The following is a 72089-nucleotide window of genomic DNA, read 5'->3' on the forward strand; positions in this document are numbered from 1 at the left end:
CATGAAGTGGGCCATTCGCCAACGCCGTGTCCCATTTATCGTTCGCTACGTGCGCAGTACAGCGGCGCATTTCACATCATGAGCATACCTCAGTGACGTCAGTCTACCCTGCAATTGGCATAAAGTTCTGACCACTCCTTCTTGGTGTTGCATTTGCTCTGTCAGTCAGTGTATCCTCTTGAATTCCGACTTTATCATCATATTATGATCTTTCCTATTTTTAAAAGCTCCACTCAATCTTATTCGTCTACTTATGTCATTCCATGCAAAGTCACCACTGACAGCTCGAAACATACAACATAGTTGAGCATCTCCTCTCCTTACTTCCAAGTCTTCCCAGCTCAAAGTTTGCAACATTTTAGTAACACTAATCCTTTGTCAGAAATCACCCAGAACAAGTTTGCTGCTTTCCTTTGAATTCTCTCCGGTTCTTGTATCAAGTAGTCCTGGTGAGGGTTCCATACACTGGAGCCATACTCTAACTGAGATCTTACCAGATACTTGAACGCCCTCTCCTTTACATCCTTTCTACAACCCCTAAAAACTCTCATAACCATGCGCAGAGACCTGTAACCTTTCTTAACTACCTCATTAATATGATTAACCCCAATGAAGATCATTACTTATATTAACACCTTGGGACTTACATTGTTCCCCAATATCACCTCATTAACACAATAATCAAAACTGAGAGGACTTTTCTTCTTGGTGAAACTTATGATTTGACTTTTAATTCCTTTTACATTCACACCATTGTCTGCTGTCCATCTCACTGTATTGTTTGAGTCCCCTAACATCGTCCGCCAACAGATTTATTTGTGATTCCAGTTCTGTACACACTGTTCTTTTTCTTTTTTTCTTTTTTTTTTTTTTTTAATTGGCTTTACATTGCACCAACATAGACAGGTCTTATGGCGACAATGGGACAGGAAAGGGCTAGGAGTGGAAAGGAAGCAGCTGTGGCCTTAATTAAGGTACAGCCCAGCATTTGCTTGGTGTGAAAAAGGGAAACCACAGAAAACCATCTTCAGGGCTGCTGACAGTTGGGTTCGAACCGACTAACTCCCGCATGCAAGCTCACATCTGTGCACCCCTACACCCGAAACCATACGGCCAACTCGCCTGGTACTAGTTCCAGCTCTTGATGGAAAGGAAGGCGCTGGTCAGGAAGGCCTTCATCGGAACCAGTGGTGACGTCAGGGAAGCAATAGCTTGTTAATTATGATAGTGATTGCTCTGAACGTTCATACGAAGGTAATCCCAAAAATATGGTCTCCTATTTTTTTTTTATAAATACATACACCTGTTTATTTCTACAATGGTTTACATCATTTTACAGCTTGAACATTTAGCTATTTTTTTAAATAATCACCATTCTGGTCAATGCACTTTTGCAGACACTGTGACAGTTTTTGTATGCCCATGTCATACCAGGTCGCCACCATGCTGTTCAGGAAGTTGTCAATCTCATCTTTCACCTCGTCGTTGGTGCTGGCACCCATCTTGCACACACCTTCCGGTATTTCAATTTTTCTGTTAAAATTCTGTGAGTGGCGCTTCGGGAAACCTCAGGAACCAAATTGCAGAGATCATCCAGTGTGATCTGCCGATCTTCACGCATGATTTGCTCAACTTTCACAACTGTCTCGATAGAAATTGATGGTCTCCCGCTCCTCTGTTCATTGTGAATTTCAGTCCGACTGGCTACAAACTCTCTACACCACTTACGAACATTTTTGACATCCATGCCCTTGGCAGTAACATCCAACGGGAGCTCCATTCTCAATGGCTGCCAAGCCATGACTGAGTGCCTCAGTGCGGTGTGCGCATGTTTATATGCGAACGCGGGAAACACTCTTGACAATATTGTGACCAACAGCCACAAGAACAGAGTTCGGTATTTATAAACAAATAAGAGACCTTATTTTTGGGATTACCCTTGTAGTTGTCAGTGTCTCACTGTTTATGAAAAGCTCTTTACCTCATGAACTACACTTGTCTCACTTTGCTTTTTGGTGCAGTGGTATGTGAGTGAAATTTTTGTGTAGATTAATTATTGTTGTGACCAGACTAGTTGGCCATGTGGTTAGGGGCGCGTGGCTGTGAGCTTGCATCCAGGAGATAGTGGGTTTGAATCCCACTGTCGACAGCCTTGAAGATGGTTTTCTGTGGGTTTCCATTTTCACACCAGGCAAATGCTGGGTCTGTATTTTAATTAAGGCCATGGCTGCTTCCTTCCAACTCCTAGGCCTTTCCTGTCCCATTGTCGCCATAAGACCTATCTGTGACGGTGTGATGTAAAGCTACTAGATATTGAGTGGATTGAGTCAAAGAAATTTGGAAATTTATTGAACATCTCCCTCGGTAAGATATTCCGAATCCTAAGTCCCCTTCATATAAATGAATATTTGCCCCAATTTATCCTCTTGAATTCCAACTTTATCTTCATAATGTGATCTTTCCTACTTTTAAAGACACCACTCAAACTTATTCGTCTACTACATTCCATATCATCTCTCCACTGACAGCTCAGAAGATACCACTTATTACCTTAAAACAATTAAGTTTATTAAATTGGTCAACCTATTCAATACAATACAAAACAATTAAGTTTATTAAAATTGTCAACCTATTCAATACAATCATTATATAATATACAGTTTTCAATATGGACCACCATGAAGTTCATTACATGTAACATACCACTTAGTTGAGCAGCTTGCCTTCTTTCTCCCAAGTCTCCCCAGCCAAAACATTGCAATATTTTTGTAATGCTACTCTTTTTGTTGGAAATCACCCAGAATGAACCTGGTGAGGTTCCCATACATTAGAAACATACTTTATTTTGAGTCTTACTAGAGACTTATACGCCCTCTCATTTACATCCTTACTACAACCCCTAAACACCCTCATAACCATGTGCATGTGTACCCTTTATTTACAATTCCATTTATGTGATTACCCCAATGAAGATCTTTCCTTATAGTAACAACTATTTTCTTACTGTGATCCCCATAAGGAACTTTCACCCCATCAATGCAGTAATTAAGACTGAAAGGACTTTTCCTATTTGTGAAACTCACAACCTTGCAACTTATTTGTTACTCTATACAGAATAACACCATCCACAGAAAGCCATATTTCTGATTCCACTTCCTTACTCTTACTTGAGGAATTCCCCTCTAAATTTCTAATTTCCCTAAATTTCTAATTATCACCCAGAAGTTGTTATAGTATACTGAAGAAATATTCCTTGTTATCAATGGTCCTTGAGTGCATGATGCTTAGAAAATCAGCTCATTGTGTCCTTTCTTTCTTTTACAGTTAGTGCCAGGTGTGACTGAAATGTAAGGTGGAGAAAATTGAGGTTCACAGCATAAGTTCCTGCATTTGAAGGGTAATAGTGCCTGGGAAATTTATGATGAGGTGATGGCAGTTTATAGAAATGATTGCCCATCTTATGGTACTATTGTGAGGTGGAAAAGGAATTTCCAATCTGGTCACATGTCCCTCACAGACGAGCCAAGTCCTGGAAGACCATCATTGACAGACGATGCGGCCACAGTGAAGAAATTAGAGTGTAACCATCCAAATGAACATGAATGAAACTAGTCTAAGCTATGGTAGCGTGGGGAAAATTATTTATGATAAACTGCATGTGTCCAAGTTGCCTACACGGTGTGTTCCACGTCTGCTTACTGCTTTCCAAAAAGAAAAATGGCATGACTTTTCACGGCAGGTGTTGACGCTTTTGGAACACCATGTAGAGGACTTTTTTCATCATCTGGTAAGCTTGGATGTATGTTGGATTTATCAATATGATCCAGAGACCAAAAACATGAGCAAGGAGTGGAAGCATGCCAAGTTCTCTCCCCGCCAAAAGGGCAGAGGTGCAAAAGTCAGCACGGAAGGTTTTTTGTGGCTGCCATGGAGTTAAGAAATGTGTAGAATTTATGGAGCTCAAAACTTCACTCCATTCCAGAAATGTGAAAAACAGATAGCATTTGACAGTCCTCATAATTCTTAAATTATTTCTGCAGCCAATCAATAGTTGTGGTAAACACGATTGGACCCACCCCTGTTCCAACTAGATTCGTCTTACAACAAGACTGAAGCAATGAACATGGGTTGTTATTACAACTGCTTATTGTATTTTATCTCATTTAAGTTTTTTTTTTTGACCGAGCTCGATAGCTGCAGTCACTTAAGTGCAGCCAGTATCCAGTATTCGGGAGACAGTAGGTTTGAACCACACTGTCGGCAGCCCTGAAGATGGTTTTCTGTGGTTTCCCATTTTCACACCAGGCAAATGCTGGGTTGTACCTTAATTAAGGCCATGGCTGCTTCCTTCCCACTCCTAGCCCTTTCCTGTCCCATCGTCGCCATTAGACCTATCTGTGTCGGTGCGAAGTAAAGCAACTAGCAAAAAAAAAAAAAAAAAAAAATGCATCACTGTTTTTATACATGTCTTTCATCCTTGTGTATTTTAAGCTGAAGATGACCTCTAGGTTAGGTTGAAACATGTCCTACAGTGTAGCATTTTAGACAGATCATTTATAAAATGGCAATGATTTGTACTGAATAGGTAGACTTAATACAAGTACATTGACTTAGCAAATGTCATGGGATAGTCACCTAATAGCATGTGGGGCCTCCTCTGTCTCTGCGAACTACAGTGAGACACCATGGAAGTGAGTCGACAAGACCCTGGTAGTCCTCTGGACGCAGGTGACATCAAATCATTTGCAGAGCGGCCGCCAATTCTCGTCTGTTTGTGGGTGCAGGAACTATGGCACGGAACCTGCGTTCCAGGACATCCCAGATATGTTCGATAGATTTCATATCAGGGCTCCTGGGGGCCATGGCAGTTGTTGGACCTCCGCTGCATGTCACTGGAACCATTCCCGGGTGACGTGGAAGCGATGTGGTGGCGCGTTGTCATCTTGAAACACCGCAGAACCGTCTAGGCGCTGGAAGGCCAAAAATGGGTGGAGATGGTCTCCGAGCAGCTCAACATACCATGTACCATTCAAAGTCTCTTCCAGAACAACTAGGGGGCCCATTCCATACCAGAAAAAAGCACCCCAGACAATAACAGAGACACCAGCGCCCTGGACCACACCTTTGAGGCGGGCGGGATCCATGCTTCATGTGGTTTGCGCCATATACGGTGCCTCCCATCGGCATGGTGCAGTTGAAATCATGATTCGTCGGACAATATCACGTTTACGCCCATTATTCCAGTGTCCATCCCTGGTGACTGGCGACAAATGCGCGTTGTTGTGCCCGATGACGTTGTGTAAACAGTAGCACCCGTGTGCGGCGCCGGCTCCCATACCCCATAGAACCCATGTTCCTACGGATTGTCCACTGGGAGATGTGTCTAGCACGGCCTGCATTGAACTGAGCCGTGATTTGTTGCACGGTTGCCCGTCTGTCACTATTGACAATCTGTCTCAGATGTCGCCGGTCACGGTCATCGATGGTGGCTGGACGGCCGGTCGTTCGTCTGTTGTGGATGGTGACACCCGCATTCAACCATTCATGATACACCCTGGACACGGTTTATCATGTGAAGCCGAATTCCGGCATCACTTCCGAAATCACACTTCCCATCTGTCGGGCACCGACCACCATACCCCGTTCGAACAGTGTCAGCTCACGACGACGTTCCATGTTACACCTGTAACATGCACAGCTACTGCTCACAAGGTCTCTTATACAACTGCCGCTGGCACAGGGGGCGTGTGGTGCGCAGACAACACATCTGCGCATCAGTGCTCCGCTATCCCATGACATTTGCTCATTCGGTGTAAATCCTTTTTAGAATTTTATTCTAGATATTTAAAGTCAATACAGAACTGAAATCAAGTTCATTACTTGTAAGAATTGAGCATCCCACTTTTCTTTTAGTAAGCAATGAAGCTTGGTATCATCTTACTCGATATGTCAATGCTCATAAGACACAGCATTGGGAAACTGAAAAATCTGCATAAAGTTCATTAACGAGGAATCCCCTCCATCTGCTAATCTCTGATCTGATTGAAATTTGGTACAACGACTACAGTAGGAATGTTTTATTCCACCATATCAAAATTAGATGCCCAGTCATATTTTTAGTACCTGTTTTGGGGTGTCAATGTTTGCTCATTTAAGCACGCCATCGACAGGAGTAGTGGTGAAAAGTAGGTACAGGCGGGATGGTCGGCCAGTTCATGTTTCATGCTCTTGCTCTTTCTCTCTTGCACACACACACATCTTCCCTAACCTCGGCAATCGCTACTACTCCATGAGGCGAATGGGATGCCAGGCAAATGCTGAGACTGTACCTTAAATAAGACCAGAGCCACTTCCTTCCCAATCCTAACATTTTCCAATTCTTGCATAGCAGAAATCCTTCAATAAATCTGCGATGTTAATCCACCATAAAAAAAACTTCTATAGCAATAATTGTTTTCCTTACATGGTTGTGTGTCGGTGTTTACATAATGTGTATATATGTACACAGGACCGCGCTCATAGTGTCAGTGATTGCCGAGGCTAGGGAAGTAATGTGTGTGTGCGAGAGAGATGAGTGAGAGCATGACACATGAATTGGCCGGCCGTCCCGCTGCCACTCTTGTCTATGCGGTGCTTAAATGAGCAAAGTTTCACACCCCAAAACAGGTACTAAATATGTGACTGGGGATCTAATTTTGGTATGGCTGAAGAAAACATTCCTACTGAAGTCGTCATACCAATCAGATTGTAGATTAGCGGACGGAAGAGTTTCCTTGTAAGTCCCACTGCATGTTTACTGGTTCTGTTTACAATAATGCTTGCAGTACAGTGTACTACATCAGGATGCCTGTTTTTTTCTTTTTTCTTTTTCAGAGCAGTGTTGAAGCCAGCCTGGTTCACTTAAATTGTGAAATATATTCTGTTATTGAAAAGTAGGGATATGCAGGGGATTAGTGTGAGACAGAGAATTCATCCCAATTTCCTTTACAACAGAGTGAATTGTGAATTTGGAGTGCTATGCTGAAAGGGTTCGTTCAATGGAAGTTGTTAGTGATATTTTTTTTTTTTTTTCCCCATGGCACTACAGCCCTTGAAGGGCCTTGGCCTACCAAGCGACCGCTGCTCAGCCCGAAGGCCTGCAGAATACGAGGTGTCGTGTGGTCAGCACGACGAATCCTTTCGGCCGTTATTCTTGGCTTTCTAGACCGGGGCCGCTATCTCACCGTCAGATAGCTCCTCAATTCTAATCATGTAGGCTGAGTGAACCTCGAACCAGCCCTCAGGTCCAGGTAAAAATCCCTGACCTGGCCGGGAATCGAACCCGGGGCCTCCGGGTAAGAGGCAGGCACGCTACCCCTACACCATGGGGCCGGCAGTGATATTTTTTGGGAACAAGTAATTAGACACATCCTCTGCCCTCCCCCACAAATAATCCAACAGATTTAACTTCTTCTTCTACCTAGTGTTGTCCTGCTGTTGCAGGGTCCGGTTTCTTGGTCATTGAATGCCATTTTTTCCGGTCTCATGCGTCAGCAGGTTGTAGGCCGATGATTTTTATGTCACCATTTATTGTGTCTTGCCAATGCTGCTTCGGTCATCTCCTGGGGCATAGACCTTCAATATCTGAATGGAGGACAGAGTTGGCAACAATACCAGGCGCTGAATGCAAAGTATGGCCTTACCACTGGAGCAATTTTTCTCTCATTTTATCCACAATTGGAGCAATTCCCATTTGCTGTTGAATTCTGTAGTTTCTGACATGGTCAATAAGGGAGATACCCATAGTCCAATGGAACGTTCTCATTTCCACGGCATATAGTTGGTGTTCTGAAATTTTGTCAGATGGTTAACATTTGGCTCCATACAGTGCAACTGACTGTACTTCTGTCCAATATATCTTGGATTTGAGATGAAGTGGCATTTTGTTATCGCAAAGTACACCAGCGACCTCCTTCCGCAACCAGGTTGCATTTACCCTGGCTCTTATTTCAGTATTGAAATTTCCATCACTCTGCAGGTGATACTCAAGGTACCTGAAGCATTCTGTTTTGAGTAGATTTTCTCCAGCGACTTGAATGGTACCGACGCTTGAATTTGACTCCAGATATTCTGCCTTTTTCACCTTTTTCACCTTTTTCACGTTCAGACAGATTCCATACTGGGAGAGGCAGTTATTCCAGTCTTCAACATGACATTGGAGGTTCTATCCAGCAGATTTAACTTCTTGTGATTATTATCTTTGGAGTATCCTCAAACAGAAATTGTAAAGGAATAATCCTCGCATGTTTCAGGCTCTTCAAAAATGTAATACATAGTATAAGCTAAGATAAACTAAGCCTGCAGCGACATTTTCAGAACTTTCTATGTCACAGCGACTTGTGCTTGGATATGAATGGTGAACATTTTCAGCAGCTGCTGTGAAGTACAGATAAGACCAATCCTTCAGTACTATAAATTGCCAGTGAAATGTATTACTCCAGCACATCACATTACAGCTCTCTTCGCTGAGGCTGTTCATGCTGTCAGTCAAATGGGACCTGCTTCAGCCATTTTCAAATGCTTTAGGTTTGCCTCTCCCTGTACTATGATTACCTCCAGAAAACAGTTGCAGACTTAAATAAAGTAGAGCATGGTTAATTCAAATGTCTTTAATTTAAATTCATGAATAATTGAAACTTTTCTCCAGTCCTTTGACATTCCTGTACAATGGAATGTTAAAAAATTTGTGCTTAATTCAAATATTATATTGTTTGATTTGAAATAATAATACCATATTAGAATACTCATATAAAAAAAAAGATGTTTAAGGACAATGGTGGAAGAAAAAAGTAGAATAGAATTGTGCTGGTGCCAGAAAAAGAACTGTACATGTTGTAAAGCTAAGCTCTTAACCACCTAAGGATATATTTCTTGTACAGTCCTCTAGGGAGCAAATTGTAGAGTTTTGGTAATAAGGAAAATTTGCTCATTTGCTCATTAGGCTTAAACCTAGAACTCCACATGGAATCAATTGGTGTCAGCAGATGAAATGAGATATTCCACTGGCTACGGAAGGCTTGGAAGGTGAAATATGTCACTAATTGCAGGTGAATTAAGCGATAATGGCTGGGACTTGCTACTGACCCAAAACTAATACAGGAATGTAAACTACTTTTGTTTACAGTAATGCTTGCAGTAGAGCGTACCACATCAGTACACCCACTTTTGTTGTTCAGAACAGCCCTGAGGCCAGCCTGGTTTACTTAAATTTTGAAGTACATCGCGCAATTGAAAAAGTAGGGATAATTTTGAATTCAAGGTTGAGTAAGTACAGTGTATTGTTTAATTCAATTTTTTTCTGAACCCTTCAGGTGTGAATGAAACAAGTTCTATTGTAAAATTAAAACAGACTATAAATGACAGCTCTGTGAAAATATAAATAAAAGAAAAATGAGAACCATTAGGATTTGAAATTGTTTAATCACACATTCTTACCATATGTACAATTCCTTACATTCAAAACTGGCCTTGCATCAAACAATTAATTCGTATAAGCTGAATCAAAGAATAGCACAACTCAGCAAATAAAAATTATTACACTGACCAAACTCTTGTCAATTATGAAATTTGATTCTAACCAACACATCACTATGGAAAATAAAAACATTACTGAGCATTATCTACAAGATTAACCCATGCACGACTATTATTGCCTGGTTCAGAAGGCATTATTATTTGCATTATCTGTAGAGGCCCATCATGAAGAGTACCCCTTTGGAGCCCATGGGTAGTAGTTAAAGTAGTTATGGTAGAAGAATCTTCTACTACTGCCTGGTGAGGATCCTGAACATTCTGACCTGATGTAGGCATGATACGTGGGGTAGCTGGCACTACAAGTGTGTGATGTCCTTCTTCCACTTGTACCATGTGTTGATCAACTTCTTCTTTAGTATCTTTTAATGCATGAGTCCTCTCTCCCAAATGTCTATTATTTCCATCTTGTTGAATAATAACCGGTTCTTTCAATTCAGCTATATATAATTTTGCTTCTTGACCTTGATGTTGGCCTATACCATCAATGTTGACCAGTTCCTCAATTTCCTGTAAGAGATCTTCTGCAGGTATGAAACTTAGCTGGTTGACTATAATTTTATTGTTAAGATGACCTTGAGTCTGCATATGGTTGTACAGTAAAGGTTTCCTCATAAAGCCAGTACCACACACCAAACATTCGTAATGTTTTTTGTCACTGTGGACAAATCGGTGAACATCACGGTTATATCGCGAACTGAATGCTTTATCACAAACTTCGCATAGGAATGGCTTTTCTCGTATATGAATCCGCTGATGTTTCTTGAAATGCTCTGGATACACAAATTTGGCATTACATGTTCGACATTTATATGGGCATTCTCCTGTGTGGTCAGCCTTCATGTGATAACCAAGAAGTTGTCTATCTCTGAAGCCCTCGCCACACTCGGTACACTTGTAGCATTTGTCTTGGTTGTGTATTGCAAGCTTGTGAGACTGCAAACGTCTGATCAGTCTGAAAGTGGCACCACAGAACTCACACTGGTACGGTTTTTCTCCCGTATGAGTACGCACGTGATCTCTGAAATCTGCCTTACGAGCAAAGGACTTCCCGCCGCACTCAGTACACTTGAAACGTTTGTCTTGGATATGTACTGCACGCTTGTGAGACAGAAAATTGCTGATCCGGCTAAAAGTGGCACCACAGAACTCACACTGGTATGGTTTCTCTCCTGTATGAGAGCGCTGATGATCTTTAAAATCTGCCTTATGAGCAAAGGCCTTCCCGCATGCGTGGCAGATGAATGGTTTATAACCAGTGTGCACAACGCTGTGCCTCTGAAGATTACCAGCTGTACCAAAAGCTTTACCACACTGATCACATCTATAATTGCGTATTCCTGTGTGACAAAGCTGATGTTGTGTCAAGTTCTGGGCACTTAGGAAGGCTTTCCCACACTCCTGACAGGAGAAAGGACGTGGTCGAACTTTGTGAGTCTTTGTATGTTTTTTGTAAGTGTATTTGGAGGCAAAGATTTTTCCGCAAACTTCGCAATGAACTCTTGTGTGTGTGTTAATGTGTTCATCTAATAGATTTTGAGAACTATAATGTTTGCCACATGTTTCACAAGTCAATAGTTTGGACTGTGGAGAGTGCATTCTCTTATGGACACGGAACAAGCGCAAATTACTAAATATGTGATGACATACTTCACACTGGAAATCACCTTCTGCAGCTTCATGATCATCTAAATGCACTGATAACTCATTATGTTTCTTAAAATCCTGTCCACAAATATCACAAACGTAAACTTTAATATTGTGTACATTTTTCATGTGATTAATTATCCCTGTCATATCACCCATTATCTTTTCATCACTAGTGCACAACAAACAGGAGAAATTAGTTCCTTCTCTACAAATCAACTTATCGGGTATTTCCAACTCAGTTTTAGGTTTCTTTTTAATAATTTTCCTTTCCATCATATCCTTATTCAAATCTCCAGGTTCATCTTTTGGCTCTATTTTTATTTTGGCAACTTCCTTGTCATTTCCATCTCCATCACCATTGTTAGAGGGTAACATGCCTGGATGGTATTCACTGTCAAGATCTGATATTTCCATTTCAAATAAGGTGCTATCCTGAAACATAAAATACAAATATATTAAAAGTTGGAATTATTATTTCCATTAACAAAGCAAGATATGAACTCTACCCTGTATACACCTAGCCTTCAGTTTACATTTGTGGAAGATTGGCACAATACTCGTCCTATGGTGACTTCACAAAATATAGCGTCAGGCCAGCTGCTGAGAAAGGTGATGTAATATAAGCCTGAAAATTCTTTAAAACAGGGGTAGACAACCTATTGGGTATGAACAGCTATATACAAAATGTGTTTTACTCTGAGGTTTCCAAGCATAATTCCTATTTTTATACAGCATGATTCTAAAATAATTTTACAAACTTTGGGGACAGGTTCCTTACACCGAAACAAGAAAAGAAGTCATATAAACATACATCCCAAAATCCCTAGTTTCGTTTTTGTGTTATTAATTTATTAATGAAAGTTTTGGTTTACATTCAACATCTTTCCATGCTCATCCCAACAAATTCATTCATCAATGCATTTATTTGTAGAAAGCTTTGACTCATTGTATCCAACGTAGATGGCAATGCATTGCGATTGAGACTTGTTTATATTTGTCATTTGTGTACATATAGTGAGTTAACTGAAAGTGTACTTATTAGTCTGTTTTTAAAGTTTCAATTGTGTACATGTTATAGTGTTCTGTTGAACCATGTCAGGATATTCATTTTGTGAACAGGAAGACATGAATTTTATGTGTGGCAAGGTGAATGGTACTGGATGCGAGGTTGCACAGCTGTATTAGAGGTCGTTTCCAGACTGAATACAGCAGAGTTGTCCAACATTTTCTGCTCTTTATCATCACATTGCTGAGACAGGATCTGTAGCACCACAGACTATTGATCGAGGAAAACCACGAGCTACTCGTACACCTCATCAGGAATATCACATTCTCCAGTGTGTCATACAAAATTCAGGTATCAGCATCAGCATCAGCACAAGGCAAGTGTCCCTGGTATGTAGCACACTTAAAAGTACATCATAGATACTTCATGAATAGATCCTGTGTTCCTATCATTTTTAGTGTATGCAGGGCCTCTCACCTGACGATCACCCACCACAGATGAACTTTTGCCAAGGGTTTCTTGCATAAACTGCCAATCCGTTGTTTATCTCTTCAGTTTTCTTTACAAACAAAATAACGTTTGGAAGAGATGGAATAACTAATTTCCACAACCAACACATATGGACAGTTCTTAATCCTCATGCTATACTTCAGGCTAGACATGTAGCATCAGTTTAGGATTAATGTGTGGGCTGACATTGTAGGCCCATACCTCTTCCCAGCATGTCTTATATGTGCTGTCTACAGGGACTTTATTCAGAACACTCTCTCAGACATACTAGGAGATGTGCTCCTGCAAATAAGAAGAAACATGGTTATGTATGATGGGGCTCCAGCACATTTTAGTCTTGTTGTTCAAGATATATTGGCTGGTATCTACCATGACAGATGCATAGCTAAAGGAGGACCCGTTTCACGGCTTGCACATTCCCCCGACCCCAATCCTTTGGATTGTTATCTCCGGGGGCACCTTAAATAATTGGTTTATGCAGCAGACAACAGAGGTGAAGAAACTCTTCTTTGATGTGTCGTGGAATCCTGCAAAACTATTCAGTACCATCAGGGATTATTTGAAAGGGTATGACAGTCCATGATTCAATGAGTGCATGCATGTCTAAATGCAAGAGGAGGACTTTTCGAGCATTTTATATGAGTTATGTGTTAAATACTTACTAAAATGCTGATAATGCCAATGTCAAAAACAAATTAATGAGTCATTCTAAAATGTTCTTTCATTCTGGACTTAAATAAATTGAAAATGAAGGATTTGGGGACGTGTGTTTTTATGAATTTTTTTTTGGTTTGATGTAAGGAACCCATCCCCAAAATTTATAAAAGTATTTTAGAACTACCCTATATATGCTGTATTTGACCAGCATTTCATCTGTTTGCAGGGACTAATATTCACAATTCTTTAAGTCATGTTTCAACCACAACTTAATTTCTTCTGGAATTCTTTCCACCCTCCTTGTACCATTCTAGCAGAAATAATTTCACTTTTATTGCTAAAACCGCTGAACAATGATGATGGCTGCACCGAGTATTTAATCTTCAAATGAACATTTTTCCTCTTCAACAGTACACAAGAAATTTTCAAGAAGGCCCATTTTGTGCACTAAAAGCTAGCAATTGAGCTTTCAACTTGGCCTTCAAATACACACTCTCCCCTTCCTAAGTTATGAATAACTTACATAGGAAAACATTCATTAAAAGAGCTGTGAACTGTACTAAAATGCCTATGAACATTGCTTTGTTCATGAACAGAGACAGTGGTATTACAAAATAAACACAAATTTTTACATCTCACTTCTCATTCAGTGTTAAAATAATTTCTTTGTCTCTAATCAGTCATTGTTAAAAATTCACAGAACTACACTGTCTACCACAACATAAAGCCAGTAGCAATTGCTGTCTGCCATGATGAGGTTGATGATATCAAACTCTATGTAAACAGAACACTGAAGCCAATAATACAATGGAAATGGATTTCCAAACTTCTTTAAACAAAGAAGTTTAATTTAAAATAATAATCAATATTTTCAATTTAAAAAAAAAAGAATGCATTAAATTATAAAAGATAACATGAGCACTGTAAGTCTGCAAAAAAAGGGGTATCACAGCACCAGTGGGCACTGAAATGCAGAGTGCTGTTCTGAATCACCCCAGAAACTGTCCTATAGTTTACCAGTTAAAGACTACTAAAGTGAAGTACCTAAGTTATGCACATGTTTAAGCATTTTTTGTAATGAGAGGAATGAGGTAGTCAGTAACTATAGATTCAAAGTAGCTAACTGTAATGTAATTTCAATGGCAAAAATAGTAGGTAAAACAACAACAAAAGCAATGACTACAGAAAAATAACATGATACAACGATACATACACTACATATGTAGATTTTTCAATTTCAGTCGGAACCATAACAAATACTTAGGTTTACATTATTTGCATTTTGCACGGTAGCACAATCTAGTGTCAATAAATAATATAACTTTCATATCACCAACATCATTTTCTTATCGGGTGAGGATGGAAAATTGTGTCACACGTATGAACTTGGCCTTCCTGATGCCAACCCTGTTGGCGAGATGTATTCACTATAGTGTGTTTCTGTGGTAATCGGTGATATGTTATGATGTGTGGATTGAGACAAACACAAATGCTCAGCCGCCAAGCCAGAGGATTTATCCAAACACAGACCCTGAAATCCCAGGGCTCTGATCCAAAGGCTACAACAGTGAGCAAGCAGCCAAGAAGCAGGACTTCTATACTAGAAAAATTAGACTATATTTTGTTAAAATTCTGATAAATGTCTACTGTGACTAAACTCTAGTTTACAGAATCTATGAAATGGCAGCGACAAAATAAGCATAGTGCCATAGATGGCTAGTCCTATGAATAGCCAGGACAGAAGAAATATAGTGGGAAAGGGAACACAACACGCTGATGCTGCACAGTTGGCTGTTGGTCTTACAGCAAGGAATACAGAGAGTTAATAATTACCAACAAACCAGTATCAACCACTAGAATGTCTGAGAAGGCTCTCTTCTCAGCACTCTTTCAATATCTTTGTCATAAAGTCTAATTAATAATCAACATAAAATTGACAGATAGGTGTTTGTTTTTGTAAGTATTGACTATGAAAACAGTAATTATAGCATTCATATCAAAGTTTAGCCCAACTTTGTTTGACTTGGCAGTACCCAGTGATGATGTAAGTCGGTAATTTTGAAAACTTATTAAGAACATTTAAGGCTATTTTAATAAATTTCAATTTTATGGAGTTTGAAAATAAGGGTTTGTTCATAAAAGGCCAAAAGAAAACAGGTTATTTCTTTGTTTGGATGAAAAAAACTCAAGTACTGAACTTAAAAACTTTCTTCAGCTTATCTTGGCTGGAGCCATCCAGGCTCAGTTTCATTTTGACTGGGGGTTTAAGGCCAGATGTTTTACATGATGCTGTGTGATATTTGGGATGAAAATCTTAACCCAGGATTACTCGGGATTCAACTCTCGGTCTTCTGGATGGGAAGAAAGCAGTTGAGCTAAAGCACTGAACAAGTAAATAAATACTGAACACCACTCTTAAACCCTAACAAAGTCATGTACAAAGAGCTAGAACCCATTACAGATACTATGCATAAGAGGAGACTGGGATTCTTTGGACATATCATGAGGATGCAGGATTAGAGGCTTCTGAAACAACTAGTACAACACAATCTCGTCTCAAAAAATACCACAACAGGATGTAAATGGATCAGAGAAGTAAGAGAGGATCTGAAGGAAATAGGCCTTACAACAGAAGACACCACAAATAAGACAAAATTGAATACAAAACTCAAGAATACAAACCTCCGCGTTTTTTTTACACAAAACAAACCAACAACACGCATATTTTCAACTGAGGAAACGGCGCGAAGATCGGAGCGTCTGAAGAAATACTGGGAAGACCGCAAAGCCCGAACAATCCCTTCAAAGAGACCTGAACAACAGACTGACTAAAGTGATCCTATGTGGTCATAAAAGAAGAAGAAGAAGAAGAAAAGAAATAATGGTTTTTAGATAGGTTCCACCATTCATTTTCTATCAAAGTTTAAAATTGACTATCCATACTTTTGAATCTGATAGGGAGTAACTTAGTACTGCTCAGTGCAGAAGCAGACAGAGAACATTAATTGTATTTAAATCAATGAAACAGTAATTTCATATATTTATGATACATCAGTTTCCAACCATAAAATTCCTTAAAATTCAACTGAACAATTTTTGTAAATTTGTTCAGGAGCAATACTTCTTTTTGTTACTTTGGTCTGTTTCAAATTTCACTAGTCAGTTTCTGCAATAAAAAATTTTGGAATTGAATTAAGTCTGCAAATGATTATTAGTTTAGAGAAGTGTCATATCTCAGCAATATTAAGCCCATGTGAAAATAAAAGTTTTCCAACTAAAAATAAAAAGCTGCACATGCTTTTTCACACCAGAGCTTTCATATTTGTTCTGCAGTTGAGTGTTAGGTAGGGAAAGGTATGTGAGACTCTCCGAGAAATCTTAACTCACCAGCTTCCTTCTTGAGACTAGATGGGAGAAAGGGAAGTGAATGCGTGCTCTCCCAAATCATGCCATGCGTGACCACACTTCACAGATTCCATGAACAGACTGTACTTCTGTAAGGCATGGGAACACAAACTAATATGAACCAGCACACTAGTTATCCTGGTGATACTTAAAGGCTGACAAAGGACATCAAAGGTACAGGGAAGTTCTTGATATAATTTTAAGAGCACCACATGTTAATTCTGAAGTTACCTTTACCCATGAGTTCTGCTTACTTTTGGTTTACATATTAGAGCACCAAGTGTGGTGTTGATGGTGCAAAAATGCAATTAATTAAAATAAGAAATAGTAAAGATATCCTAGATCTTGAATTAGCCCAGCATTTTTTAGAGTGTGAAGATACAGTTTAGACAAGAAAACTGCTCACGATACTAACTTCGGATCTTCAGCAATTCTATTATAAAGAATGCTTTAATGTCGACTAAGATGGTAGGTTTTATGGCTAACATTGTGTCCTTTGACTTCTATGATTATTGATTACGATGATCTGTCCTTTATCATTACTGCTTGTACCCTACGTCACGAATAATAATGTAATTGGTTTTACATCCCATGAACTACTTTTATGATTTTTAGAGGTGTCCAGGTGTCAGAACTTTGTTCCACAGGAGTTCTTTAATAGACCAGTAAATCTATCAATACAAGGCTGGGATACTTGGAAGATCTTAAAATAATATTGGACCAAGCCCAGACTGAATCCGCCAACTTGACCTCAGAAAGCCCCCATCTGAGCTATTCAACTCAGCAGTAAGTTACAAAACAGTGAATCTTTTACATACTCCCAGCTTGTTCAGTATATTGGTAGTACCAGTAGGCTACTTAACCAGTAGTCTCTCATGCAAGGTAGTTCTCAGACTAGAACTGATGTCAAGGCAAGAGGCAGCATTTGGAATAATGTGTCAAATAGTGAATTGCAGTATGTTTAATTTTCCATTCAAACAGCAGCTGAACTTTTGAAATAATCAGGCTTGAACTCATAATGAGAGATATATGAAATGTTGTCTTGTCAACATGGCAGTAAACGGTGATTTAGTTTTTTCTCCGAGTGAAATGTTCAGTAATAATATGTGTATGAAGTGCAATGGATCTAATCACGGAAGTAATGATTGTCCTAATAGTCTTAATGCTTCTTATGAGTGCGTATTTAAGAATACGTTTGGTGGTGAAGCGTTGGATACGGTAGACGATCTCGTTTCCAATAACCTCACTCGGACTCCTCGTATTTGAGGTTTAGAATAAGATATCTGGAACGTGAACTCTCATCTAAAGATGAAATAATCAAAATGTTTTCCACAGATCTAGAAAATGCTCTACTCGAATTGAAGAACTTTAAACAAAATAATGTTGAAATGCCGAGACAATGCGAAAGTGATTTTGAAGAGGTTAAGTCAAAGAATGTTAGGCGTACCCGGAAACATGTTGCATTTAAAGACACTGTAAATAATAATTTAGTGACACAAAACAGTTTTCAAGTGTTAGAATCAAATGATCATGAGGCAAACATTGAATATGACTCAGCTGCAGTGTCGAAAAGACAAAAAAACTCCCGTTGGCGACCGATACATATTTAAGCTCGTACAGTAATAGTGGGGGGACTCGATGATACGAAATGTTGGGCCCAAAGTTGAAGAGGGTATTGCGTACTGCTATCCAGGCATACAAGTGGGTCAACTTGCAGAACATGTGAACAGTAACAGTATTACAGAAAATCCTGATGCCCTGATTGTTCATATTGGCACAAATGACCTTCATAATTTGTTAACACCTAGTGACACAATGGCTAAAACTAATAGGCTTATTACTGCGATAAAAAGGAGGTTTCCAATGGGAAAGTCTTTGTCTCAGTGGTGTTTTATATTGGCACGATGTTGATTAACACTATATAGAGGCTGAAAACTCCACTCTTGACTGGTTATGCCGTAATGGAGATGTCCCTTTTGTCGATGCCAATAGTTGGCTTAGAGGCAGTGATTTTGGTAAAGATGAGCTACACCTTAACAGAAAAGGAACCTCTAAGTTTGGTAAACTTCTCAATAGAATATCTAGAAGAATGCTCTCAGGAAACTAATTAAGAAAATGAGGGGGTTGCTAATCCTAATGGCAAAAACTTAAGTGATACAGAAAATGATTTAGAAAGTATAACTTATATCAGGAATGAAATACAATATGTAGATAGGGAATTATTTCACAGAAATCAAATACACAATACTAAGAAAGCACCAAAGACATCAATAGAAAGGTTAGTTGAACACTTTAGAGAATACTATCAAAATGTAAATGGACTTCGAAGCAAACTAACTGAACTTAGAATTTCTTCATGTTTAGCTGACTATGACTTCATGATATTAAACGAAATGAATTTAAATGATGAAATTAGTGATGAGGAACTTGGACTCGAAACATTCAATTTTCAGATGTGATAGGTCTTCTGTAACGAGTATGAAGGCATCCCATGGGGGTGTAATGATCTGTACTAGCAAGAGGTTTAAACCTACTCTGATACTGTGCATTAACACAGTTGAACAGTTGTTTGTGTCTCTGACTTTTAACACCACAAAATTAATCATTGGTGCTGTATACATTCCACCCACGTCTCCTGTCCAAAAATATTTCAAACATGCAGTGCTGTTGAAAATATTATGCCAAATCATGACAACCATTTATTGCTCATTGTTGGTGACTACAATCTACCACGTCTTAATTGGTTAGTAAATGAAGAGACATTTTCTGGCCTTGTGTCAGTAGGTAACCACACGGTGCTGTCCAGTTTAGTTATAGACACTTTTTCTTATCTCTGTTTAAATCCCAGTTTAATGCTATCCCAAAGTTTCTGAATCACTTTCTTGATTTGGTTTTCAGTAACTAGAGTTCCATTGAAGTAAAATCTAGTAATGAAAGTATTGTTCCCCTCAATAGACACCATCCAGCATTAGAGATTTCTTTACCTATAAATGAGCTATACAATTCCTTACCTGCTGATAGTTTTTATTTTGACTTTGTAAATGGTGACTATAATGGACTAAATTTACCTGTCACAGTTCAACTGGAAGGTGATTGTTACGTTGAACCAGAAAATCTACCCGATAAAGCGCAGTTCATCTGATAGTTACACAGGTGATGATTTTATTATTTTCCACAAACTTAAAACTTTATTTACGTCATTCTTTCTTGTACAAAACAAAACTCTTCTCAAAACCAAGGAGTACAAAATCTGGTGAGTGCATTCCATTTAGTCTCTGGATGTAACATTCTTCCACCTTTTGGTTTTCCTTATTCCCCTGTTAAAAGAAAACCAAAATGAACCAATAAAAGAATCTGACAATCATTTCGCCTACACAGTTTAACAAGACAAGAACTTATCACAAAACTTAAGTCCTATATCGTGCAGGAAGTTTCAGCAAACTTCCACTTTTCATTTTCATTTTGTCTTTTACAGCAGAAATAACACTTTCTTGCTCATTATCTCCATCATCTTCCACTCGTAAGGTATCCTACGATGAAGTCATCTCCAGTGGGTACAAACATTGAATGGGCCTGATCATGTCCCATCCAGCAGTCTGCACTCGAACTACTCTTGTGTTACCATCTTTACCAGGAAACATCTCAATCACTTTACCCAAAGGCCAATCGAGTCTTTTCCTTTGATCAGAACCTACTAACACAATGTCACCAATCTTTAGCATCCTTCGACACTTTACTTTAACTTGCGGCTGTACTAAAAGGCTCAGGTAATCATCACAGACCCTTTTCCTCAATTCCTCCCGTAAACGCTGCAGGTACTTGGCCCGTCCTGCAGGAACATTGCAGGAGTCAAAGGCACTAAGTCGCTTGGATCGTCAGACAGGTACGTCAAAGGCCTTGAATTTACCACAGACTCCACATCGCACAGGACAGTCAAAGCCTCTTCGCAGGTGAGAGAGGCTATTCCCAATGTCCTCTTCAACAACTTCTTGACCATCTGAATGATCCTCTCCCACCATCCACCCCACCAAGCAGCCATGGGTGGAATGAATTTCCACTGGATCCTCCTTGAAGATCCTCCTTCTATCTTATGCCAGTTAAAAGAGTCAAAGGAATTCACAGCTCCTGTGAAGTTGGTTCCATTGTCACTGTATATAACTCTGGGTCGTCCCCACCTTGCAATAAATCTCCTAAGACCTTGAAGAAATGCTTCTGTGGAAAGATTTAATACCAGATCGATATGTACAGCTCGATACACAGCACAAGTAAACAACAAAATCCAAGCTTTCTCTCCGCCCCTTAAAATCAGTGGCCCAGCAAGATCAACCCCACTGACTTCGAAGACTGACAATTCTTCCACTCTATCTTCTGGCAATGGTGCAGGATCTACATCAATTTTCTTTGACTCAAATCGTCGACATTTGACACATTTTGTGATCACCCTTTGTACTGTCTTCTGACCTCTTAAGATCCAGTGTTCTTCCCTTAATATTCTAAGTAACACCTTAACACCCGCATGAGAATATTGTATGTGGCAGTCTCGGATTAGAAACTCCACAAGTTTGTGACTGGAAGGCAGAAGAATGGGACATCTAAAATTTTCCTCATCTTCTCTTTGAACAATTTTAGTCTTCAGCCTCAGAAGACCATCTTGGTCCACAAAGGTGCAAAGGGAGTTCAGTCGTCATCTTTCAGTTTCTTCCAGAACCCCTGTCTGGACAAGATGCAAGAGCCTTCTCTCCGCCTGTGCTAGTTCTAAAGCAGAGAGATCACCCCCACTTTCATAACTGCTACTTTTCAATGGTTTTCCAACAAATCGCAGTATCCATCCTATGAGCCTGACAATTTGAGAAAACTTGGAAAATCTTCTTAGGTACCAGGCATCTCTATTCTCTGCTGAGGAATTGATCGATGATGGAGGTATTTTTCTTCCCTCTTGTTTGATGATGTCATCATCCACGTTGACCTCTGATGTCGGCCATTCCCCTTCTGCCAACTTCAACCAATGAGGACCCTCCCACCATTTGGAGTCTATAAGGACTTCTACGGAACAGCCTCGAGATGGAAGGTCAGCTGGATTCTGCTCCCCAGAAACAAGCCTCCAGTCTTCTTGTCTCGTCAGAGATCTAATCTCCTTCACTCGATTGTTCACAAATACTCCCCTTGACTCATCTCTCTCGATCCAATAAAATGCCGCTGAAGAGACCATCCAATAAAACTCGGAGATGTTCATGTTCAGACTTTCTCTGACAAAGTTTGCTAGTCGACTACCAATACAACATGCCAGAAGTTCCAATAGCGTCATCAAAAGTTTTTTCAGTGGTGAAACTCTTGTCTTTGCCATGATCAGCTGAACAGAAACAATCTCTTCAGTACAGGTTCAGCTTCGTATGAAGACAGCTGCAGCATAAGCACTCCGGCTGGCATCACAAAGTGTATGTAAACTCCAGGTTTGTTCAGACCTGCTTACAACGAAATGTCTCGGTATTTTCACTTCAGAAAGTCGCCAAACTTCAGCTTCCCATTTTCTAAACTTCTTCTGTACATCTTCTGGCAATGGATCATCCCACCCCATCTTCGAATTCTAGCTATCCTGAATGAGAAGTTTAGGGAATATGGTCAGAGGACATGAAAAACCAATGGGATCAAAAATCCTCTGAGCAGATGACAAGATAAGACATCCAGTCTCATTTTGAGGCCTCATATCACAGTACAATACATCCTCTTCCTTGTCCCATAATAATCCAAGAACAGAAGAAATCTTCTCAAATGTATTCTCTTTTCCCCTTGAGGTGCATTCCCAGCCACGTAGTTCAAATCTGGCTCCTGAAAGTAGTTTAATAGATTTCTCAACATATTGGGTCGTTTCCTCCTCTGAATCAAGGGATGTTACACAGTTGTTGACACAGAATGAGCTTTTTAATAGTTGTGCTGTTTCTTGCAGTTCAAGAGGGCTGTTTTCTAAATGGAGATCAAGAACAGCACCCAACAAGAATGGACTACACTTGAACCCAAATACAACTTGTCTATGTTGGAATATCTTGAATTTCTTCATGGAGGAATCCTCCCACCATAGGAATCTCAAGAAATCTCTGTCTGAAGGAGCAATAGAAATTTGCAGAAAGGCCCTTTTTATGTTCGAAATTACTCCAATTTCATGACGGCAAAACCTGATCAGAATAGGTGGAATTTTTTCCAGCAGATTTGGTCCTTTCTCCAGGCACTCATTCAGAGATGGACTTTCCTTCCCCCTGCAAGAAGCATCAAATACGGGTCTTAATGGTGTGGTTGAATTTTCTTTGAATACACCTCTGTGAGATAAATAGTGACATTTATTTTCAAGGTCTTGAAAGGGTACCTCTTCAATCACCCCTTCTTGAAGCCAATCCTGAAACACAACATTGTATTCCTGATACTTGTTGCCACTCAACAGTTTCTTGGTTGTCGTCCTGCACCTCTTCTCAGCAATTTCCAAATTGTCGTGGAGCTCCTCAGATACCTGATTCCATGGTAGATGGACTTCGTAACAGCCATCCTCGTCGACAGAGACAGTCTTCTTAAAACGATCCAAAGTAGCCAATTCTGTTTCTTTCTTCGATGTCTTCTCAGCAGGATCCCTAATTCCCAGGGTATCCAAAACCATAAATCAGTGATTGCAGTGTTTAAAGTCAACATCGACGATACCATCATACTGGATGAGTCTGAGAGACCGTACAGAGATAGCCTCCCCATAACAACCCACCCAAGTCGAGTCTCAACAGCCACTGGTCCACATTCCATGTTTTTTACTCTTCCAGTGAGAAGTGTTCCGTAGGTGTCCACTCCTAGAAGAAGTTCAATTTCAGGCGTCCCTTCTCCAGAATCAGAGGGAAAGATTCTATTCTCTTTTTTTTTGAGTTCTTTCATCCAAGGACCACTTTGGATTCTAGGGACAGTACCACAAATAATCAGTTGATCCAATACAGCGATCTTACATGTGTACCTGCCATCTAAACTGCTCAACTGTATTTGATAATTAAAATGTAGATACTCTTTTGATTCAGTTCCTCCAAACAGAGCATGAATCATGTTTTCAGATCCTGACAGTTCCAGTCCAATGGTATCTACCATCATTGTGATCCACTATCTATGAGTGCTCTTACTACCTGATCCCCTTTCCTTCCTGTGATCTTCACTAACACGGTCTGCAGAAGAACATCCTGACTACAGTTTTGGTTACCCAAGGTAGCACTGGCACCTTCCTTTTTGTCTTGTGTTTCTTCCACATTTTCCTTGGAGATATTTGAAGGTAATGTTGGGCACATTAGAATAACATGTTTCTTTCCACAGAAGTGACACAGTACATTACCATTATAGATTTTGGCAACATGACTAGGTCTCGAGCACTGAAAACAATACCTTGCTTTCATCAAAATATTCTTTCTTTCCACTAGTCATCTTCTGCACCTTGAAGCACTCTTTGCTCTCATCAGTTTTTCTGCAGAATACACATACATTTCCAAGATCTTTGATGTCTCCTGTGAACAGACTACCAGCAGTGGCCAAGTTTTACACTCGTTTAACCTAGGTTTCTGCTTTGTAGGCTTCTGATTTGCTGTATTAAATCCTCCTTGGGCAAGTGCTACCCTCTGTTCACCTTCCACTTCATTCTTGAGGAATAAAATCAGTTGCGAGAGTTTGTCACAGTATGGATCCTCGGTAGAGTCCATAACAGGGTGATGGACAGAATTTCTAAGCCATATTCTCAGCAAGTCTTCTGGTAAAGATAACTCAACTAACGGAAACAAGAATGCTGCGTACTTGTCAGCAGTCATGCCCAGAGATTCAAGGGATCGAAGGTGGGATTCTAAGTGATCGTAGAGCTCTAGGAGAGTTAGTCTTTGTGTTGAAGAAACATTTTGAATCACAAGTCCAAATAGTTGCGAACATAAAATTCTATGAGTAATTCTTCTTTTCCGAATCTACTTTTAAGACACTGAACTGCACTATCATAATTTTTTAGCTGTTGCAGGGAAACTAGTTACCACCTCCCTAGCTCTACTTCCTTCAACAGTACATTGGATCAAATATTAAAATTTATCTTCTTTTTCTATGTCTGAGTCGTCATGAATTCGACAGAACTGACTCCAAAACCCTAACCAGTCCCTAACCTCTCCGGAAAATTTTTGAAGTTCGATTTTCATCAGTTTGAGCTTTTTCTGTGAGAAACCTACGAAACCATCACTTGATATTTGATTTCCTTCATTTCCTTCCTTCATTTGTACGCTGTGTTAATCCCACAAACTCCATTCTCTGACGAGCTTCATCTACTTTATCAGGATATTCATTCACTTTATCGTATTCGTTTGTGTATTGTTCTTCGTCACTGTCCTCGAGAAACACTTCTAATATTTTCTCATCGGCATCCTTCAGTTCATTTTCTAGTCGTTCTAGTTTAGTAAAATGCAATCTTACCTTGTTGGGGACTGTTTCCGCCATCACCGCATCGTATGTTTTCGTGAACATCGCACAAATTGGTTTTCGCGATTTAGTCATCTTATCCATTTCAAATTACTGCTTTGTTCACATCCAGCTGCGGTCGCCACTAATGTTACGTCGAACCCGAAAATGTACCCGATAAAACAGAGTTCGTCTGATAGTAACACAGTTGATGACTTTTATTATTTTCCACAAACTTTCTTTCTTTCTTGAGGAGATTGATTGGGACTGAATGTTCTGTTTCCCAGTCACAAGCCGTTCTTAATATTGCACTTAATTCACTTTTTGGTTACACATGCATCACTAGTAATCTTTAGAACCACTAAAATACTTAATAGCATGTAATAGAAGGAAACGCTATATGACCTACAAAAAGGGATGTGGGGAATGCCCTGGCAACTTATAGAAATGTCACTTCCATGCATTCGTGAAACAACTGAATGACTATAGCATAATTACAACCTTATTTGAGTGGAATCAAGATAATCGTTAAGAATAGTGATGATTTGTGGTGAAGGTTGGAATAGCAAGACTGAAACTCGCGTGGGCAAAGGTACGTGAAGACTGATTAATTTCCGCATTAAGAGTCTCTGTTGAGGCACATATTGGGGGCACTGAAAAAATAAATGATCACTATCTCCATTATTATATCCACAAGAACAAGATAGGCTATTTGCTATGTGAAACCTATGTTGATAGCGAATGATTAAAGCGTAATCTTATAATATTAATAATATGGCGTCGCGTGTACGTACCATTTTTTCCACAAACTTAAAACTTTATTTACATTGTTCTTTCTTGTACAAAAAAAAAAAAAATGTTCTCAAAACCAAAGAGTACAAAGTCTGGTGGGTGCATTCCATTTTGTCACTGGATGTAACAGTGATGTTTCAAAATGTATCAATTGAAACCTTCTATTCAGTACTACATTATAGCATGGAACTTTATATCCCTATACAGAATTATAAGACTCTCAAATTCCCAAAGTGGTATAATTATAAATTGAAGTCACTGATTATTGAAAAGAATATAATATCAGGTCTCAATAGTGATTATCATCTTTTCTCAAAATTAAGAAATGAATGCAAGTCTGAATCCAAATCTTGATATACAATCTATGTCTCCAACTGTGAACAAAGTATTACTTCCAATTCACAGAAATGCTGGCAATATGCAAGTTCTAAAAGGTCATGTAATAATATTCCTTCAACATTGCATCTTAATGAAGATACAGCAGATACTGGAGAAATCATCGCCATAAGACCTATCTGTGTCGGTGCGACATAAGGCCCCTAGTGAAGATACTGGAGAAAATACTGCCAATCTTTTTTCTAAACACTTTTCATCTGTTTATTCTTCTTATCAGAATGGTAGTAGTATGTCACATGATTATCTTTCCTCTGTCAATCTGTCAGTTATAAACATCAGTAAGGCCGAAATTTAAACAAACTGATATCTTTGGAATTAAAGAAAGCTGTAGGACCTGATGGTATTTCAACTTACTTGCTCAAGTACTGCTCATTTATTTTATGTGAAGCACTCTTTTATCTTTTATCAGTGGAATGGAAGAAAGGATTTGTCAGTCCAGATTTCAAAAATGGTGATAAAACTGACATAAAACAATATAGACCAGTTATAATTTCTTCTCATATTTCCAAAATTTTTGACTCAATAATTCTTTCAGAGAATATTCAAGATAAACTTAAATATTACAACTAAGTGGTCTGCCTATTCAATACAATATATAATTTATTATATTTAGCACATGTTTCGTCCCCTAAGGGACATCATCAGCTAATAATAAATTAACATTAATATATCAGAAATACAAAATAGATATTATTAAAATTGGAAAGACACATTAAAATATTGATGTATGGTTACGATTCTTGGAAAATACCAGTTTTGCTTTATAAAATCTTAAATGATCATTTGTTGTAAATGGCACACTTGATTTATATCTCTTGATGAAAGATTTGTTAAAACTTTAATATGCATTCCTTAGATAGTATAATATATTGAATGCTTCAGAATCTACAGTCAGCTCGGGCTGTAGTGGTAAAGTTCTTTGTAGTAATGGATACAGTTTTATCTGAAATACAATGAAAAAATAAGTGTAAGTAATGTGAAATGGAAGATGAAATGAATATAATGTAATAAAATCGTATTACCTACTCCTTATAAATTATATATTTTATTGAATAGGCGGACCACTTAGTTATAATATTTAAGTTTATCTCGAATATTCACTAATTGATTATAGTCAATACGGGATTAGTATTACTTGAAATGAAGCTGTTAAAGCTTATCACTTGTAATCAATAATTCTTGACAAGATCACACCTCTCTTTAGAAACATCATCATTGATGAGCAACATAGATTCTTTTCAGGACAGTCAACCTGTAGCACATTGTTAAAATAAGGTATCATTTTTCTGCACCTATTATTGTTACCAGTAGAGTTCCTCAAGGGTCTCACCTTGTGCTCTTAATTTTTACTCTCTACATAAATAACATTAAAAATATACTTAAGAATTATGAATTGCTTTTGTTCGCTGACGATGCAAAAAATTTGATGAAAATTAATTGGCCACTTGACTGTTTAAAACTTCAAGAAGATTTACATCATCTGGAAAAGTACTGTATTCAAAATAGGTTGAAACTTAATCATGAGAAATGTAAAATAATATTGTTTTTTTTTAAAACAAGAAGAAAATGTCATTTCAGTACAAATTTAGTAATAAAAATATTCTAACTCCTGTTTCAAAAGTTAATGGCCTTAGTGTTTTATTCATCATTTAATGAACATACTGAAAATATTTCTAAGAAAGCATTTCAGAGATTGGGTTGCATTACTAGATATTCCAGAGAATTTTCAAACTTAGATACCTATCGATTGCTGTATGTATCTATGGTATGCCCTATAGTAGAATGCTGTACACCTGTTTGGAACCCTTCTCATCAGACCTCTATCCATAGATTAGATTCAGTACAACATAAATTTCTTCATTTATATTCATTTAGAGCAGGATTCTCATATGAAAATGTTGATTATACAGCCCTACAACAGTCCTTAAATCTGCATAGACTGTCACAACGCCGTGAATGTGAATTCCTGGATACATTCTTCATTTTTAAATTGCTTCATTCCTTGGTGAATTGTTCCAATTCCTTGATAAAATTAACGTACATGTACCAGACAGACACACACACACAAGGTTCAAGAATATATTGTCTACAAATTGGCATAGAACTAACTATGCATTCAATGGGCCAATTGAACGAATGACAAGATCTCTAAACAAAGTTGATATTGATATATTTAACTGCTCTTTGTCAACATTTAGATATCACTTATATAATCTCCAGAATTGACTATTACTTTCCTGTGCTTACTTGTAATATAACCTGTGTATATATCTGTACATATTTTTCTACTTATACTCCACTGAACTTTCTTTTTAGTGTGTTTTGTTTTGTTTATTTTTCTCTATTGTTGTGTAAAATGGTATTACCGTCAATAAAGTATTATTATTATTATTATTATTATCATAAAATGAATTTCCAGATGAATGGATAAGCAAAGGTACCTGTAATATATATAGGCTACACTTAAACTACAAGATGTAGACGTTTAAAGTAACTGGCACTAAGAACAAGGCAATCAGCCCTAGGATACAGAGAAAAGAAAGCTGTCCAGAACACCAGTAACTGATACTAAGAAGGACATACGTTGTGCAGAAATCACTCTGATGAATATTCAACAGTTCCAAGGAAAATACTCTATATGAGGATTCACAGAAATTAGTAAAACTATAAATTAACATTTAATTAAGTGAAATAATCATCAAACTGAATAAGAAGTACAAAATGGAACATTTCTCATGTTATGCAACACAAAGTGCTTGATCGTTTGACAATATGCCAGTTCTTATATGTATACAATATGCATATGCAATACCGCATGAAATGTTATAATGTTATTTCTTTTATATCACTCCACTTGTTATAGATTTTAAAGGGACCATAGTTTCAGAATTTTGTCCTTTATGACTCCCTTAATGCACTGAGAACCAATGATATGGACTTGTCCCTTTTAACAACCCCCAAATGTCACCGACCTCATCTGGTATCGAACCCACATTCCTGGGAATAGAAGGACTGTCATTACATGTCATAAATTTCATTATCAGTTCCATATTGACTAGGCTAAAATCATAATTCTTAAAATTAATTACACATAAAATTTTCCACCTATTCAATACAAAGTTGTTACCATTTCAAATGGTTTGTCTAAAACATTACATTATAAGAGGACATGTTTCCACCTTACTACAGGTAATCTTTGGCTTAAAGATTACTAAGAAACAAGATATATTTGTAAAACAGTGGTACAGAAATGACAAGATAAAAAATTACACAGATGCTAAAAAAAACTCAAAATTTTAAAATCATTATTGTTCTTTGATCTTGCTGCCATGAGATGAAAAACTTGATTGAACAAAGTGGATACATGTTGCAAAGAAAAATAGATTGTAGACATGATATGGGCTTATGACATGTCAAGAAAACATGGTGAAACTACCTTTCACAGAGGACTTGGTCCGTGCCTTCAGAAGAAAATCTCAACTGTTCATGAGGAAGATTTCTACAATAGACTACCTGGAAGAGTTCCTTGGAAAACTGTAGGGTTGTATTCATTAAATCGTTAAATGTTTCCTGTTGTTTTCAATTCTGGAACACTGTACAAGTTTTAGACTCCATGATTTCTTTATAAAGAATGACAATGTTAATCAGGAATTTGTCTTTCTTCCAGCTCCGTGCATGTATGGTTCAAGATGGGTTGACATCATCAATGAGGCTGGAAGAAAGACTCAATTCCTGGTTAACATTGTCACTCTTCATAAAAAATCATGGAGTCCAGAACTTGTGCTCTGTTCCAGAACTGAAAACAACAGGAAATAATTGACAATTTCATGAATACAGCCCTACAATTTTCCAAGGAACTCTTCCAGTTGATCTATTTCTGGTTGTGACATGTACCTGCTTTGTTCAAACAAGTTTTTCACAACAAGACTGAAGAATGATAAACATTTTATAATATTGAGTTTTATAGCATCTGTGGAATTTTCTATCTTCTTATATCTGTACCACTGTTTTATATGTATATCTTGTTTCTTAGTATCTTGTTTCTTAGTAATATTTAAGCTGAAGATGACCTCTAGTGAGGTCAAAACATGCACTTTTATAATGTAAAATGTTTTAGATAAGCCATTTAAAATGGGAACGACTTTGTGTTGAATAGGTGGAAAATTTTGTTTGTAATTCATTATAAGAATTATCTTTCTAACAGTTTGCCTTCACCGAGGGAGGCACCACTTGAAAAGTGTTCCATTCTTAATAGTAGTCAACAGAAAATTGTATTAGAAGAAAGCAGCAATGTCCAATACATTTATAAAAACATCAAATGATTGGAATGTAAACTTACAAATTTCAAAGGAGTTGTATTGCAAACTCTGGTAGGAATAGTATCACTTGAAGGTTTCAGTGAGGATATGAAATTATGGACTTGGCTCTGGATCTAAGGGAAAAGGAATATGTGAGAACAGGAGGGATAATCTGTTTGACATATAGAATAATGTTGATAAACTTAACCGTAATAGGTATTTGATTTGATTCTCTACTGACTTGTCTAATGTTATTGAAAACTATATAAAAATACTAAGTCCACCTTGTCAATACACTTTTTATAACTGAAAATTATTTATTCATACATGTGTCAGGAACGTAGTACATTCTCTTCATCAGTGAAGTCCAATCAAAGAATAAAAACAATACAACACTATGTTTTGTTTTGCCCAAAATTTTAAAGAAGTACCGTATTATATGATAATTCACCATATCAGCGAATAAACAAACATTAGTGAAATATTATAAAAACTATCATTATAGAAAATAAACCTAAATAAGTTTAAGATCTTCAAGATTTTTCTTCTTCTTCTTTTTTTTTCTTTGTTCCTTACCAGGTGTATGCATAAGTATTTTCCAGTTTCACTAAGAGATGGCACCAGCAAACAGTACGCAGCATAGGAATTTGACACATACATCAGTTTGTTCATCTCACATTAACCTACTAACACACATATGTTGAGTCCAGCAAACACTAGCGCCTGTGCTGTATTGTTCAGTGATCATGTCAACATTTGTGCCTGAAAAAGGACATTTGTGACACACATTGCTTTTCATATTTAATTAAAAGAAAAGGGCAGTGGAAGGTCATTATTTGCTGGTAGAAACATAATATGGTGAACACGCTCCATCGATTAGAACACTTGACACATAGTTTCAAAAATTTAAACATGGTGATTTCAATGTGAATGTCTGGATGATGACCAAACTCAACAACAATTGGCACGAATATTAGTATGTCACAAAAAACAATCAGGAGACGTTTATGAGCAATGGGGAAAATCAATAAACTTTGTAAATGGGTTCCACATGATTCAAATGATTGGCAAATGGAAAATCGCAAAGTCAATTGTGAAATACTGCTTAAACACGATGAAGGAAAATAATTTCTGTACCGAATTGTGATGGATGAAGAAAAATGGATTTATTTTGAAAACCCGAAGCTGAGAAAATTGTGGCTGTCATCTGGCAAAGCCGGTCCTTCAACACCAAAGCCAAATCGCTTTGACAATAAGACCATGCTTTGTGTCTGGTGGGACCAGAGCAGAATTGTGTATTACAAACTCTTGAAGCCAGGCAAAACTGTTAATGCACTACGCTATCACCAACAAATGATTAATTTAAATCACACATTGATTGAAAGATGACCGGAATGAGCCAGAAGACATGGCAAAGTGATTTTGTTACACGACAATACGCCGTCTAACACAGCAAAACCAATGAAAGACACCCTGAAATCGCTTCTGCACCCGCCATACTGCCCCAACCTTGTGCCATCTGACTATCACCTCTTCGCATCAATGGGGCACGCGCTCACAGAGAAGCAATTCAGCAATTTTGATGCAGTGGGAAAATAGCTTGACGAATGGTTTGCCACAAAAGACAAGCAGTTTTTCTGGCATGGTATTTATAACTGAAAGATGGGCAAAGTGTGTGGCAGCCAATGGCCAATATTTTGAATAAACATAAAAGGAATTTCCCTTGAAAATTATGTGTTTTCTTTACCATAAAAACCAGCAAAAACTTATTCACACACCTGGAAAATGATTAAAGTCTTGTTTATACAATGGGTTCTTATACGTGCTTCTTTCATTTAAACATAAAGTTATTTTTTGAGTACGATAAATTTCTAAACTTTCTTAGACATTCACAAATTTTCCCTTTTTGGCCAAATGTATTAATTCCATGTCATTAGAAATGTCTGTGAAATGAAATGAAATGTCGTATGGCTTTTAGTGCCGGGATATCCCAGGTAGGGTTCGGCTCGCCAGGTGCAGGTGTTTCTATTTGACTTCCGTAGGTGACCTGCGCGTCGTGATGAGGATGAAATGATGATGAAGACAACACATACACCCAGCCCCCGTGCCATTGGAATTAACCAATTAAGGTTAAAATCCCCGACCCAGCTGGGAATCGAACCCGGGACCCTCTGAACCCAAGGCCAGTACGCTGACCGTTCAGCCAACGAGTCAGACAGAAATGTCCGTAAATTTATCATTCTTTTCAACCATATGCTGTCCCATTGCCTAATATCTTCTATGTTTGACTGCAATGAAATGTTCTTTGTACCTTATAGCCAATCTTCTTCCAGACTCTCCTATGTATTGCTGCCTACATATTTGGCATGTCAATTTGTAAATTCTTGACTTATTAAATATACATTTATTCTCGATTTTATCTGAATTGAAAATTATCTTATTAGTATTATTATTGGTTTTGTATGTGATATTGGTGTCCTTTTTCTGAAAATTTTAGCCAGTTGAAAAGAATGCTAAATTTGAAACATTAGAACAGCAAATTTCTTTTTCTCCTTTCGATCTTTAACTAAAGTTGTTTTTGGTTCATTTTTCACTTTACTTATCATTCCATTAATAAATTTTATGGAATATCCATTCTTACAAGCAGTTTGCTGGAATAAATGTATATCTCTGTTACAATTCTTCTTGTATGTTCATAGCTCTGTCCTTTGATTGGACTTCGCTGATGAAGGGAATGTACTATGTTCCTGAAACATGTACGAATAAATAATTTTCAGTTATAAAAAGCATATTGACAAGGTGTACCAAACACTTACTATTTTAAATAGATTTTAATAGATATACCATCTAGGTATACCACCTTGTAAAGAAAGTTGGTCTGCGCATATGCTCCAAAACGGAGGGAGCCCACTTCCCTACTCTACTCCACGCCTGCTGTCACTTCTACCGTACAGTGCTCTCTCAGTCACTCTTTGTTTAGCTGTGGCTAGTGTAACCCAAATGCAGATTGCAGTTGCTTTTATATATTGTATAAATCTGTGTGTGTGATGAGCTCGACATCAAACTCCTCGAGTGTGTCAGGGATGAAGCACAGTAAATTGTGTACAATGTTTACCAATATTTCAAGACACTGAAAGACACACAGTGTGTTACAAATAATGAGTGAAGCTACTGGTGAGTCAGTACAATAATGAAGGAAGGCAAGGAAATACTTGCAAGGAACAAACTCACATTTAATACTCCAACAGGGAAAAACACGCCAAGAAAGAAGAGAATTGAAATAGACAGTCCAATAGACTGTGCGATCAGGCAGAAAATTCACTACTCATATGTTGTGCAAAAAGGCAATTCCCACAATTGGTAAACTCCTTACTTCCCTTAAGGATGATGGTCTGATTGGTTGTAGAAGATCACTTTTAAGTCAAAGGGTAAAAAAAAACTTGGGTTTCAGTTGGAAGAAATGCCAGTCTAAGAGGAAGCTCCTTATTAGGCGTGATCATTTACTCACATAGAGGACAAGGTATCTACAACAAAGTGAACAGTTCAGACAAGAAGGTTATGACATTGTTTACATTGATGAGACGTACATCCAGCAGTCGCATATCGTACTTTGCATAGGCAATTGGAAGAAAAAAATAGGGGCTAGGCAAAAACTAATAACTATTCATGGAGATGGGTTTTGTCGATGGGGCCTTCTTGATTTTAAAATCAGAAAAAAAAATCAGGTTATTCGAGAATTTTCTAAAATGGCTCGAGACGCAGCTACTCCCATCTTTGCTATGTCCAAGTGTTATCGTCGTGGATAGCACAAGATACCACTGCAATGGGAGAAACAAGGTGACTACTCAAGCTTCTCTAAAAACAACATATTTCAGTGGTTATAGAAACATTGGGTTTCATTCAATGCAATGAAGGGTAAGGGTGAACTCAATAAATCAGTCCAAAGCATCCCTCGCAAAAAAGTATTTTTAGTGGATGATATTATTATTCACAGCTATTGCTACATTCCTTTGTGCCTACCACCTTACTGCCCAGATCTCATTCCAAGTGAGCTGGTTTGGGGCAACTTAAAGGCCAAGTCACACAGCTGTCAGTTGGTGGTTCTTTAAAGTAAAAAGAGGAGCTATGTCGAAAATGTTTCAAGGAATACACGGTATAAATGGAGAAGATGTTGTGAGCATGTGCACGCTAAGGTGAAGGATGGCACCGACATTGACAGAATAATGATCAGAGTGAAAGGAGGTGATGAAATGGATATGTCCAGAGATGACAAGGACAGCAGCAGCTGTGACAGTGGTAGCTAGTTGGAGAAGCAGCTTAAGGCATGCAGAGGGGGAAGGAGACTAGCAGTGGTGAGTGTCCTCCATAACATTTTTCAATCTAGTAGAGCTATAGGAAGTACTGTAAAAATTTCTACAAAACAACATCAGGAATTATCTGTTTTTTAAGTACCATTCCTTTTTGGACAAGAGATAAAAATACATAATATCATTGGTTTAGAAGGACATAAACAACAATTGAGTGGATGAAAACCATAATGGTATAAGTGATATTTTAAGGAAAAAACGAGTTAAGTGCAGGATGTAACTCCGGGAGGATATATCTTTTCACCAGCAAAGAGATACAAGTGATAGCGGTAATATTCTGCACTCTAGTGATGGGTGGTATAACTACAAATAGCATGCTTTATATGAGTGTTAAGATGTTTAAATGCCTTTTTCTTTGAATGACCGAAATGTTACTTATACCATTATGGTTTTCATCCACTCAATTTATATTGATTGCTTGCAAAATATACTGAAGGTCAGAAAATCTATAGCTGACACATTGGAGAGCAATCAGTGCATTTGGTAATTTAATTCTTTTAAATAATGGAAAGGAACACATAAATGACAAATCAAGTCATAGATAGAAAGATTGGAAAATGAATATGAATACATAATAGCATGAGCACTGTGAGACACCAGCATCGGAAAAGGGAACAACAGAAGAGAAGACAAGGACATTTTTCCTCAAACACTATATACACCGCCTGACAAAAACGTTAAGCACCCAGAAGGAGTGGTTCAATCATATCTCATTTTGGTATACATGCATACCATTGATGTGTGAGTAAATGATTAGATTTACAAGGATCTGTAATGTGTAGAACACCCACCAGAGTGCATTAGTGATGGCACCGTCCTGTTTTGATTTGATTTGATTTGATTTGATTTGATTTGATTTGATTTGATTTGATTTGATTTGATTTGATTTGATTTGATTTGACTTGACTTGATTATTTATCATCAACAGAGTTATTGATTCTCCAATTACAGATGATATAATACATTCAAATAATAACAATATTAACAGAACTTACTACTACCACTAATTATAAATAAGCAATATATAATATATACATATTTACAAAACACATTAGGAAGAAAAAAAGACATGTAAACAGAAAAGTGTTCATAGTTTTGAAATGACCGAAGGAAGGAAGTATAACTTTCAGTTACTAAATGGGCAGAACAAGATACAAGGAACACTCTGTCTATGAAGAGTCCATAAGATGTTTGCGAATTTCACTAGCTGACGAGTGAAATATATCCACTATCCCGCTAATTTCATTCAGGGATCTTAGGGCCTGCATAAACCAAGAGCTCCTGTGTGATTTCATTCTGCACTTGGGTAAGTGAAAGGTGACAGCCTGTCGGGTATTGCAGGAAGGAACATGAATTGGTAGCAACTGGAGTAAATTGGGACAGTCAAGGAAATTACCGATACATTTGTGTGTGAGATGTGCATTGACATACCTGCGCCTAGTCCTAAGCGACTCAATACACATATTTGTACAAAACAAATCATAATCTGTCGATGACAGCTTGATACCCAAACACTTTTTACTAATCCATTTTGAGAATCTGATCTGTACTCGCTCTAAGGCATTAACTAAGTATTGCTGTGAGGGGATCCACACTTCAGAGCAGTACAACTTGATAAGTTGTTACCAGTTAACTGCTGTGAGTAAGATATTTAAGCAAGACGAGCAGAGAGAACTACATACAGCACAAAGCTCCCACGATGCCTCACGGATGTGTCAGACAGCCGATCCACCAACTGATAGCATTTGACAGAGGCCGCATTGTGGGACTGCATGAGGCTGGTTAGTCATATCGTGCAATTGCCAGGCATGTGGACCATTCAGATGTCACAGTGGCCCCATCTCAGATGTCAATAGGTACATGGGGGCACCCAATCACGTTGTGCAGGTTCGGTTTGACCAAGAAACGCCACCCTGAGGGGGAACTGTTGTGTGGTGCGCCAAGCATTGTGAGATCCCATAACTTTGGCAACCGCCATCCTGGAACATATACTGGAGACTCTACAACATACTGTGAGTTCCTGCACAGTGTATGAATGACTCACATCTACCGGATAGGGGTTCTACCACCCCATGTGTTGGTTGCCATTGACATCAGAACACCAACACCTGCGTTTGGAGTGATGTCTTGCTCGGGAGGCATGGACAGAGGACGACTGGCATCACATAATGTTCAGTGATGAGTCCCACTTCTCCAAACCCTCAATGACCATCGTGTGCGGGTTTGGCGGCGTCGAGGCCAGAGGGAAGATCATGTCCACATTGTGGAAAAACACACAGGTGCATAATCCCTGGCATCATGGTGTGAGGAACCTTAGGATAGGCATTCAGGACATCTCTTATAGTGCTTCACGAGACGTTGACGGCACAGTGATACGTCACAGACATCCTGCGCCTGGATGTCCTACCCCTTATGGCACAGCACCCTGGGACCGTGTTCCAACAAGATAATGCACATCCACACACAGCACGTGTGTATATGTACTGACAAAAGCATGTTGGGGTCCTCCAATGGCCAGCAAGGTCCCCGGACCTCTCCATCATTGAACACATGCAGGATGACATTGGAAGGGGACTCCATCCCAGCAACAACCTGTGGGATCTGAAGGGACAGCTGCAACAACTGTGGACAAACATGCCTCAGGAGAGGATCCAAAGGTTTTTTGACACCATTCCGAACCACATAAGGGCATGCATTGCGGCCAGGGTGGCGTGTGACACCCTACTGACATTGCGCCAACTTTCCACCTGTAACTGCCAATGACCTTGTTTCTTTCATCCCATTTTGTAATCAGTTCAATAAAGGCACATGGTATTTCAGCATATGTAGTTTCAATCATTTTCAGCCACTCTTTCTGGGTGCTTAACTGTTTTGTCAGGCAGTGTATATTTTCCTGAATTATGACCATTTGATGTTTAGGCTAGATATAAAAGCAATAATCAAGTATGTGAGCCTAGATTTTTAAAAGTATATTTTGCCACACATCTACAATTCATATGGAGGAAATAAAAAATTGTTAGCAAAATCTTTACACATTGAAACATTTTGTACATCAGAAAAAATAAATTAGATCAGGCCGTAAACCTAGAAAAAGTGAACAGTGAGAAAATGAATAGCTACACATTAAAAATAATTATGTAAAGCACGTAACTAAAAATCCCACCCTTGATGTATGTTTCACCTATTTCTTCTCCTTCTACTATGCATTATGCTGCATTGGTGCATAGTCCACTATTTTCGTTTTGGAACATTAATTTGCATGATTATGTCCACCTTCAGGGTAACAACGGCCATCAAATTGGAGGTGGTGGGCGACACTGTCTAGTGAATTATTCCACATTATATGAAGCTGAAGATGTTCCTAGTTATGGGACGAAATATGATCTACTCTTATATGTGTTAGTGATCTAATTTCACTGACTATATGTATTGAAAAAGTGAACTATTACATCTCCTAATCATTTGAATAGTTGATATCAATATGGAATAAAATAATAAAATATATTTTATGTAATGCACAAGAGTGACGTGACTTCATTCCACTGCAGCCAGATCTAGGAAAGCTATGTGCAGTGGCATTTTCTTTTCATCATGTTTTTGCAGGAGCCAGTTATCTGCTGTTATTAATTTGCCCGTCTTTCTAAACTGTGTCCGCACATTACTGACGGAACTTGCATGACTCTGCACTTTGTTTTTCTACCTCTTTTACTGCTAAATCTGGATTCTATTCTCTTAATTCATTGAGCACAGTCACCTGCCTATGATCAGTTCTGAGCAGTTTTCCTTTCATGTGTTTCACAACACGTGATGGTCCTACCTCTTGCTTCATTTCTCTCACACTGAATACTGACTCACTGACTGCCAATGCAGGATGTGTCATTTAACCTTCATTCTGAACAGCTTGGGGCTTCCCTGTGCTGCGACGATTCTTTCTGTATTCCACCATGCCTTGTGCCTTCATTTCTCCTTACTTGATCAATCTTTTATGAACAAATGCAAATGTACATATATGATAAACATATTTTAGTTTTATTATATACTTATTATATACTCCTCCAGGTTCTCTCAATACAATGTACTATTTTTCTTCGAGCTCGCATATAGTCAAGAGAGTGTGATGGTTGCTCATGCAATGAATTGTGTCTATGTTTACCTGCAGAGACCAAATGTATACATCAGAATTAAACTTGTGTGAAAAACAGCATAGTCCATTCTACAGGTACATGACCACAGTCTACAATGTCACTGGAAGTCTGCTAGCAAGGCAGTAGCAGAGTTGCTCAGTTCCTTTAGCTTCGATAAGTCTGCTAGCAAGTCATCAGTACCAGGAGCTTTAAAATTGTTCATGCTGCTATTCGCTCTACCAATGTCTTCAGCTGAGATTTGTAGAAGTGGATCAGCATACAAAGAGTCATCTTGGTATTGGTAGATGGGTGAATTCAGCGTTACACATCTTGTAGAAATGTTACTACCACCACTGCAAGATTTCACGCTTGTCCTGTAGCTTTGCTCATGTGTATCTCTGAGGCATATATAGTATTCATTCCCCCAGGTTGATTTGCCATTTGAAATATGCTGCTCTTGCCTCCTTCAAATGAATAGTTATAGGTTTTTGTACTAATCAGCTACATGCCTCCTTTGCTTCTCTCCTGGTGACAATGTATTTTTGTTATTTCTCATTGGATTTATCCCTGAATGAGTTCCTATATACAATCTTCTTTACCTGCACTTTCTGCTACACTTTCTCTGTGCAAAGTCACACCTGTTTGTGCATTGTAGGCCAGGCTTCCTCATGCCGAGGATGGTCTTTGCTGCAGTAAGGAACAGCTTCACATGAAGCTGTCCATGTAATCTTGATCAATTCTAAATTTAGGAAGGAAAAGCTGAAGTTTTTAACAATGGTGACCTTGTGTTCTTGTAGTGCCCACCATTTGATTGTCACTGCACCCTTCACAACACCACTGCTTTGTACGCATACTTTCATATCAGTGACTAGCTGTTTATGCTGAGGAGCCACGCATTCAGACTGAATCACTTTCATATCAGCCACAAATGGGAGGTAGCATCTGCGCACTACAATGAAGTCAATCTGACTCGGAATTTCCCTGCTGGTATAGGTGATCACAAGGCTGGTGAACTTCTTGAAAAAGGTTGTTACTGATGACAAGATCATAGGCTTCACCAAAATCAAGAATTTGGTCTGTTACTGTTACATTTATACCCTCGGTTCTGTCCGGCTCCATGGCTAAATGGTTAGCATGCTGGCCTTTGGTCACAGGGGTCCCGGGTTCGATTCCCGGCAGGGTCGAGAATTTTAACCATTATTGGTTAATTTCCCTGGCACAGGGGCTGGGTGTATGTGTTGTCTTCATCATCATTTCATCCACATCACAATACACAGGTCACCTACGTGAGTCAAATCAAAAGACCTGCACCTGGCAAGCCGAACATGTCCTCAGACACTCCCGGCACTAAAAGCCATACGCCATTTCATTTCATTTTTTCACCCTTGGTTCTCATAGCAATTATAGCTGTCTTGAGCAATTCTAACGTATCCAGTCAGGTCATTTCATAGCACCAGCAGGTATTCAGCAGGACAGAAGGCTATGTGGTTATGCAGTTCTTCCCAAAATGGACCTTTCTCACCCACACCACAGCCTGTTTGAGATACATATGCAGAGAAGATACATATCACTGAACCAGTTCCTATGTACAATCTTATTTGTCTGCACTTTCTGCTTCACTTCCTCTGTCCAAAGTCATACCTGTTTGTGCATTGTAGGCCAGGTTTCTGCTCACCCAGGAAGGTCTTTGCTGTAGTAAGGAACCTGTAAAACTATGATCTAAGTATTCTAGACATTTCTAAAGGCATTGTTTCTAACGTATGGGCTAAACCTTGTAAATAACTGTTGATTATTTGGCAAGCTATTAAGATGATGTTATATGCTAAGCAAATTGTTTTGTTAAAATTTAACATTTAGAAAGGAAGAGAAAAGGAAAAAAATAAAACTGCTAATTTTAAAGTCTTAAATTAATCTTCTGGTCGTCTTGCATTGACCCATTCATGCCCGCACCTTCTTTCACTTCTGTGATCCACACAAACATGGTAAAAAGTGGTAGGAGAGCGTGGTGTAAGCTCCCAATAACAATTTTCACCTGAGCACTACTGCTCCTTAAAAAACACTAGTCAAGGAGACAGATCTCCCAGTTCCTTACACCACTAGTAAGAGCATCTTTGCTCTAAAAATTTACCCTTAGGGATCTATTTTCAAAGTTTCACATCTACCAGGTCTGTCAAAGACACAACCTACATTTAACCAAATTCAACAGCATTCACTGTCTCATATGTTCAACAGTTTAACGTCTTAACATAAAATGAATGAAATCAAATTTCACACGGGGGATGTCACAGCCCTCAGCCAGAGGATACCAAATTAGGAACTTAAGTCCAGCTAGTGACAAGACCATTGCTCTGTATTGTTTAGGTCCATCTAGAGGCTGAGCGCATTCTAATTTACCATTGGAAAAAATTTGAATTAATGAAGAGTTCCCTAGGAGATCATTACATTCCATTATAGTATGATTTATTGAAACAATAACGTTTATGTAAGGGATGCAGCACAAGCCATGACACTTTCAAACTTCACAGTTTCAATATTATCACAAGAGTGACAGCCCTGTTGACAGACATGATGCAAGCTCTATTGGAGACAAAGAGCAAACTGCTCTTCATTACATGCCAGCCAATATAGCCACAGGATAACAGAAAATGACTGCATCTTGCTGATTTACATAGTTTTTGTTTCCTTATACAAGTAAGAATGCTTCTAGGGATTAGTTAGTGGATCTCTGGCAAGCATCAAGAATGGATCTCTCCTCTCTGCTACTTCAGGTATAAATTCACATAATTTTTACATTATTTTTGCCTTCCTAAAAATGCATACCACTAGTAAAGTGTAACTCAAATCTGTGGAAATAAGCCATCTTTTATTCATAATTGGCTGGGAGATGCACAATGCTAGTTTTTATATGAAAACTTAAAATTATTTCATTCAAAAACACCTGAACCATTTATGGCTTGCTTGATAACCCATCATTTTTAACTCTCTTGCTATTGCTATAGTTTTCAACACTCACATCCAAATTCACACTTTTCAGTCACATATCCAATTTTTGATTGCTTGAAACTTCACTTTTTGTCCATGAAATGTTCATCAGTTTCTGTTTGTTCAAGACAAGCTCTATTTTTTCTCCAATCATGTGCCACAACTCCCATTCACACCATACTTTCTTCCTGCACTGGGATTGCCAATTTTCTCTCTTCAATAATATGCAGCTTTTCTTTAGCTGACCTATAATGAGAACTCAAACCAGCCAATCCGAACGCGTCCTACTAAACAAACCAACGTCACTTAAATGACGCAGCATGTACTACTAACTTACAGATTTCTGTAGGTCAGAAGCACTGTACCAACCTGGACACTAATTATACCTACACTCCAAATAACCGCAACCAAATTTTGAAGGGGGGGAAAAAAAAAAAAAGGAGATATTCGCAGGCATACGGTACTTTCAACATTAAGCAAAAGCTCAATACATTGGGAACACACTTTCAGAGTACACCACTATCTAGAAGGAAGAATACTTTCAATAAGAGTGTGAAATGTCTGTTTTCGTTGGTTCAGACTTCTATAAGTTAAACAAGCTAGTTTGGAAGATTAGATTAATAAAAACAATCAAAGGTACTTATGTTGAAGGTAGAATGAGTTCTTGGTTCAAGATATTTACAGGGGTAAACAAGGTCACCTTTGTTAATAGTTTACATAGATAATCTACTGAAAGGAAAAAAGTGGCAGGGAGGGATTTAGTTAGGGAAAAATATGGTAAGCAATTCAGCATATTCCAATGCTTTGGTCATAATGGCAGACTGTGCTAATATACTGGAACTTGAAAACAGGGGCAGTGAATATGATATGAAAAGTAGCAAAATTACTATTTCCAATATTTAAGTAAATAGGATCTGTAACCTTCCAGAATGATACTGTACTAAGTGACATTAAATCAAAGTGCTTTATTTACAACCTGAATGATAGATTTTTCATGGAAATATTCCTTATTCGAAATCAAAAATTATTTCAGGGTTATCTGGGTTAAGGTACAGCCCCAGCATTTTCCCAGTGTGAAAATGCAGAACAAAGGACATGGTCTGGATTCATGTATGTACTGTATATTAAAAGGCTAATTTGAAACAAATTTCATTAGTCACTGAAAGTACCCCCTACTGATATGCACCTAACGACATAAAAATTGGCTGTCACAGAAGATGACTTTCTTTCAAAATACTCTTATTTCAAACAGGATGAATATATTGTGCAGGTATTTGGATTCCAAGTATCATCTCTTTGGCAACTGGCTATCCACAGTTTATGAATATCCTTGGGTTTCAAGAATATATAATATTTCTTTGACGACCCATTTTTGTGTACCTGAGTGCAGACATTTTCCTACTAAGGAGCTGATCCCCTTGATACTTGACTCCATAAAAAATCAATCATCATCTGATATCCACTGGTCATGTACAGTACTTTTGTTCAAGGTATGGCCTAAAATGTACAGCATATTCAGCCTCAGTATCATACAGCAAATTACTGGCTAAATTAAGGATTATTTAAAATGAAGTCATTATTAAAGGTCTGTTTTATGACCATGACGTTTCATAGCGGGTGTAGCTATAACATGTATAATAGACAATATCACAACTGATTTAGAATCCAGAAAATCTGTTAGGAATGTGCAGGTATTCCACAGACTTTTTAAAATGATACAGATCTCTATCTAAGTGGTAGTGAACCAAATAACTCCGGGCCTAGGACAGAGAAAGTGAAATCCATTTGCACGCGAATAAGGGTAGAAAATCTCCAAACACCAAAAACCAAACCAAACCAAACCCCATGGCGCAACAGCCCCAAAGGACCATGGCCTACCAAGCGACCGCTGCTAAGCCCAAAGGTCTGCAGATTGTGAAGTGTCATGTGATCAGCACAACAGATCCTCTCAGCTGTTATTCTTGGCTTTCTAGACCAGGGGCCCCATCTCACCGTCAGATAGCTCCTCAATTGTAATCACATAGGCTGAGTGGACTTCGAGCCAGCCCTCAGATGCAGGTAAACTTCCCTGACCTGGCCGGGAATCGAACCTGGGGCCTCCGGGTAAGAGGTAGGCACGCTACGCCTAGAAAATCTCCAGGCTGAGGAAATTAGACATGGGTAGGATTAATGAAAAGTTGTAATTAACATACAGTAAGCAGGTTTAGATTACAGAAAGAAAATGGTTTGAATACAGGGTTATTGTTTAGCAGAATCAGCAAGAGAATGCCTGGCAACAACTGTGTATAGCCTCAAGGTGGGATAAAGTGAACATCTTGGTGAAATGACAGTGTAAGGGCAGCTGGTAAACGTAAAAACAAGGTGTATCAGAAATGGCTCCAAAGATGGACTGATGCAGACAGAGAAATATACGTAGGTGAACAGAGCAAAAACAAATTATTGTTGTATCCAAGAAGAAGTTATGGGAAGATCATTATAATATCCTTGAAAGGCTAGGTCAAGGGCACAGAAACCTGTTGGGACAGTAATAAAGAATCTTACAAAGGGAGGGATAAAGGACATGAATAGCGTTTTGTGTAAATTAGTTGAACTTATCGTAGATTCCGTGGAAACACGGAACAGTTGGGAGGAATATTTTTTAAATCTTTTCAACGTAAACAGAAATTTTTCTGTTCACATCACAAACAACTGTGCACATGGCAAGGAGGACAACCATGTTAGTGATATTATGCTTGAATTGGAGAGGATGGTAAGTAAATTCTACTGTCATAAAGCAGCATGAATAGCTGAAATTAGACCTGAAGTGGAATATAGTTGGAAGGCAGGGAAGGATTGGCTTCAAGGAGTAATAAGATTAGCATGGAATGATAGTAAGGTACCTATTAATTGGACAAAAGCAGTAATTATACCTATCTATTAGCAAGGGAACAGAAAGGATTGCAAATACTATTGAGGTGTTTCAGTCACATAATATATCAGGCAAGGTGCTCATTGGCTCTTTGGAATGGAGGGAGCGATCAGTTGTTCAGACAAAGTTGGGTGAAAATGTAGTTCAGACTGGAAGAAAATGTGGTTCAGACTATGGATGGGCCATCAGGATCAGATTTTCAGTGTATACCAGTTCATTGAAAAATGCTACAGTATGAGAAGGATAAGTTATATTTATGTTTCATAGATGCAGAGAAGGCATATGACAGAGTGCAAAGGGAAAACATGTTACCTGTACTGGGGGATTACAGGAAGATTAGTAAAAGCAATCAAACACATTTTTGTTGACAACTGGGCTGCAGTGAGAACTGATGGTAGAATGAGTTCTTGGTTCAAGGTACTTATATGGGTTAGATAAAGCAGTAATATTTCATCTTTGTTGTACACAGTTTAACATGGATCATCTAGTGGAAGGTATACTCAGTTAGGTGGAAATGTAGTGAGCCAAACAAAACTCATGGTGCCTTGGCCTACCAAGCGATCGCTGCTCAGATTACAAGGTGTCGTATGGTCAGCATGACAAATCCTCTTGGCCGTTATTTGCTTTCTAGACCTGGGCTGCTATCTAACCATCAGATAGCTCGTCAATTGTCAACCCGAGTGGACCTAGAATCAGGTAAAATCAGGTAAAACTCCCTGACCTGGCCAAGAATCAAACTCAGGGCCTCCAAGTAAGAGGCAGGCATGCTACCCCTACACTGCGGGGCCAGGAAACCTAGTGAGCAGTTTGGCATATGTTGATGGCTTGGTCTTACTGTAGTGAGCAGTTCGGCCTATCTTGACAGCTTGGTATTATGTAGTGAGCAGTTTGGCCTATGTTGACGTCTTGGTCTTAACCCAGATCTGCCCACAAAAATGTTTAGCTTGAATTTGAAGATTAATGGTTTATAACTGACCTATAGGTTGTATGATGATCCCCAATGTTAAGTATTTCAGGACCAGGTATATTGCATGGATAGGAGGGGATGTCCTATAGAAAGGACAGTGGGCAAAAGGGATATGATAATAAGAAAAGAGTATATGTCATTCTTATGTTATATTATTCTTAATTCCAATATAATACAAGCAATCTGATTACAGAATGAATTGTTAGAGTTTGAACTGAAGGGAATACAGTAAAATACACGGCATGGTGGTACTTCTCAAAACACTTCACATGCAGCATAATTTTGCACTTTTTGCACCTCATAGACACTTTTTTGTGGCATAACCTGCACCTTGTTTGCTTCCCTTGGGATTCATTCATGTGATCTATGTGGTCATATCTGGAATCAGCATTATCTAGCTGCAATAGACAACTGTGCTTTTCTGCTGTCTTTCGTTCACTGAATTGCAAGAGAGCAACATCGCCTTGTCTTAGAAAAGTCAGATAATCCAATTTGCCTCTGTTCAGTTTGTGGATCTGGCAAGCATTCTGCTCACACACATCAATACAGTGCATGATAAGAGGAAAGTACCACTTTTTCCCTCAAAATGAAATGCAAGACTGACATTTTGGTCAGATCTATCAACGCCCCCTTCCACAATTATACGAATTGAAAATTTCCAGTTGTTCTACAGTCACCCTCTTTTTCTTAGTTCTTGAATGCCTCTTGGTGAGACAAGTTGGAAGCACTGACACTGCATTTGAAGCAGCTGATACCACATTGTTGTCGATTGACTTTGCCACTACTATTCTCATATTATGTGATGATCTGAAATCAAAACTACCTCAATTCTTCTTCAGCTCATCTTTAGAAAAATTGGGCATTTTGATATTCTGTTTTCTCTTATTGTTTCAGTGGTTTTTATTCCTCTTGAACTGAGCTCATCCAAAACTGGAACTGTAGCAAAATAATTATCAAAGAACACATGATAAGGGAAGGGACTGATGTTAGAAAGTATATCAACATATTAGAGAACTACAGCTGGCCCTAAGAAAAGCTCTTTCCTGTAATTTCCTCATGCATTGCCTCTTGTTCCTTGATATGGTTCCATCCATGTTCCCAACCCAAAGCTTAAATACAAAATGGATTGGTTTCCCACGAGTGAATTGTTTACAGCAATGCTTTCCAAAGAAGGGAACCATAGCCTTATTAACATTGTGGTATTTATGATGAGGTACAAATGCCAGAAATTTTTTATTCAACAGTATAATGAGAGGCCTGACTTTGGCAAACCTATCATTATTATCTAAATGCTCATTGTCACTACAATGAAGATGGTTTAGAATGAATTCAAAGTGATTTTGTGACATAGAATTAGCAACAAGTTTGTTGTAAGAATCACGATGATGCTTCCAGTTCATTCTCCTTCTTGAAACAGGTACATATCCACTTAAAAGGAAAATCCCTATAAATGTTCTCATTTCATTCTCGGAAATATCTCCCAAGTGTTTCTTGCACGCTGCGTAACGGTTAGTATGAGTGACAAGAAGTTCAATTATTTCATCACCAAACAAAGATGAGAACGTTTCTAACGGAGTGAGATTATTAGGAACAAAATCCAAACTGGACCATTCAATGTTTTCAGTTTCCAAGTCATGTTTTGTCCACATGTATGCAGTTTTAGAAGACACGGGCAATTTCGGGTGGTTTCCCTGAGTAATGTCACAGTTGGAAGTTTTATTTACAACTTCATCCACTACATCGTCTTGTTCATGGTACATCATTTCAGCGTTATCACGTAACTGTGATCCATGAAGATGATTCACGTTCAAATCAACCTCTTCACTGGATTCCTCATCAGTAATGATGTCATCCATGGAACTAGGTGGTAACACAGCAACAGATACCACATTGCATCTGATTCTTCCTCCAGAATTGACAAAATCTCATTCAGAAACAAGTTGGAATAGAGGAGAAATAAACTATGTAATAGTACCCCTTAGGCCCACTACCCTGTAAAGAGGACATTCAAATAAAAATAAAAATTGCATGGCCATTTATTCACTACCAAGAATGAAGAGTTCATATATTCATTACTTGTACCTTGACCAACATGTCACACCAATTGGATTACAAATATCAATAAAAAGTACTGTGTAACTTACCTTTCATTCTTCCAGGGCACAAGCTTTTCCATGATGCCAAAGTCTGGTTGTTATAAAGCTATCACCATGTACAGAAATTTCTTTAAACTGCTTGAAACCAAAACAAATGATAGTTTATATCTTTAGTGTGCTTCCAACATAATAATTAGCACCAATTCTTGCCTGACAGCTTATGCAGTAGTAAAAGCTGGTGGGTATGTCTTCTGCCCTCAAAATAGGACAGTGGGCAGATTTGGGTTTTATTGTAGTGAGCAGTTTGGCCTATGTACACAGCTTGGTCTTAATGACAGACTGTGATGAAAGTCTGAAGTCAAATATCTTGGAACTTGAAAATAGGTGCAATGAGTATGAAAATTAGCGTTTTCATGACTAGAGCGATATCAATCCCGGGAAACCTAAAAGAGTTGAATCTCAGCTTGGAAACACAATACTGGAATGGATACATCATTTCAAGTATTCAGGATGTGTATTCTCCTGGGATGGTAGTACAGTAAGTGAGATTGAATCAAAGTGTAACAAAGCTAATGCAGTGAGCTATCAGTTGCGATCAACAACATTCTGTAAGAAAGAAGCCAGCTCCCAGACGAAGATATTTTTACATCGGCCATTTTCAGACCAACTTTGCAGTATGGGTGTGGAAGCTGGGTGGACATAGGGTATTTTATTCATAAGTACCAGGCATGAAAGTAGCGAAAATGATCACTAGTATAAATTGGTGGCAACAATGACTGCAGTGTACTCAGGATGAAGAGACAAAATAAAGACTGTTAGGAATGAACTCAATTGATAAAGCTGAATACATAAACTGGCTTTGGTGATGGGATCATGCAAGGCAAATGGAGGAGGATAGGTTACCTAGGAGAATAACTGGCTCTGTCATGGAGGGTAAGCGAAGTAGAGGGAGAACAAGTCCACAGACTGTTTATCCTCAGTTTAAAATGATCTAAGGATAAGTGGTAAATGAGGCCACAGAAATAGTTACAAATAGAGGATTGTGGAGGCATTTAATAAATTGACAGAAGCTTGCAGACTGAATGCAGAATGGCATAACAGTCTACAAAGAAGGTAGGTGTATGTATGTATGTATGTATGTATGTATGTATGTATGTATGTATGTATGTATGTATGTATGTATGTATGTATGTATGTATGTATGTATGTATGTATGTATGTATGTATGTATGTATGTATGTATGTATGTATGTATGTATGTATGTATGTATGTATGTATGTATGTATGTATGTATGTATGTATGTATGTATGTATGTATGTATGTATGTATGTATGTATGTATGTATGTATGTATGTATGTATGTATGTATGTATGTATGTATGTATGTATGTATGTATGTATGTATGTATGTATGTATGTATGTATGTATGTATGTATGTATGTATGTATGTATGTATGTATGTATGTATGTATGTATGTATGTATGTATGTATGTATGTATGTATGTATGTATGTATGTATGTATGTATGTTACAAATTTACTATTAATACTGAAGCAGCTACTGTAAATGAAAGTGAATGAATGAATGAATTTTTTAAATATCTGAAGATATCCCTCAGCAAGATATAGCAGATATCCTGGATTCAGGAAGCCAAATGGACTGTATTGCGATTTACCTATCTAAAGCATTTGATAGGGTAGATCATGGAAGACTACTGGCAAAAATGAGTGCAATTGGACTAGAAAAACGAGTGACTGAATGGGTGGCTATATTTCTAGAAAATAGAACTAAGAGAATTAGAGTAGGCAAAGCTTTATCTGACCCTGTAATAATTAACAGGGGAATTCCTAAAGACAGTATTATCGGACCTTTATGTTTTCTTATATATATCAATGATATATGTAAAGAAGTGAAATCAGAGACAAGGCTGTTTGCAGATGATGTTATTCTGTATAGAGTAATAAATAAGTTACAAGATTGTGACCTCGATAGTGTTGTGAGATGGACGGTGGGCAATGGTATGATGATAAACGGGGTTAAAAGTCACAAATAGGAAAAGTCCTCTCAGTTTTAATTACTGCGTTGATGGGATGAAAGTTCCTCTTGGGGATCATTGTAAGTACCTAGGTGTTAATATAAGAAAAGACCTTAATTGGGGTAATCACATAAATATGATTGTTAATAAAGGGTACAGATCTCTGCACATGGTTATGAGGGTATTTAGGGGTTGTAGTAAGGATGTAAAGGAGAGGGCATATAGGTCTCTGGTAGGACCCCAACTAGAGTATGGTTCCAGTGTATGGGACCCTCACGAGGCTTACTTGATTCAAGAACTGGAAAAAATCCAAAGAAAAGCAGCTCGATTTGTTCTGGGTGATTTCTGAAAAAAGAGTAGCGTTATAAAAATGTTGCAAAGTTTGGGCTGGGAAGATTTGGGAGAAAGGAGACGAGCTGCTCTATTAAGTGGTATGTTCCGAGCTGTCAGTGGAGAGATGGCATGGGAGGACATCAGTAGACGAATAAGTTTGAGTGGTGTCTTTAAAAGTAGGAAAGATCACAATATGAAGATAAAGTTGGAATTTAAGAGGACAAATTGGGGCAAATATTCGTTTATAGGAAGGGGAGTTAGGGATGGGAATAACTTACCAAGGGAAATGTTCAATAGTTTTCCAATTTCTTTGCAATCATTTAAGAATAGGCTAGGAAAAAACAGATAGGGAATCTGCCACCTGCGCAACTGCCCTAAATGCAGATTTTTTTTTGCTAGGGGCTTTACGTCGCGCCAACACAGATAGGTCTTATGGCGACGATGAGATAGGAAAGGCCTAGGAGTTGGAAGAAAGCGGCTGTGGCCTTAATTAAGGTACAGCCCCAGCATTTGCCTGGTGTGAAAATGGGAAACCACGGAAAACCATTTTCAGGGCTGCCGATAGTGGGATTCGAACCTACTATCTCCCGGATGCAAGCTCACAGCCGCGCGCCTCTACGCGCACAGCCAACTCGCCCGGTGAAATGCAGATCAGTAGTGATAAATAAATAAATGAATGAATGAATGAATGAATGAATGAATGAATGAATAAATAAATAAATAAATAAATAAATAAATAAATAAATAAATAAATAAATAAATAATATTGTCTTGCTAAAACAAAAATTTAAATGCATAATCATCCAGATTCTTTAATGTGCAGCTTCTTAATTTGCTAATTATTTTTCTAAAACCTGGTGTGTTTCTTGTATGGCATTAAAAGCAATAAAAAACAAAGCTAGATAAATGCAAGGCAAGTCTGTTACTTTTATTAACCCTCAGCCGCAAATGTAAGAACTCCTCAGCCACCTCAAAATTTCAAATGAGTAAATCAAGGCTTCCCCACTACTTATGAATGCGAGTGCTCATTTACTTTCTGGATAGAAACAAGTTGCATAGTGTGCTTGATGTCCAGCTCTTTCATGTAGTACTGAAAACATTAGAGATAGTAGAATGCCACCAGTCAAACTGACTGCACATCTTTGTTAATGCTATTGTTTTTACTCATTTGCATATTGCATGCCAGACAAGGACCTCCATGGAAAGTCGACGTTCAGTTATTTTTTTATTTCAATTCATTACAGAATGTGTGTTATTCCATGAATTTCATTCACATTCAACTGCTTCTTTATGAAATTTCACAGATGTGTCCACATGCGAAGCCTACTTGTGCGTTTACTAATAGTATTTGGCTTGAGAATAAGAATTTATGACATTACAGTAATTAAGAGACTGCAGTACACTACATCCCTGTTTTTAATCAAATGCATGAAGGAATGTAAAAAGACAAAACATAATGTGTTTCATATCCATTGTTTTCTTCATGTGTCAACAACAGTACTAAATGCAGCAATGGTATCAGAGACCACACATCTGTAATGACAGCTCTTATTATGCATGTCTCTGCTAGAGGATTAATGTGCCCTCCTCACTCCCCAGCCATTACTCTCAACTATACGGCTTGTCAGAACATACTGAAAGGAGCTGAGTGGAGATAATGCATAACAGTTTCAATCCTTCATTACCTTTTACCAATTATATGCATAATGATAACATCCCTGAAAATTTATACTATGAATACAGAAGAGAATCTATTACTTGACAACACTCACATTAAAAAAAAAAAATCACTCACCTTCAGTTTATACACTTCTTCACTATTACCAGTTGACTGGAATGATTTAATTTTTTTCGGTGTTGGCTTCTTACAAGAACTTGCCAATATCTTCTCCTTGACAATATTTGGATCATCAGAGCTCAGTGGTAATTTATAATCATCCTCCTCCTCTTCATTTACACCTTCACTCTGTATTTTAATTGTTCTTTTGTAACTAGCAGTCAGTTCCACTTTAATCTCAGCTAATCTTGATTCTATTTTATCAGCTTCATCAAGCAGATTAAAGCAATTCTCACAAATAACATTACTATGTTCTGCATCTTCCCCAATTTCATGTTCTAACACAGCTCCAATAATGAATGATAAAGGTCTCCCTGTTGATGAAGTACAGACATTTTTATGAAAAATTTCACAACTGTTTTGTGAGGAGACACCTAAATGTCTTTTGCATATTAAGCAAGATATGTTTTTGGGAGCAGAGTTCTGCTCCGGATCTGTATCAGCAGCCATCTCACTTGGTTTCTTCACCTGAAATAATAGAACAGAATTCTCTCTCAAAAGCACTTATTAGACTAAACATGTAATGCTATACAAATTCAAAGCAATTAGCCTGGGAACATATATCTTAAATGGAGAAAAATTTTAACATACATACATATATTATCATTATAGACTGTTATGCCTTTCAGCGTTCAGTCTGCAAGCCTCTGAGAATTTACTAAACGTCGCCACAATCCTCGATTTGCAACTAGTGTTGTGGCCTCATTTAGTTCTATACCTCTTATCTTTAAATCGTTAGAAACAGAGTCTAACCATCGTCGTCTTGGTCTCCCTCTACTACTCTTACCCTCCATAACATAGTCCATTATTCTCCTAGGTAACCTATCCTCCTCCATTCGCCTCACATGACCCCACCACCAAAGCCAGTTTATGCATACAGCTTCATCCATCGAGTTCATTCCTAAATTAGCCTTTATCTCCTCATTCTGAGTTCCCTCATGCCATTGTTCCCACCTGTTTGTACCAGCAATCATTCTTGCTACTTTCATGTCTGTTACTTCTAACTTATGAATAAGATATCCTGAGTCCACCCAGCTTTCGCTCCCGTAAAGCAAAGTTGGTCTGAAAACAGACCGATGTAAAGATAGTTTCGTCTGGGAGCTGACTTCCTTCTTACAGAATACTGCTGATCACAACTGCGAGCTCACTGCATTAGCTTTACTACAACTTGATTCAATCTCACGTACTATATTACCATCCTGGGAAAACACACAACCTAAATGCTTGAAATTATCGACCTGTTCTAGCTTTGTATCACCAATCTGACATTCAATTCTGTTGAATTTCGTACCTACTGACATCAATTTAGTCTTTGAGAGGTTAATTTTCATACCATACTCACTGCACCTATTTTCAAGTTCCAAGATGTTAGACTGCAGGCTTTCGGCACAATCTGCCATTAAGACCAAGTCCTCAGCATAGGCCAAACTGCTTACTACATTTCCACCTAACTGAATCCCTCCCTGCCATTTTATACCTTTCAGCATATGATCCATGTAAACTACAAACAGCAAAGGTGAAAGATTACAGCCTTGTCTAACTCCTGTAAGTACCCTGAACCAAGAACTCATTCTACCATCAATTCTCACTGAAGCCCAATTGTCAACATACAGTAAATGCCTTTGATTGATTTTAATAATCTACCTTTAATTCCATAGTCCCCCAGTACAGCGAACATCTTTTCCCTCGGTACCCTGTCATATGCTTTCACTAGATCTACGAAACATAAACACAACTGCCTATTCCTCTCGTAGCATTTTTCAATTACCTGGCGCATACTGAAAATCTGATCCTGACAGCCTCTCTGTGGTCTGAAACCACACTGGTTTTCATCCAACTTCCTCTCAACGACTGATCGCACCCTCCCTTCCAAGATGCCAGTGAATACTTTGCCTGGTATACTAATCAACGAGATACCTTGATAGTTATTGCAATCCTTCCTGTTCCCTTGCTTATAGATAGGTGCAATTACTGCTTTTGTCCAATCTGAAGGTACCTTACCAACACTCCACGCTAATTTTACTACTCTATGAAGCCATTTCATCCCTGCCTTCCCACTATACTTCACCATTTCAGGTCTAATTTCATCTATTCCTGCTGCCTTATGACAATGGAGTTTATTTACTATCCTTTCCACTTCCTCAAGCATAATTTCACCATCATTTTCCTCCTCCCCATGAGCTTGGCTGTTTGCAACACCACCATGATGATTTCCTTTTACAGTGAGAAGACGTTCAAAATATTCCCTCCACCTCTCCAATGATTCCCTGGGATCTATTATGAGTTCACCTGAATTACTCAAAACACTGTTCATTTCCTTTTTCCCTCCCTTCCTAAGATTCTTTATTACTGTCCAGAAAGGTTTCCCTGCTGCCTGACCTAGCCTTTCCAGGTTATTACCAAAATCTTCCCATGACTTCTTTTTGGATTCAACAACTATTTGTTTCGCTCTATTTCTTTCAACTACGTACCAATCCCTGTCTGCCTCGGCCCTTGTTTGGAGCCATTTCTGATAAGCCTTCTTTTTACATTTACAGGCTGCTCTCACTTCATCATTCCACCAAGATGTTCGCCTTTTCCCATCTTTACACACAGTTGTTCCTAGGCATTCCCTTGCTGTTTCTACTACAGCATCCCTGTATGCCACCCATTCACTTTCTATATCCTGAACCTGCTTACTGTCTACTGTTCGAAACTTCTCACTAATCATATCCATGTACTTCTGTCTAATTTCCTCGTCCTGGAGATTTTCTACCCTTATTCGTTTGCCGACAGATTTCACTTTCTCTACCCTAGGCCTAGAGATACTTAGTTCACTACAGATCACATAGTCGTCTGTATCATCGAAAAATCCCTGAGAAACTCGTACATTTCTAAAAGATTTCCTGAAGTCAAAGTCTGTTAAGATATAGTCTATTATGGATCTGGTACCCCTAGCCTCCCATGTGTAGCGGTGAATAGCCTTATGCTTGAAGAATGTATTCATAACAGCTAAACCCATACTAGCACAGAAGTCCAGCAAATGCTTTCCATTCCCATTAGCTTCCATATCTTCCCCACATTTACCAATCACCCTTTCGTATCCTTCAGTTCTATTCCCAACTCTCACATTGCAATCACCCATTAGCACTATTTTATCTTGCTGTTGACCCTGACCACGATGTCACTCAATGCTTCATAAAACTTGTCAACTTCATCCTCATCTGCACCCTCACATGTTGAATACACGGACACAATTCTTGTCCTAATTCCTCCCACTGACAAATCTACCCACATCATTCGCTCATTTACGTGCCTAACCGAAACTACGTTGCGTGCAATGGTATTTCTGATAAAGAGCCCTACCCCAGACTCTGCCCTTCCCTTTCTACCACCCGTCAAGTACACTTTATAATCTCCTATCTCTTCCTCCTTATCTCCCCTTACGCGAATATCACTTACTCCTAGCACATCCAGATGCATCCACTTTGCTGACTCAGCCAGTTCTACCTTCTTTCTTCCATAAGCCCCATTAATATTGATAGCTCCCCATCGAATTCCATTTCGTTCGCCAAGTTGTTTCCAAGGAGTCCCTCGCCTGTCAAATGGGAGTGGGACTCCATTACTCCCATAGGTCCGAGGCTTGCTTAAAGTGTTCTGAGCTCTGTTAATTCATGAAACAGGATGCTGCCCTACTTGCACATAGTCCAAGTGAGGTTCCCTCCTCTAATGGGTTATGGACAAATATTAACAAAGTAATAAATAGGGCCAAGTGAAGAAAATGTGCACTTCCATTTGCTCTAGATGTACTTTCCGGTAATGGCTACTGTATTTCAGTCTAAGCAATAAAATATTTACACTAAGCAGAACTGATTCAATTGCATCTCCAATTGGATATAACTTTTAACATCTATAAGCTCGACTGAAGAGAATGAAGAATTAGAAGAATAAAAGGTGATATATATGAGAGTAAAAGTTATATTTAAAAAGGGTTGTCATGAAACTGCACAGACTATAAAAAGGAGATAGAACCAAACCCACAGAGCAGCACTTCTATTTGCTCACTATACTTTCTGGTAATGGCTACAGTATTTCAGTCTAAGCAATAAAATACTTACACTAAGCAGAACTGATTCAATTACATCTCCAATTGGATATAACTTTTAACATCCACAAGCTTGACTGAAGAATTAGGAGATTAAAAGGGATATATATGAGGGTAAACATTGTTTTTTTAAAAAGGCTGTCATGAAACTGCAGGGACTAACATAAGGAAAAAGAATCAAACCCATAGAGCAGAAATTACCAGTGCTCTTCAAAAGTCTAAATTCATTTTATTAAAGCACTAGGTGTGGTGCGCAACAAACATAGGGATGTTCAGGTGAGATGACCATTTTTTTTCAAAAAATCAGCAAACAATCTTAAAATGAATTTTCATACATTTACTTTTTATATGCACATTACATTCATTCATTATCTATACATGATAATCCATCCATCTAACACCTGCCCAATATTTCACTCTAACATTATAATGTCAATACATCAATATCCCACTTCACTGAAATTTATCACTACTGAAGAGAGTTGCCAAACCACTGGGAAGAGTTGCTGCATTGTCATTTTTGTTTCCTAACATTCTCTTCTCTGATAAGTTCTCTTCCACAGTTATTACATAGTTGTTTCTAGAGTGTGCATGTTTCATGCAACCACTTGAGACACTTCCTGGACTGAATCCTGTCACTCTTTGAAGCTCTTCGGTAGTAGTTTTACCAACACTCCATACAGTTGTTGATGTCTTGGTCCAATGTGAGGTTTAGTACCGCACTGCCAGGGACGATCCTTTTGCACACACAGTTTTCTTCCCTTTGTGCTGTAGCAGGTACTATAGAGCCTTTGTTTTGCCTTTTTGCTTTGTAGACACCTTGGTATTCTCCAGTCTCATGGAAGTAGTGAGAACTCCTGAATGTTTGTAACACTTTGCAGCAGGAAGAGTAATGGGAACAGGTACTATCTCATGAAGGTGCTTGGATGGTGAGACTTTGGTCATTATGGGAGTGCTGGGGGGATTGAGAATTGTGGAGGAAAGCAAAGTACTGGGAGAATTCAAAATCCTTAGAACTGGAGACTCTTGCCATTTCAGGGGAACCAGTTTTGCTTTTGGTGGGCACGGAACTGCTACGACTGTTTTCGAAAGTTGAATTGTCCTTGGTAGTGTGTATAGCATTGAATATAGAGAAAAATGTTCAGGAATTGCATCGGGATTAAGAAAGAAAATCCCACAGGCTCTGAAACCTGAAACAGCATTGTCAACTGAAGCAGCCCTGCTCCATGCAGCGCCAATAAAATAGCCAGCTTGGTATTTCGTGACATTTCTTTGAGGATGATCTCGAATCCATGCAGCAGCCTCTTTGTTGCAGCTAGCCTTCAGAGGACGAAAAAACGATCGATCTAAGGGCTGAAGGGCGTGTGTAGTGTGGCTCGGCAATCACAAAATCACGACGTCTTCCTTTTCAGCGCATTCCAAAAACTCCAAAGAATGGGTGTGAGACGCAATCTACAATAATGAGAGTCTTTCCGCGTAGTTTCCGAGGAACAAAATGTTTCTTGAACCATCTGAAGAACAGTTCAGCACTTATATAGAACGACTTTTGGCTGATGTAGATGTCCTATCCACCCGGAAGCCCATCAGCAAATTCAGATTTCTTGTTGACACCTTTCATCACATATCTGTTTCATTGTGGCAGAAATGTCCCCTCTGCATTGCAGCACGCAACACAGGTGACATTTCCCCCTTTCCTTTGGTGCTAAAGAGCTAAAGTTCTTAGAGCCTTTGGTTGCCACAACTTTTCCATATTTATTGATGAGAGGGAAGGTTGTCTCATCGACATTGAAAACATGGTCTGGTTTGTCGAAAAGACCAAGTTCTTCCAACACGTCCCGCAGAATCGCATAAAAAAGAATCACGTTTGTTCTATTCATCCCACAAACTCTGTCGAAAGGCAGTCCCTCTGCTTGCCTCAACGATAGCTCTGGATACCTCTTTTGGAAGGCATTAAACGAAGCATACCCAGCTATTTCCTTTTCACAGAAAAGCGTGTGTTTTAACACTAGATTTTCCGCGAACTTGAATGCTACGATTCGCACTGTTCTGCCATCTGGCGCGAATCCTGATGCGGCCAAGCGCTGGATGTGGGTAACAAGCCTATTTTTATTACCAGCTGTTGACACGCCATCTGGACTTAAGCGTTTCTTGGAAACGTCCCCCTTTTCTATCCTGCGAGAGATCCTATCTGGTACTCCACAATACCGCTCTGTTCCTCTGTTCCCTATTTAACCTGCTGCTACTCTGGTTAAAGCTTCCTTAAGGGTATACTCTGACAATGCTGCCGTTGCGGATTTCCTCTGATATGTTGAAGTCATTTCTCTGCATAGACAAGAAAGGTCATTCGGTAATGTTTTCAAATTTCACCAACACCAGCTGAAAAAATCGTACTAACTACAGCTGTATTAATGGGAGTGTTAAATATTCAAGCCAATGTGTTATTTTCAATTCATGTGCTAAATTTACAGTATTTAAATATGTAAATGGAATGTAAAACTATTCCTGTTGGTATAAAATTATGCTTAAGTATCAAAATGTAAGTAGGAAAAATATAAGCTCATTACATGTCTCAGTTGCGAAATAAGTTAATAACAAAATGTTTAAAAGGAACTACTTCTAGTACATTTTTCCTACGCCAAAACAGGGGCCAGGGCCTTCCAAGTGACCGCTGCTCAGCTCGAAGGCCTGCAGATTACGAGGTGTCGTGTGGTTGGCACGATGAATTCTCTCGGCCGTTATTCTTTGCTTTCAAGACCAAGACCGCTATCTCACCATTAAATAGCTCCTCAACTGTAATCACGTAGCCCCAGTGGACCTCGAACCAGCCCTCAGATCCAGGTAAAAATCACTGACCAGGCCGGGAATCGAGCCCGGGGCCTCCAGGTAAGAGGTAGTCACGCTACCCCTACACGGCGCGGCCGGCTGATTTTGAGTACAGTACAACCACATATGAAGAAAAGGGACATATGAACCTTCAATCAATCAATCAATCAATCAATCAATCAATCAATCAATACTGATCTGCATTTAGGGCAGTCGCCCAGGTGGCCCAGATTCCCTATCTGTTGTTTTCCTACCCTTTTCCTAAACGATTTCAAAGAAATTGGAAATTTATTGAAAATCTCCCTTGGTAAGTTATTCCAATCCCTAACTCCTCTTCCTGTAAATGAATATTTGCCCCAGTTGGTCCTTGGTAATCATTCCAATGAGGCGGCATCTCTCCTTCCAAATGACGTGGCGTCTCTCCTGAATTTGAAGGAGAGATGCCGCAGTCAGTAAGCACAAAGGGCCTGTTTTGCTCGAAGATTCCTTTATATGAATTGTTAAGAATAAAGTCCTCGGATCACATTAAACAATACATGATACTTATACCTAGAGACTGCAGTGTTGTAATGTGGTCATCTTACCTCCTTAGAATGTTTTCGCGCCAGGAAATATGCCACTCCCATACGTCACCACAGCACTCAAACAACTGGCTTGCTAGCAAACTGAGCATCAGGGAGGGAGACATACAAGCTGTGAAGTTGGTGGACCTATCAGACGGCAACAGTAGTGAACAATGGCTCTTGTGGCATCTCTCCTGAACTTCCCATAGGTCTACCCTTAACCCCAAACCCCAACCAATAAACCTATTAAATTGAGTTGAGTGGTCTTGTAGGAAGAAAACAGTGAATTAAATTGTTTTTAAAAATTGTTGCCAATATGTACGTTTAAATTGAAAGCTCTACTACAAAATGCTGTACAAAAGCTCACACTGAACAGTGATACCATTCATTTCTAGACTGTTAGTATAATGACCACTTGTGGCTTCACTCATTGGTCATTTCTGACAGCTGAATGAAAATTGGTATCATGCTATGGTGAGGTAGTTACTGAGATACCACTAATGGCAATGCTATTACGAATTGGATACTATCCAATATGAAGTTTCTGTGATCCTGCTCCAATAATATCTTAAATGAAAATGAATTTGAGTTAAAAAAATAGTATTTGTTTCAGCATATTTACTCAATAAATGACCATTAAGAAATCGTAACTATATAAACAATAAATGTGCAACAGGATAGAATCATTTTTGGATTTGCATGCACAATATAGGAACATTACACATGCTGAAGTGAGCAGCTTTACAAGTCATCCATGAAATCAGCAAGGTTATAATATTATCCGTAACATGCAATTGCTAAAATAAGCAAATAAACAATAAAACGAGGTTAACTTCTGAGCATATATAAATCTATATTAATAAGGAAACCCACTGCCACTATGTCCCCAAAATCCGTGATCAATAAATTGTTCAAAATTAACTTGCTAGGAAACAGAAGAAAACTTCAACATGTTTGTAGTTGGTAAAATGTATTAATAGCAGAGCATACCTTTACAACAAGCCACTGGGCGAAGTCAGTTCCAAATAAATGACCTTACGAATTGCCTCTCAATATTTGAAAAATACCAGTACACGTATTTTTGTTCTTTCGTTATTCTATACACATATATAGGTACCGCACACATCCATTCATCCAACTACCGGTAATCATTATCTTATACTTAAAACTACAAATTTTATAATTAGCAGAGTAAAAGGGTAGGCCTACGTATAAATTTACCTCAATATAAACTGTGTGTTCAGAGGTTGTCATCGCAAAGCTTGCTTTATCAGGTTCAACATGTCACCATATCAATTAAAAGAGTTTGAAGGTACAGCAGATTAACAACGAAAACAATCTACACGCTATCATCTAGTTTATTTACGCAACACAAAAATGCTCTGTTGCCAGACCTGCTCAAACAAAATGGTGAACGTGATGAAACATATGAGTAAATCTAAAGCGCAAAACAAATAGTACAACACAGGCATGTTTTAAAGTAAACAGATTCTAAGTATTAAATATGAATCGAAATTTAACAGAGTAACTGAATTCACTGTCACATGAAGAAGATAAAGATGCTTATATTATTTCGTAATGTAATCTAAGTTATATTACGTCCTTTGACAACCTTCCACTAGGCAATGATTTCCCGACATCTTCGGCAGACGGATGAGTGGAAAATCGCATTAAAAGGAAGAAGATCGAGAGACAACTTCATTATTCATAACTGATGTAGGCTACCTACATAGGAAAACAGGAACTTCATATTCTTGTGAACAATTACCACGTAATTATCTGTTTCCGAATTTGATTTATAAGTCCAGCTAGGGGCCTGTATGCCTAACTACAGGTTTGGTTGCTCCACCATCTATTATTTTTCTTTGAAATGATGCTGTGGATTCTGGAATATAGAAGCAACGGGAGTAAATTTTTACCTTAATTCAGGGTAGAATACTTTCCTGATCAATACCGGTAAGCATTTCTTGCTTTTTCATTCTACAGCATTAGACACGGAAAATTATTTGAAATGAATTATAATGTTGGTATTAAGAAAGATGATATTTTACTGAGCGAGTCGGCAACGTCATATGGGTGACGCCAAATACAGTAGAGACAATACACGACACTGAACGAGATATCGAGGGACAGCTATTGGAGCTCACTCTAGCGGATAGACCTGAACGGTACTGATTCTGTCATAAGAGCACGTGTATTTTTGTGTGAAGGTTTTGGTGTTATTTACGCGTTTTCAGTGAGTTGACATAATTAAATAGTAGCGTGTGTCATTCCTTGATATCTCCTCTCAACATGAGGGGAAAGGTATGTGCTGTGTTTGGCTGCAGTAATTACGAAGTAGAGAAAAATGCGCGCTCGTTCTTCAGGTTCCCTCGTGACAAGAACATGTAAGTAATATTGTGTTTGCATATATATTCTTTCAGTGACAGAAATTTTTATAGTACTTCATAATCATCTGACCTGCTCGACCCATGTTTTAACGGGCTTAAAATATAATACGCATATTTTATTGTATAGTGCAGCAGTTAACCTTCAATACCGATGTGTTGTTGTACGTGTGATGTGTGGGTTTTGAAATGTCACAGAAGCGATTTGGATAAAGTGTACAAGAAAGAAGGGACGTTACGCTTGTATAAGAATTATAAGATCTGTTCAGATCATTTCCAGGCCAGCGACTTTAAAAATCCTCGACTATACAGCCAAGGGTATGTTACATTTTTACTCTAATTGTACGTAAATATTCCTCAAAGCATCACTATCGACAACATTTTCAAACTTTTCTTTCTTTTATCCCTCTTTTCAGATTAAAGCCGGGATTTTATAGATTTTCTTTCTGTTAGTATGCTTCATGTTAAGAGGAAAATTGTCCAGCTATTAAATGTTAATTCATTGCATCATATGTGTAAGGAATGTGCCGATATTTTTATTGACAAGTGTCTTAATGTGATGATACATTGTTTTTAAATGAGGAAAAAAGACAAATCCAACCGTGAGATTTCAGGCAGGTATGCTAAAGCTAAAAAAGTAATGCATAAATGAAAGATCAAGCCATTTCACAGCAGTCCATTTCACACCTTGTTTATATGTCTAATTTCAGTCTTTGAATAATAACCTTTTAAAGAATTATTCATTCATTTATCCAGAATTGCTTTAGCAACTTCGAAATTAATATCTCAATACCACTGTCTTTCTAGACGTACTTTATTTAACCATTTCCGTATATACATTTCCATTGATATTTGAATTTAGCGCGATTTGTTCAGGTCAAGTCACTAGGAGCGCCACCGTCAATTGTCTCCCATTTTAGCAAGGCGAAATCCGTAAGTGTCGTGTATTGTCTCTACTGTATTTGGTGACGCAGTCGTGAGCTTGTAGTCGGAAGGTGGTGTGTTCGAACTTTACAGTCGGCAGCTCGGAAGATGGTGTTCTGTGGTTTCCCATTTTCACACGAGGCACATCCTGGGTCTGAATCTTAACCGTGGCCACAGTTGCTACATTCCTTCCCTACCCTAGCACTTTTCCACCCTGCATCGCCGATTGCCTTCCATAAAATAATAGCAAATATAATATCCGGAAAAGTAGAATCCTGGTAACCCCAACTAATGGACTGTGGTCTATTTGGATTCAGAAATATTCGGATTACCCGAACAAAGCATATAGCTAGGTAATATTGTACATACAGCACATTATACAGTGTGATCCAAAATTCAATTTACCCCCACGTAATAGTGTACAATATGCTTTTCCTATAGACTCCGTGCGTATGGCAATGTGCTGCTGCGGGTGGGTAATACGAGAACTACCGACAGGCTTGTTAGTCAATTCACCGTAAGAAGCTGGAGTACGTGTGATGTTTACATGCATTTATTCAATCATTTTATAGTGCTATCTCCAGATTATTATTTTAAGGCCATAACGTTTCGGCAGAGCTATGTGCTTACTGTTGATTACTCGTACAGAGCTTTCTTTCACGATGTAGTGAAATTGATTTGAAAAGACGGTGGATCTTAGCAGTAAATCACAAGAAGTAACTCGGTTTAAATATTTTAATTAATCTAAAATAACTCCTTAGGAAACTTATTTTAGTTTTTTACAAGTAGGTTAACAATTACAAAATAATACATTATTATAGCAATATTACATTTGTGAAGTAAAGTGCAGTAGGCAATCTTTTTCTAAGCACACATATCATAATGGTAGACACAATCATATTTTAATGATAGCCAGTATAATAATAATAATAATAATAATAATAATAATAATAATAATAATAATAATAATAATAATAATAATATAGCTCATTTCAATACACAGCAATGTGTGAAATGTTATAATATTCAGTTACGACTGTACGAATTGAATTTTAAAATGTAATACATAACTATAATTACGGAAATAGATCTACACTCCAAAATTCCAATAGCTGACCGAAATACCGTATTTTAAGAATATGTAATCATACGAAATTCGTGCCCGCGTCCCGAGGTTGCGCAACTATTTTCAGGCACACCCCTAATGGAAATTTTGAGCTGCATGTCCCGTGTTAACCACATAAGAGCTCTAATGCCAATCTTACATTTCTGACAATATCGGGAATCAAACCGGGGACCTGACGACGGCAGACAATAGCGCTAACCATTACACTATGGAGGTGGACTTGATAAGTGCCAAAATATAATGAAAATAATCATTAATTGGAAACATCAAGTGGTTTTTACTTTTTCTCCTTATGCAAAGGGTTTGATAATGTACAGGAATTTCAATTCGTTCAACACCAAGCCTCTGATTTTTATCGGAAAGAATTCGTCTAATCTCTTCCCCTTGTTAAATTTATTTTCCCCTTTTGAGATGCGAGAGCATGTCCGTTCAGTGGGTTGATTTGTTCTAAGTGAATTACATGAATAACAACTGAAATATTCTTAGGCCTACATTTCTCTGACTGAGAGTATTCGCGGGAACAATAAATCTCCTCCCTAGCAGTTTAGCCAACGTTAACATGATATCGTAGTAGAAATAGGCCTGTACGTTTTTTCTGAAGACAACATTGTTGAATGTGTACATGAACATTAATCTCATTATCACCACTGCAGATACAGAAATCACTACCTTGCATCTAGTGAAATGGCAGGGTATCTAGTGAACAGATGTTTCTACTACCACATTAGCAATTATTACTGTCATTACTTCTTGAGAAATTATTTTTGAGAATATGGCCACTTTTTGAAAGACTGGAAGCATTAGGCCGATAACTGTCATTCCGAAGCCCTACTGTTATTATTTAGTTGGCCATTGCAATACGCGGTGAGATTACAGCAGATATTTGCGCAGTGACACACGTTAACATACAATACTCGGCACTCGCAGCGCAGCGGTGCATTTCTCCCATTAACGCACGAAGCCTATATGCTGGTTAATGCTGTGTGTTACTGTAGTCACGTCCGAGTTCGTGAAATATGGGCAACGGCTGAGTAGCCTAGTAAGTGGTCCTGAGAGTCGGGATACCAGTTGCTACGGAACGGGAGTGGGCATAGTGGACATACTCTGAGTCACTCCCTTGTGCTCAGGCGGCTACGACTATACAATCCACCGTGGTCCATAACCCGTTGGAGGAGAGATCCTCACTTGGACTATGTCTAAGTAGCGTAGCATCCTGCTTCATGAATTTACCAAGCTCAGAACATTGTAAGCAAGCCTCGGACCTATGGGAGTAACGGAGTGCCACTCCCATTTGACAGGCGAGGGTATCCTTGGAAACAACTTGGAGAACGAAATGGAATTTGATGGGGAGCTATCAGTATTAATGGAGCTTATGGAAGAAAGAAAGTAGAAATGGCTGAGTCAGCAAAGATGATCTAGGAGTAAGTGATATTCGGGTAAGGAGGGATAACAAAGAAGACATAGGAGATTATAAAGAGTACTTGACGGGTATTAAAAAGGGAAGGACAGAGAGTGGGGTAGGGCTATTCATCGGGAATACTATTGCACGCAACATAGTTTGTGTTGGGCACATAAACGAACGAATGATGTGGGTAGATTTGGCAGTCGGAGGATTTAGGACGAGAATTGTCTCAGTGTGTTCACCATGTGAGGGTGCAAATGCGGATGAAATTGACAAGTTTTAGGAAGCATTGAGTGACATCGTAGTCAGGATCAACAGCAAGGATAGGATAGTGCTAATGGGCGATTTCAATGCGAGAGATGGAAATAGAACTGAAGGATACGAAAGGGTGATTGGTAAATGTGGGGAAAATATGGAAGCTAATAGGAATTGGAAGCGTTTGCTGGACTTCTGTGCTAGTATGGGTTTACCAGTTACGAATATATTCTTCAAGCATAAAGCTATTCACCGCTGTACATGAGAGGGTAGGGCATAAACTATATATTAACCGACTTCGAATTCAGGAAATCTGTTAGGAATGCCGAGTTTTTTGGTGATTTTTTGATGAAACAGACCACTATCATATCTGTAGTGAACTAAATATATCTAGGCCTACAATAGAGAAAGTGAAATCTATGTGCAAACGAATAAGGGTAGAAAATCTCAGGACGAGGAAATTAGACAGTAGTACAAGGATATAATTAGTGAGAAGTTCCGAACAGTGGAAAGTAAGCAGGTTCAGGATATAGAAAGTGAATGGGTAGCATACAGGGATGCTGTAGTAGAAACAGCAAGGGAATGCCTAGGAACAACTGTGTGTAAAGATGGGGAAAAAGCGAACATCTTGGTGGAATGATGAAGTGAGAGCAGTTTGTAAGCTAAAAAGAAGGCTTATCAGAAATGGCTTCAAAGAAGGGCTGATGCAGACAGCGAATTGTGCGTAGATGAAAGAAATAGAGCAAAACAAATAGCTGTTGAATCCAAAAAGAAGTATTGGAATGATTTTGGTAATAACCTAGAAAGGCTAGGTCAAGCAGCAGGGAAACCTTTCTGGATAGTAATAAAGAATCTTAGGAAGGGACGGAAAAAGGAAACGAACTGTGTTTTGGATAATTCAGGTGAACTCATAATAGATTCCAGCGAATCACTGGACAGGTGGAGGGAATATTTTGAAAATCTTCTCAACGTACAAGTAAAACTTCCTCGTGGTGTTGCGAACAGCCAACCTCATGGGGAAGAGGAAAATGATGTTGGTGAAATTACGCTTGAGGATGTGGAAAGGATGGTAAGTAAACTCCATTGTCATAAAGGAGCAGGAATAGATGAAATCAGACCTGAAATGGTGAAATATAGTGGGAAGGCAGGGATGAAATGGCTTCATAGACTAGTAAAATTAGCGTGGAGTGTTGGTAAGGTACCTTGGGATTGGACAAAGGCAGTAATTGCACCTATCTATAAGCAAGGGAACAGGAAGGATTGTAACAACTATCGAGGTATCTTATTTATTAGTATACAAGGCAAAGTATTCACTGGCATCTTGGAAGGGAGGGTGCGATCAGTGGTTGAGAGGAAGTTGGGTGAAAACCAGTGTGATTTCAGACCACAGAGAGGCTGTCACGATCAGATTTTCAGCATGCACCAGGTAAATGAGGAATGTTACGAGAGGAATAGACAAGGATGCTTATGTTTCGTATATCTAGAGAAAGTATATGACAGGGTACCGAGGGAAAAGATGTGCACTATACTGGGGGACTATGAGATCAAATGTAGATTATTAAAATCAATCAAAGGCATTTATGTTGACGAATGCGCTGCAGTGAGAATTGACGGTAAAATGAGTTCTTATTCAAGGCACTTACAGGGGTTAGACATGGCTGTAATCTCTCACCTTTGTTCTTCGTAGTTTACATGGATAATTTGCCGAAGGAATAAAGTGGCAGGGAGGCATTTAATTAGGTGGATAATGTAGTAAACTGTCTGGCCTATGCTGATGACTTGGTCTTAATGGAAGACTGTGCCGAATGCCTCCAGTCCGATATCTTGGAACTTGAAATTAGGTGCAATGAGAATGGTATGAACATAAGCCTTTCGAAGACTAAATTGATGTCAGTAGGTAAGAAATCAAAGAGAATTGAATGTCAGATTGCTGATACAAAGCTGGAACAGGTAGATAATTTCAAGTATTTAGGATGTGTGCTCTCCAAAGATGGTAACGTAGTAAGTGAGATTGAATCAAGGTGCAGTAAAGCTAACGCAGTGAGCTCGCAGTTGCGATCAACATCGTTCTGGAAGAAGGAAGTCAGCTCCCGGACAAAACTATCTTTATATCGGTCCGTTTTAAGACTAACTTTGTTTTACGGGAGCGAAAGCTGGGTGGACTCAGGATATCTTATTCATAATCTAGAAGTAACAGACATGAAAGTAGCGAGAATGATTGCTGTGAAATCAATCAATCAATCAATCAATCAATCAATCAATCAATCAATCAATCATTACTCATCTGTATTTAGGGCAGTCGCCCAGGTGGCAGATTCCCTCTCTGTTGTTTTCCTAGCTTTTACTTAAATGATTTCAAAGAAATTGGAAATTTATTGAACATCTCCCTTGTTAAGTTATTCCAATCCCTTACTCCCCTTCCTATAAATGAATATTTGCCCCAGTTTGTCCTCTTGAATTCCAACTTTATCTTTACATTGTGATCTTTCCTACTTTTAAATACGCCACTCAAACTTATTCGTCTACTAATGTCATTCCACGCCATCTCTCCGCTGACAGCTCGGAACATACCACTTAGTCGAGCAGCTCATCTTCATTCTCCCAATCCTTCCCACTTCAATCTTTGCAACATTTTTGTAACGCTACTCTTTTGTCGGAAATCACCCAGAACAAATCGAGCTGCATTTCTTTGGATTTTTTCCAGTTCTTGATTCAGGTAATCCTGGTGAGGGTCCCATGCAATGGAACCATACTCTAGTTGAGGTCTTACCCGAGATTTATATGCCCTCTCCTTTACATCCTTACTACAACCCCTAAACACCCTCATAACCATGTGCAGAGATCTGTTATACCCTTTATTTAAAATCCCATTTATGTGATTACCCCAATGAAGATCTTTCCTTATATCAACACCTAGATACTTAAATAGATCCCCAAAAGGAACTTTCACCCCCATCAACGCAGTAATTAAAACTGAGAGGATTTTCCTATTTGTGAAACTCACAACCTGACTTTTAACTCCGTTTATCAACATACCATTGCCTACTGTCTATCTCACAGCATTATCGAGGTCACGTTACAAACAGGTGGGAACAATGTCAGGAGGGTACTCGGAAAGAGGAGATAAAGGCAAAGATCGGAATGAACTCGTTGGATGAACCTGTACGCATAAACCGGCTTCAGTGGTCGGGTCATGTGAGTCGAATGGAGGAGGATAGGTTACCTAGGAGAATAATAGACTCTGTTATGGTGGGTAAGAGAAATAGAGGGAGTCCAAGACGACGATGGTTAGACTCAGTTTTTTACAATTTAAAGATAAGAGGTATAGAACTAAAGGAGGCCACAGCACTAGTTGCAAATAGAGGATTGTAGCGACGTTTATTAACCTTCTTAGTGCCAGGCCCGGGTGCTCATAGTATGCCAAGAGTGCCGGACAGATTAAGAGAATTTTGCAGGTTCTCATACTTTGGACTCTATAGTTCACAAATGTTATAACTATGACTTGAAATTTTTATTGAATGTTAACAAGAACACACTCTTACTGCTGAACTAAATTAAAACACTAAAATGTCCTTGGGTATTTTGAAAAAAATATTTTCCAAACAATTTTCAAACACCAAAATTTAAAAATCAGAAACAAAACAGAAAAAAACAGAAAATTTAACTGAACGATATATATTGATGACTTCTTTGCAATGTCCTATTTCAGATGAATAAAGATGTAAAGTTTCACATTTTTATCTTGAGTATCTTAAGAGTTGTGTACAGTGGTATCGTAATATACAATTGGCATGGCCAACAATGGGATCGAACCTGGCACATGGGTTGTAGTCAGGGTCCCCAGATGGTGATAGATTATCATTGTTCACAAGATGAAAGAATCTCAAGATCAATTGGAATCTCTTTCTTGAGAACATATTTCCAAACCATGGAATATAACGCGAGTTTTTTACCCAATAAGAAAATATGCTCGGCCTTCTAGTTATACCCATTTCCAACAAACCAGCAATGAAAGCCTTCATTTCAATCAATGTAACCGAACGCCACTGCTGTGCCCTGGCATGTGGTGACAAGACATGATTTCTCATATCTGCTTGTCCCTGTAGTTATGAGGTTCCATAACTGAGCCCTGAAAAATAAAATAAATATACGCTATAGGTTTGCGTCTGACGAAGGGGCGTGTCTCGGGCCAGCAGTATCATAATAATCACGTGAGGGTTAGTATTTTGCATCTCGACCTAATTGAATTTCACGGAAAACGTGAAATTTTTGCTGTTGGGTATTGTTACAGCCGTCATCGTCAGTACTGTCACTCAGACGGTCATTATCACTTTCAATGTTTACACACGGACAATGAGCACGTGGTTGAGTGTTTACAGAAAACTCGCCGTTATCACTCCAAATATCACTTTCACTTTCCCCTTCCTCACTTGTTGGAGGAGTGAATTCCTTATCTGAGTCTTCATCATCCCCTTCTTTACTAAAAATTATTAAGATATACAGCCAGTTCGTCATCGTTAACAAAATAACTTCTCCCGCTAGTCGCCATTTTACTCACGTGGCATGGAGTGCATACGTCGTAGATGAACACGGACTTTAGAAATTCAATGCATGATAACGAATGAATTTACGCACTATCTAGCGACGTAGTTAAAATCTAGTGACAATTCTCTATGGACTGGACACATAAAATGTTGCAATCTGACGGCTCAAGTTTTACAAACTCGTAGGCCTATAGAATTGCGCGCTATACAAACAACGATATATCGTGGTTGGCACTTTACGCGTATATACGAAACAACGATATATCGTTGTCTGGCTCTCTACGGGTTAAAATTCACAGAGGCTTGCAGACTGAACACTGAAAGGTACAAGGTTCTATAATGATTATGTATATGTATGTATGGATGTATGTATGTATGTATGTATGTATGCATGTATATGCTTTTTCTTGTTGCAAGTGATATTGGTTTGTGAAAAGAATGGCCGATGAATCTAATTACGCTTTGGAGCAACGAATCGGCATGAGTAACGAACCTGCGCTCATTACCGACATCACACGGGGAAATCTTTGAGAGGTATCCAAAATGATTGCAACAATAGGTTTAATACGGCAAGAGCACAAAGACCACAATATTAAGTTGGGAGAAGAAGTTGTTTGAAACTAGTTCCATGGGCGACAGACCACGCTCGAGAAGACCAACTAGAGCAGACGGGTGTGTGAAAGTTGCATTATCAGTTAAAAGGTCGCAAGCGCAAGCGCTCATAGAATCAGTTCCACACTTCATGTGATGATAAGGCTAAATAAATGCCTGCCTCATATTTGACTGTTCCATATTTCTTTGAACATCCCGAGATTCATGTCTACTGTGCCAGTGAATCAGGAAACATATCTCTCCATGCTACGTGGCTGGTTTGTACCACAATTGAAATGTTTTGGACCTCTTGATTGAATCGGGTTCCAACAGGATGGGGCACCAGCGCATTTCGCAGTACGTGTAAAAGAATACCTTACCAGTGTGTTCCGAGACAACGCCAACGTTACCGGCATCTCTGAAATGGACACGCCGAAGTCCCGATGTGACATCCTGGGATCATGCGTTATGGCGACACATCAGATAGAAAGTTCCCACAATCGCTATCAGAACTGAAGACCTCAGAAACGCAATTCGGAATGTATTTGTTTTCACCACGCCAGAAAAGCTACGGAGAATTTCACACCTCTCGACTGGAGGTGAATAATATTGTGCATTGAAAATAACGGTGTGTGCACACAGATCGCCTGGCGTAAATCCTAGTTACCAATCGTAATTACCTACACACACTCCTCTCACCATGTACATGCTGTAGAAAGAACACTTAGCACGGATGCCATCAACGCAGTTTTCAATGAGACTTTTTGTACACCTGTACAATTAAAGGTACAGTATTGAAAGCCACATGCCAAGGTACGAAGTTTGGTACTTTACGCCAAAAAAAAAGACTGTCGATTTCTGTAATTGAGTGAAAGACTGTGTTTTCGTACATATGTGGAAGTTGTTTAAACTGACAGGAAAATACGATATTAAATAGTAGGTATATGACAAAGTAGGGGCTGCCTGGCCGAGGCGGTAAAGGCGTGCTCGGTTCGCCCGGAAGGACGTGGGTTC

At 38.6% G+C, this 72089-nt stretch overlaps 1 protein-coding gene across 1 annotated transcript; it reads right to left on the minus strand.

Moving 5' to 3' along the window:
* Nucleotides 1–9645: 9645 nt before the first annotated feature.
* Nucleotides 9646–52826, minus strand: LOC136863807 (zinc finger protein 543-like). The gene is made up of 3 exons (XM_067140145.2): nucleotides 52335–52826; nucleotides 10638–11652; nucleotides 9646–10478 (listed from the first exon to the last, which is right to left on the minus strand). The coding sequence occupies exons 1-3, from the start codon at nucleotides 52824–52826 to the stop codon at nucleotides 9646–9648; spliced, it is 2340 nt and encodes a 779-aa protein (XP_066996246.2).
* Nucleotides 52827–72089: the final 19263 nt, after the last annotated feature.

Source organism: Anabrus simplex, chromosome 2 (assembly GCF_040414725.1).
Source record: "Anabrus simplex isolate iqAnaSimp1 chromosome 2, ASM4041472v1, whole genome shotgun sequence".
In the NCBI taxonomy this organism is placed as follows: domain Eukaryota; kingdom Metazoa; phylum Arthropoda; class Insecta; order Orthoptera; family Tettigoniidae; genus Anabrus; species Anabrus simplex.

What these genes read in the sequence shown, in the direction of transcription:
- LOC136863807 (XM_067140145.2), bottom strand. Translation starts at nt 52,826, where the DNA reads ATGGCTGCTGATACAGATCCGGAGCAGAACTCTGCTCCCAAAAACATA. An exon ending in AAGAAGTGTATAAACTGAAG is followed by an intron (nt 11,653 to 52,334) that starts GTGAGTGATTTT and finishes TTTATGTTTCAG; the next exon opens with GATAGCACCTTATTTGAAAT. An exon ending in CCAAGACAAACGTTTCAAGT is followed by an intron (nt 10,479 to 10,637) that starts GTACTGAGTGCG and finishes TACACAACCAAG; the next exon opens with ACAAATGCTACAAGTGTACC.